General features: G+C 38.4%; 1 protein-coding gene and 2 long non-coding RNA genes across 5 annotated transcripts; 1 reads left to right on the top strand and 2 right to left on the bottom strand.

Annotated features, from left to right (window-relative positions):
• Positions 1-25,284: 25,284 nt before the first annotated feature.
• LOC128319158 (uncharacterized) lies at positions 25,285-38,419 on the bottom strand. 2 transcript variants are annotated; one of them, XR_008302588.1, is made up of 5 exons: positions 37,280-38,419; positions 36,659-36,857; positions 36,060-36,245; positions 33,007-33,137; positions 25,285-27,153 (listed from the first exon to the last, which is right to left on the bottom strand). It is a non-coding gene; the product is annotated as an uncharacterized LOC128319158 (long non-coding RNA). The 2 variants fall into 2 exon arrangements; XR_008302589.1 differs by lacking the exons at positions 25,285-27,153; positions 33,007-33,137 and adding an exon at positions 33,702-34,903.
• A 6,668-nt stretch (positions 38,420-45,087) lies between these two features.
• Positions 45,088-56,790, bottom strand: LOC113536721 (uncharacterized). Of its 2 annotated transcripts, XR_008302787.1 has the most exons (4): positions 56,651-56,790; positions 55,410-55,460; positions 50,005-50,130; positions 45,088-45,720 (listed from the first exon to the last, which is right to left on the bottom strand). It is a non-coding gene; the product is annotated as an uncharacterized LOC113536721 (long non-coding RNA). The 2 variants fall into 2 exon arrangements; XR_003403697.3 differs by lacking the exon at positions 45,088-45,720 and having other exon boundaries at positions 48,959-50,130.
• hnf4b (hepatic nuclear factor 4, beta) lies at positions 56,742-71,180 on the top strand. The gene is made up of 10 exons (XM_026930846.3): positions 56,742-57,086; positions 58,984-59,161; positions 59,911-60,005; positions 63,349-63,452; positions 64,012-64,164; positions 65,065-65,152; positions 65,250-65,402; positions 67,661-67,897; positions 68,361-68,480; positions 69,796-71,180. Exons 1-10 carry the CDS (start codon positions 56,972-56,974, stop codon positions 69,921-69,923), a joined length of 1,371 nt encoding a protein of 456 aa, XP_026786647.1. The 5' UTR covers positions 56,742-56,971; the 3' UTR covers positions 69,924-71,180.
• The last annotated feature ends 909 nt before the right edge of the window (positions 71,181-72,089 follow it).

Genomic DNA, 72,089 nt, shown 5'->3' with positions numbered 1-72,089 from the left:
GATTAAGGAGTAAAGCAAAAAAAAGGTAACTTGGGTGAGGGTGAGGAAGACTTTAAAAAAATCTTTAATTAACAAACAAACCCTTGAAGAACCCTTAAGGAACCCTTGAAGAACCCTTGAAGAACACTTTTAAAGAGTGTACAGCAAATCAAATGTACAGTATTGGTCATCAGGGTTATTCCTATGCTCTTACATGGTTCATAAAAGCTTTTTTTTTGGATGTTCTGTAGTCACAGTGTTTTATTTGAGACTGTTTATAAAAGAGAAACTACAGAGAAACCTTTAGCCACTAGTCTTTCCCTGAGCTCAACTCATACAGGACTGGACGACTCCACTCACTCCAACCATTACTCACTGTAAAAGGGTATAAAATATCATTTCTGATTAAGAGAGCACATAACATTTCATCAGTTCCGTTAGTTCTACATTAACCCTGGACTTCCTGTTGAACTTCCTGTTGAAGATGGAACCTTTAACCCGTTTAACTTGTCATTACCAACAACAAAAACACCAACATCTATTCATCTTGCGAATACAGGGTTGTCTCACAAGACGGGTTTGGCATGATGTGAAGAAAATTGCGTTGTTTTTTTATTATTCATAAGGATGTCATGTGATACATTATACATGCCGTGCTTTGTAAGATTCAATGCATGTTTTCCGCATGATTTCCCACCGGAACAGCTGGAGCGGGGGTTTGGAAACGCAGCGTGCTACACTGCCCCAGGCTAACACTTCAAGACCAGCAGGCATTAGGAGTGTGAGAGGAGTGTGTGAACGCTCTCCACACTGCAGGATGGGTCTACAGCTAGGAGGAGTTGAATGTATGATCCAAGTCCCTTCGTGCAGCAATGATGCGATGGCGCCTTCGTCCTGAACGCTAGTAATCAGTCGATACTCAGAAAAGGGGCTCTTTGTTTTCGCGTAGTTCTTCTATTCCTAAAGAGGTTTTCTGAAGACTAAACTCCGTTGTGGGGTTCTACATGAAATCTCCATGGGTTCTCCAGACAGACAAGGGGTGACATTTTTTCTAAAAGTGCTAAAAATACTGACATCCTCATAGTAACCAAGCTTCTGTTGCTAAATCTGGGCTCACACTCTATCTCTAGCTTAGGTGCTCATAACGGTCAAATCCAAAAAGTGAAATTCATACACAAATCAGCCATGAAGCAAAAGTTTGTCAACAACAACAAAATCATGTGTAATAGTGGAACCTTGGAGTGTTCTCTGCCTCGAGAAGGTTCTTTAGACAAGTGAGAACACAGCAGTCACACTCAGGTCCTCTACTCAGTCAATGCTTTTGATAAAGCGATTCGACTCTGAATCGACACTGCAGGAAGTGAATCATACATGCCGTGTCTTTTGGGTTGTAGCGTATTTTGGGGTTTTTTTTTGTAGATGTGAGCTGTTAAACTGAACCAAACGACAGGGTCGTAGATTTGATTCAACAAACAAAATAGAGAAAATAAACACGATACGCAAACTTATTATTTATACTCATTTAAATTCATTATTTATACAGTGATCTAATAATGTTATTAGATAAATATAGTATTATAGATTATAGATCATTATAGATTTCTGTCATACATGCACAATTCATCACCATATATCTCACCAATGAATGAATGTTACAGAGATTTTCAGCCTTTACACACACCTCAGACAATGTTTTTTGTTTTCTGGTTTCAATTTCGCTCTGATTCGGACTCAACAAATGGACTAATAGGTGTGAAAGCGCTCTGTAGTCAATCGTGTAAGCTTAAGTCATGCAAAATTTCAGAGGCTTGATGCATTTAGACAATTTCTGTTGTATCTTAGAAAAAAAAGGTTTAAGGGTTCTTCAGTTTGTCCTTTTTTGTAGAACCTTACAACAGACGGTTGAAGAAGTGACTCTCCAAACATCCTTTTATCTAAGAGTGTATATTTACATGCAAGATTTCTGTCATATAAAGCAACATTATATGCATCTAAAATTCATCAGTGCATCATGCATCAAATCTGATCTGATACCATTCCAGCTTTTCATGCCTCTTGCAAATTCCTAACAATTTGTGCACAATATCATGGTCAAGGTCAAAGTCAGGGGTGAAGTTAGCATCTGTAACATTTCTTACAATTTTGAACATAAGATTGTTCAAATTCATACACATTTCTCTTGAGATCAGATGTCAGGTTAATATTAGCCTTGATACAGATATCCAGTATCGGATATTGCTTCACCCCTAATAGTTAAAAAAATAAATAAATAAACAATGCTGCTGTGAAACATTGATCTGTCTCAGATCAAGAGGTGAGTAAATACTTGCTCTTTTCTTTCCGCCATCACAGAATTAGCCTAAATGCTGCCTTGCTAGCACCAAGCCCACAGCGTCAAATTCCTCTCCGATGGCGTACTGATTTCCGATGCTGTGTTCCCAAAGGCCAGTAAATAACATGCTATTTTACAGGGAATTACACCTGGACGTGAAACTTTACAGGGATACACGTGTCAGGGATCAGTCTGTCACGGAGCGAAGGATCTTCACTCTAGAGCTACATCCTGAGGCTATGAGAATCTGATCTACACACATACACGCACGCACACACATGAAGAGAGAGAGATGCTTTCTGATGCTATAAACATAACAGTCCACCACCATAAAAGTGAAAGTGAATGAATAAATTGGCATTGGACTCCATTCTCTTAAATGCTAATTCCGATCAACCAAGGAGGTTCCTCGTACGGTTTTCCAAAGATCCGGGAATGAAGGAACAGCAGCAGATCTAAACAAAACCACAAACAAAACCTGAGAAGGAGAGAGAAGAAAACGTGAAGAGATGCAGATGAAACCTACATCCAAATATGCATATAAGGAATATGTGTGTGTGTGTGTGTGTGTGTGTGTGTGTTTTTAATCTCTTGACATCCTGTGACACGTGCCACATCGCATCGCGGCAAGGCTAATGTTTGCACGTTTCTGATTTTATTTAGCGTCTGGAGCATGTTTGATCTCCGCTCGGAAACTATCGTTTACAATAGCGTGTGTCATGTCTGAAACGCAGAGAGGCAAAATGCCCCGAGGACACAGGTTAATGCGAGGAGGAGACAGCATCCTGAACAGCCGGCTGTATCCCTTTAGCTCAGAATTAACGAGGAGAAGTCGCATGGCACACACGGCACGTCGATTTTTACACGTTAGAATCTCGATAAACAAATTGACACGGCGGGACGTTGACGTGAATTGCTTCTGTTTTGCAAGTAAACACAGACGATGTGTTGAGCGTGAGAAGATGGCTGAGGGATAAAATGATATTCAATTAAATTAAATTTCATTCTCATTTTTAAATAAAATAAAATAAAACTGTCAGTGGGGAACTGTCAGTCAGGGTGGGATCGGTTTACCTTTCATTCCTTCACCCGCTTTTTCTCTCGGCTTGTAAACCTCGCTCTGTACACCGGCCTGCGCTGAACTCAGGAGGGCCTCATCAACATGAAAGGATCTTTATCTGTTCCAGGTGTGTGAGAGCCCCTGCTTCATATGGGTGTGTGAGTGGGTGTGTGTGACTGAGTGGGTATGAGAAAAGGGAAAAAAAACAGGGCAAGAAACAGAAACGTACTGTACTGGTTATTAAAAAAAGAAACATAAGCATGATGAGTTCAAACAAAGGTGGAGTTTTGCGGCACACAAAACTAATCTCAGCAGTTACAAATAAGTTGCGGTTAAGGCACACTAATAATAACTCTATATATAAAACTGAGCTCACAGCAAGATGCAGTAATTTTCCAGTTCAAGAAAACATTGAAACATTCGACTAGCTTTAGCGTACAATGCATCCTACCTAACAACAAAAATAAAAAACTTTCGACTAGATAACATTAGCCTCCAAAAGTCATTAACAATAAAAGTACAATAAAATCATTAATTTAGCCTGCGTAATTATATTTTACTCACTTCTGAAAAAATGAACCTTGGACCAAAAGTTGTGTTAACTTGTTTCAGGTATTTTTTTTTACTTTTTCTGAACTGAAAAAAAAAAATGCCAGGAATGTTTTGACACTTTATTTATTTATTTATTTATTATTTTTTTCAGTGTGTCTCATGCTAGCATTTGTAAAAGTAACAGTTAAAGATCAATCCCACAATCCTTCAGCAAACGCCTTCAGCAAACGCCAGATTCCTGTAATTTATATCTCCGAATATATTATAAGATTAGTGTTATTTATTTTCAATTGAACGTATGTGATGATATTGTAAAATTTTGGTATAAAAATGACAGAAATTGTTTACAGTGTAGTTAGTGTGCTAATCAATGTGAATTAGCATCGTAAAATCCATGTCACTGGTTAGTGCTGGTTATCGTAGCATCTTTCTACAGAGATTTGTTATCAGTTGGTAAATTTGTGCTGATTCCCGCCAGTTTGAGATGGTTTGTAGTCAACTGGGATGATTTTAAAGTGTTTCTGGTTTGGAAACTACCAATCTGGCAACCTCAATGATTTGTACATACACTAAATATTTCTGATAGAAAGATACGGACTGTGTGCTGGGGTTTTAGATACTTAAGAAAATGCTGAATATATGAGGAATGAATCACTTTGAGGCATGTTGTTATGGGGAAATAATCAATGACAGAGTGGTGTGATGAAGCACAGAGTTACTGTTACCACCCTGAAGTTGATTATTTTCCTATAACAGCACATCCTGAAGTGTTTTATTCCTCTTATATCACAGCAATTTTCCTACAAATATTATGTTTTACTAATTAACGAACAACACATGGTACTTTTTATAGTTATGAGTATAGCTACCTTTAAAGCTGTGGAACGTTCATGAAACAAGTTAGTTCCTGTTCTCACTTACACTATAGCAGCTATAAACAGTCGTTCCTCAAAAAAATCATTTTTATCATTCTCGTGGTAAAAAACACAGCTTGTCATGTCACTGAGAAGCCTAAACTCCCCTGTCCTGAAGATGGAAAACGTAAAGTTACAGCTTTACCTCTGACTGTTACAATGCACTGACACTGGAGACTCCTTCCTTACATGTTAAAAATTTCTTCTTACAGAGCAACAATTATACACGTTTTTTTTTTATCTCTTTATTATTATGTGGAGCGTCCGCCGTACACGTCCCCCTGAACGAGCTGTTACTGTAGAAATGATATCGTATTAGAACCAGCACATTAATACAAACCCGTGAAAATTAATCAGCACTTTCTGACCAATCCGACTGGAGAATTCAGCATATTCAATTATCATGAGCCTAATCCTAAACCAAACTAGGACATGCTTCTAAGAAGTTATGATAGGTTTGGAAGGTTAACACCACCTTCTCCATCTCCATTTTCAGCTGCTCTCATTATTTCAGGCGTTCGGGGCTCTAGCTGTCAGCCAGCATGACCGCTTGATATATGAAGAGCGGTCCATCACTGAGATCCTCATGTTCTAGAGCTGACGAGTGGCTTGGGAGTGTGTGTGTGTGTGCGTGTGTGAGAGAGAGAGAGAGAGAGCAGAGCACAGACAGAGACAGATGACGTATGGCGACACCGGCGATTTTCGAGCCTGGGACTCTCACTCTGGACAGGTTACAAATAGGCCTGAGAACGAGGAGCTGAACCTGAATAAATGCTGATCTTCCAGTGAGCCAGTCATCCGTGAACTGTCACACTGGAGCACTAGCATGGAAAAGAGAAGAACTATGCAGTGCTCATCTCAACCAGCAGCTGCTGATGTTAAATAACACAAGGGAATTTATTAGCAGGTTTGAGACGTATTACGACACAAAAAATAAAAGTTTCGACGTAAATTTGGCCAGATATCAGCCTTGCTTTTTTTCCTCCATGTTCTTCAGCTGGCATGTCTCCCTTCAGAAGAGGAAATGAAGACCAGCGTGTGAGGAATGCTCATCTAATGCAGTGCTAGAACCCTCTTCCTGCGCACTTGATCTCTCCGGGAGATGGAATTCAACATACGAGACTGCCACTGTACAAAAAGCAGCACATCTGCACTGCAGAAAGATCAGCTAGTAATCGCTTACTGGTGGACAAACATAACGTTTGAGATGGAACAGAGATTGTCGTAGTGGAGTCTTCAACCATCCCGGCTATACTCACGCCACCACGTACATACAGCACTGAAGTGGGATATTTGAGAATTTCCCCATTTACTAAATTCATCGAAATGAATTGCTCTGCTTCTTCTCAGGAAAACGTTCAGCAGATCAACAACTGTGACAAAGCGGAGTTGATGTTATCTCCCTGAAGTCCATTATTTATCCATAACAACATGTCGTGAAGTGTTTTATTCCTCTTACACCACAGCAATTTGCCAACGATTACAATTTTTTTTAATGAATTATACCAGAGTGATCATCAAGCATAAAAGAAAGAAAAGCTGTTTTGTTTTGTGTTTTGTTCACAATATAGAAATAAATATAAAATGATTATATTATTATATGTAGGTTATGATATCATATATCTATCAATAATCTACACTAAATAAATAAATAAATAAATACTCTTTTAATGTGTTATTAATCACTACTTACAATGCATTCTCTTAACAATTTATAAATGTGTTATAAACATAACCTGCTGTAACCTGTAATGCCTTTTTCTTAAATTATTATGCAAATCATGCCTTAATTATTTATAATAATGTTTAAAACATATAAATTATTATTTTAAATATTATATATTTAGGTTATGTATACATACATATATATATATATATGTGTGTGTGTCATATATCTGTCAATAAATAAATAAATACATAAATATTTGTTTTGTTTTAAAAATATATACAATCTAATTAAAGTGTTATGAATGCATTCATAACATGTTATAAAGCATTAATAAGGCATTACAGCAAAGGGCGTTACAGTTGAAAGTGATGTTTGTAATGCATTTGTAAACTGTTAATAGACTGCATTATAAGCATCTCTGCAAACTTTAAATCATTACTTGTTATAAAGAAAATGCTTTATGACATGTTATGAATGTGTTTATGAAAGTGCCATTTTAATTCAAATTATAGCAGATGATCAAAAAAAACTCTTTCTACTCTATACATACATGAAAACAATAAAGTGACAAAAACAATAATAATTGCATCACTCTCATTCCGTAATGGAAGTAAAGGAAGTATGGAGGAGAGGAAAAAGGAGGAAAGAAAGAAAGAAAAAGAGAAAGATGGGGGGAAAAGTCGTTGCTCTGATTTATTTATGATGCAATGAAGGTATGCTGAACGCATCAGAAGCGGCAGCAGTGGTCAGACTGTCAGGGATGATGAAGTGTGTTCATAGTCGAGTGAGCGTGTGAACGAGTGAACGAAGAGACGAGGAGAGGAGGGAGGGAGGGAGAGAGAGAGAGGATAAGAGGAGAGGAGGAAAAGCGACTCGCGGTGCTGCGGCAGAGCGTTAACCATCTCGCCTCCACTACACAACCACATACACACCACAGTGTTATTCAGAGCTCATCAACACTGTCACACACACACACACACACACACTCAAAATTACCTCCTCCACTGTTACTGCTATGGATGATTTCACGATTGCAATGTTATCATTCTTTTTTTCTTTTTTTTTTTTTTACATATACATATATTTTTTTACATATTACATATTGAATCTAAAAAAAAATTTAACTATTAATTAAGCAAACTGAACATCTGTTACACAAAAACGTCTCATTATTTACACAGTTTTTACACTGTCTTTCCTGATCACCTGTATTTTACTTTCAAACGAGTAAGAAGATTGTGCATAGAATTCACAAATACACAAATTGTGGTTAACTAGCATCACTAAAAATGCACTTAAAATGAACTTTTTATAAAATAAATCATTTCTTTTCAGATTATGATTTGTGTAACAGGATTGTACTTTCAAAGTGACCTCGTCAGTCAGTGTCACAATATTGAAAATAAAGAAAGAAGAGTGATAGAAGAAACACTTTTCTTCTTCTTGTGATCTCCAGGAAATTCAGATGATGCAACTTCCTGTTGTGACTTGTGGAATATTCCAGAATATTTCACTGAGGTGAATGTGAACGAACTAAAATGGACAGTTTTTATAAAGTATAATGGACAACTCATGGAAAAGGATGTTTCAGGCAAAAGGATGATTTTTATTTTTACATATTTTAATGATTATATATATATTTCAAGTTAAAGTGGAGCTAAGATAAGTTGGGATGTTTTCTATGTTTTATTTTAATCAGAAGTATGCGTGGCGAAGGACACATTATGTCTAAAATGTCTTTTATCTTTATTTTAAATACATATTTGCAAAAGTAATATCAACATTTGGGACACGAATGGCAGCTCAACTGTAGAATCGCCTGTATATATAATATACATAACTTTCATTCCAAAAATTCCAAAAACATTTCACAACAAAAAAATAAAAATTCTGCACTTAAACGAAGAGCGGTGCTTGAGTGAGATGAGTGTTTTACTTTAATTTCTTTTAATTAAAAAAAATCAGATTTTAGTTTTGATGTGGAAGACAAACAAAGCAATAAACAACGAGAGAGATGAGATTGAGAGAGTTAGAGCTGGTTTTTATCTTATAGACAACACCGCCCTCTGCAGGAAGAGGAAGGAACTAATGATCAGAATCTATATACAATTGTGCTAAAATTAAAAACAACAACAAAAAAAAACCTAAAAGCAGTCTTGAATAAATAATTGAAAAAATAAATAATAAGGTTTGACAAGAAAGAAAGAAACTGTTGAAACAAATTTCCAAAAGTTCAAACCTTACTCCTTCTCTGAAGGTCATATCTATAACAAACCTATAATGAACACACTCCTTTAATTTCATAATATATTCATAAGGCATTATACACATTGTTAGAAATATTTATGAAATGCATTACACTTTATACTACTTATCTTTATTATGCATTTTGGATCATTAACATTAACAGTTTAAGTAGTGTTCCTAACACATCACTTTGCATAGTGGATTATGACAAGATATAAGGGTGTTATAATGTGTTAGAAGCACTAATTACTGTGTAATGCATTCTTTTAACAATTTATAAATGCATTATAAACAATGCTACACACTGAAATGCCCTTTCATAAATAATTAGAAGGATGTGTATAATGCCTTATGAATTCATTATGACACATTATGAATGTATTCATAAGTCATTATATGTATCGTAGAAAGTGTTACAGAAAGATCATAAAGCTTCATAAAGCTCCTGGGTTTATAAAAAGGAGCCTAAATGTCCTCTAGCTTCTCTAATTCAACCCAAATTCTTCCATCATTATGAAACCAGAGCAATTTTCCCTGACAGGCTGAAATCACCTTGACGAAACACTCATATTTATGTAACCATCTCTCTCTCTCTCTCTCTCTCTCTCTCGCTCTCCTCTCGTCGCTGTGGTGCCCCGTGCAAAAGATTTATTAATGGTTTTTGAAAAATACCAGTGATTTCATATAATTTAATGGGCTGCAGATGGGCCGGATTCAAACCACTCGGTCAGAAAATATGTCCCAAAATTGCTGCGCTTTCTAATATCGGCAGCATTCCGGGAGCCGACAGGGAATAAACCGGAATGGAGCACAAATGCACCTTTCATATTTTGTGGGGTGGCTCGGAATCTGCACCTCATAGGTGATAAAAAAAAAATTGGGACTGCGGCACGGATTCAAATCAGCCGAAGAGACGGAGCACACATCCATCTTAATGCTGCAGAGGAAAGAGAGTGTAAGACATGAGAGAGAGAAAGAGAGAGAGAGGGAGAGAGGGGGAGAGACAGAGAGACAGAGAGAGACAGAGAGAGAGAGAGAGAGAGAGGGAGAGACAGAGAGAGAGAGGGAGAGAGAGACAGAGAGGGGGAGAGAGCGAGAGACAGAGAGAGAGAGAGAGAGAGAGGGAGAGAGAGGGAGAGAGGGAGAGGGAGAGAGAGGGAGAGAGGGGGAGAGAGAGAGAGAGGGAGAGAGAGGGAGAGACAGAGAGACAGAGAGAGAGACAGAGAGAGAGAGAGAGAGAGAGAGAGAGAGAGACAGAGAGACAGAGAGAGAGACAGAGAGACAGAGAGAGAGACAGAGAGAGAGAGGGAGAGAGAGGGAGAGAGAGAGACAGAGAGAGAGAGAGAGAGAGAGAGAGGGAGAGGGAGAGAGGGGGAGAGAGAGAGGGAGAGAGAGAGAGAGAGACAGAGAGAGAGACAGAGAGAGAGACAGAGAGAGAGAGAGAGGGGGGGGGGGGGGGGGGGGGGGGGGGTAGAGAGAGAGACAGGAGAGACCTGCACTGCTACTCAGCACTGTAACCGTTTATTATTTTTAAGTCAAATTTCATATCTATCTAGGCATAAAGCACTGCTGCATTTCATACAAACACCTCAGTGAGGGATGCATGAAGCTCTGTACACGTGATCACGTTTTTCTCGTGTGATCTGTGCGAGTAATATGTGATCACGTGTGCATTTTGATATGTTATGAAATTGCACATGAAGTCAAATATATGTGAATCATGTGATCACGTGTGAAAATCACATACACATGCATAGACACACACACACACACACACACACACACACCAAAGAAAGAAAGAAAGAAAGAAATTCACACACAAAGCCCTTTTCAATTCATTCCACAGGTTTCTGATAGGATTTAGATCTGGGCTCTGATTGGGCCATTCCAAAACGTCGATCATTTTCATCTGAAGCTGTTCCTTTGTTTATTTGGATTTGTGCTTTGGCTCATTATCGTGCTGGAAAATGAAATTTTTCTTCATCTTCAGCTGTCTAACAGAGGCCTGCAGGTTTTGTGCTAAAATAAATTGTTTTTTCTAGTTATCCATGATTCCCTTTATTGTGACTAGCACTTCAGAATCAGCCTTATAACATGATGCTGCCACCACCATGCTTCTCCATGAGTATGGTGTTCTTTGGGTGATACATTGCCTTGTTTTTGTGCCAAAAATATTTTTTAGAATTATGCCCAAAGGTTCTACCTTGGTCTCATCAGACCATAACACATTTTGCCACACGGTAAGGGTTGACTTAGGCAAGCTTTGATGTTTTTTTTTTTTTTTTTTTACTTGCCATATATTCCTGCAGCTCCTGTAATGTTGCAGTAGGTCTCTTGGTAGCCTCCCTGATAAGTCTTCTTCTTGTCATTGATTTTGGATGGACGTCCCATTCTTGGTAATGCCACATGGTGCCATATTTTCTGCACTTGTTGATGACGGCCTTCACAGTGTTTCATGGTACATCGAATGTTTCAGTAGTTCTTTTGTACCCATCTCCTGAGCGATATCGTTCAACAGTGAGATCACGTACACGCTTTATTAGCTCTTTGTGGACCTTGGCTTCAGTCGTCTGATGAACCCAAGAAGAATTCTACAGAATCAGCTGATTTATTCTTTATTTGGGGTTAATCAGAATCACTTCATTGATGACAGGTGTATGATAATTACTTTTGGACATGAATGTGAATGTTACTGAAAGCGGTTCATTCTGAGCACAGTCACATGCCCCATTATAAAAGGGTGTGCACACTTGTGCAACCAGGTTATTGTAAGTTTTGTATTTTTCTTTTTTTCCTTAAAACCTTTCTATTTGTCTAATTCCAAATTATATAAATTCCAATTTTGAATTTTATTGCTATGTCACATTAAAGGTGGGAAAAAAAGATCTGACATGACTTATCTTGCTTTAATTTTTAATTTTTTTTACATCACAAAGACCTGCAATTTTAACAGGGGTGTGTAGACTTTTTATATCATCCATAGAAGAAAGAAAGAAAGAACATTTTACATGCTGAAAATAGAATACCACTGAAACACAACACCAACGATGCGTTTCTTCTGTTCAGGCACAGAGAACATTCTACACATCTTTTCTTTTTTTTTTCAGGTTATTTTCCTTAGTTTGTTTCTGATTTTTATTTTGTTGATGTTGTTGTTGTTATTGTTCATTTGTGGGGTTTTTTGGATGCACTTATATGCAATTCTGTTGATTTTTTTTCCTCTTTCACTCGGCAGATCTGAGTGATTCCCACTCAAGTTCAGAAAGACGGCAAGAAGCTTTTTTCATCTTCCACTCGTCCTCTCTATGCATTTAAATAATTTCTAGCAACCTATCTCAAAGTTCATCTATTGATCAGTATCGCTGCATCTTACTGTGCAGCTCAGGGGAAAAAATATCTAATATTGATAAAAATCTCTTTTTTTGCTTATGCGGGATTTCTCATGAGACTGACCTGCAGCTTTGCGCTTCAGTGTTATTAAAGAGCTGACGGAGAAGAGCTTTGAAATGACTGGAGCGCTCAAACTCCGAGGGTATTGGTTCAGGGTTTCCTTTAAAAAATTCTTTAAATAAGGTTGAAATAAGGTGATGTTTTATCATGTAAACACTATATATAATAATGCAGCGAAATAAACAGAGAGAAGTTAGCGCATCAGAGAGTCCGGAGCTGCAGCTGAGCCATGTCTTTCAGCACTGAAGCAGGGGAGATGTTCCTCTCACTTCGTAGCTCCTCTCCGCTTCTCTCTCTGGATTAAGAAGATGCCTTTGAATCCCCAAAACCCACCCGCTCCTTCCACAGACTTCCTCTGCTTCCGATTTCCAGGCCGAGGTCCCGTCGGGGGAATGCTGGAGCACAGGGATGAGGCTTTCACCCACTGAAGGGATTTCTGAGAGGGACGGAAACATGAAGTGCAAAAGAAGAAGAAGAAGAAGATGGAGGAGGAGGATTGAAGATTAAGTTTCCTCACTGGCTTTTACATCTGTATGTGACAGGTAAGATGCATGTAAAAGGTAAGATATGTGTAAAAAAAAAAAAAAAAGAACAGAAAAAAGAAATAAATAAAATGAGAAACATCTGGTGTGTATGTATTAATATTTCTGTTTTATTGGGTCAAGAAACAGGAGGATTAATTCATTTTCATGGGGTCAAACACGCAGGTGCACATAATAGGGTGCACACACACACACACACACACACATAAAACATGTGAAATGTGTATATATATAAAAAATATGCGCGCACACAAACACACACACAGACACACACAAGCCCATACACACCAAAGATAAAGATAACTGTCATGGATATGCTGGAACTAGCATTAGACTACAATTCCCATCAGCCACTGCACCATGCATGATCACGTCACATGACTGGTTACACCTGATTCACGTTTTTGGTTAATTAGCACTGGTATTTAAGTTTTAAACAGCACTTTTGTCTTTTGTCTTCCTTTGTCTCGTTTTGCTTTCATGTGTCATGGTTATGGTTCTTAGTCCTTGTTTTTTGCCACGAGTTCATAGTTCTTGTTTGGTGTTTTGTTTTCTTTTTTATTAAGCTTGAATCTGCACTTGCATCCGCCTTCATCTCCCAATCGTAACAATAACACGTGATGTGTGGCGTGTCTAAAAATGTGTCATGTTTATTCACATGTGAGGTTCACATGAGGAATCCTGCTGTTGCTGAAAAAAATTGGCTCCCTTTCCCAGGATTCTCACAGTGTTAAAAGAAATAAAAATAAAAAAAATAAGAAATAAAAATATCAGGGCTGTAAAGTAGTGAATGCGGAGTAAATCCAAACGTCAGCAGAGAATCTGAGGAAGCGTGAGAGTGAGAGAGAAAGTGATGGTGAAAGTGAGAGTGAGAGTGTGAAAGAGAGTGAACGTGAGACTGAGTGTGAAAGTGAGTGAGTGTGAAAGTGAGTGAGAAAGTGAGAGTGAGAGTGCGAGTGAGAAAGTGAGTGAAAGTGAGTGTGAAAGTGAGAGTGAGAAAGTGAGAGTGTGAAAATGAGTGTGAAAGTGAGTGAGAAAGTGAGAGTGAGAGTGAAAGTGAGTGAAAGTGAGAGTGAGCGTGAGAAAGTGAGTGTGAAAGTGAGAGTGAGAAAGTGAGTGAGAAAGTGAGAGCGAGAGTGAGAGTGAGAAAGTGAGAGTGTGAAAATGAGTGTGAAAGTGAGTGAGAAAGTGAGAGTGAGAGTGAAAGTGAGTGAAAGTGAGAGTGAGAGTGTGAAAGTGAGAGTGTGAAAGTGAGAGTGTGAAAGTGAGAATGAGAGTGAGAGTGAGAAAATGAGAGTGAGACTGAAAGTGAGTGAAAGTGAGAATGAGAGTGAGAGTGAGAAAATGAGAGTGAGACTGAAAGGGAGTGAAAGTGAGTGAGAAAGTGAGAGTGAGAAAGTGAGTGAAAGTGAGAGTGAAAGTGAGAGTGAAAGTGAGTGAAAGTGAAAGTGAGAGTGAAAGTGAGAGTGAGAGTGTGAAAGTGAGTGAGAAAGTGAGAGTGAAAGTGAGAGTGAGAGTGTGAAAGTGAGTGAGAAAGTGAGAGTGAGAAAGTGAGAGTGAGAAAGTGAGAGTGAAAGTGAGAAAGTGAGTGAGAGTGAGAGTGAGAGTGAGGGACAGAGGGACGGAATTAAAAGCCACCGGCTCACACAATACCTTCACACAGAGATGACTAATGAAGTCCAAGCGATAGACAGAGAGAGAGACATTCAAGATTTCACAACTTACCCTCTAATATCACCCCCACTCACCCCGAGGGCAGCCCAAACACTCCAACACACACTTCAACACACACCTCTACACTCACAACACCTCTACATTCACCTCAACACACACCTCTACACTCACAACACCTCTACACTCACCTCAACACACACCTCTACACTCACAACACCTCAACACTCACCTCAACACACACCTCTACACTCACAACACCTCTACACTCACCTCTACACTCACCTCTACACACACCTCAACACTCACCTCTACACTCACAACACCTCAACACTCACCTCAACACTCACAACACCTCAACACACACCTCTACACTCACAACACCTCAATACACACCTCAACACTCACCTCTACACTCACAACACCTCAGCACTCACCTCAACACACACCTCTACACACACCTCAACACTCACCTCTACACTCACAACACCTCTACACTCACAACACCTCTACATTCACCTCAACACACACCTCTACACTCACAACACCTCTACACTCACAACACCTCAACACTCACCTCAACACTCACAACACCTCAACACACACCTCTACACACACCTCTACACACACCTCAACACTCACCTCAACACTCACCTCTACACTCACAACACCTCTACACTCACCTCAACACTCACAACACCTCAACACACACCTCTACACTCACAACACCTCAGCACTCACCTCAACACACACCTCTACACTCACAGTACCTCAGCACTCACCTCTACACTCACAACACCTCAACACACACCTCTACACTCACAACACCTCAATACACACCTCTACACTCACCTCTACACTCACAACACCTCAGCACTCACCTCAACACACACCTCTACACTCACAACACCTCAACACACACCTCTACACTCACAACACCTCAATACACACCTCTACACTCACCTCTACACTCACAACACCTCAGCACTCACCTCAACACACACCTCTACACTCACAACACCTCAATACACACCTCTACACTCACCTCTACACTCACAACACCTCAGCACTCACCTCAACACACACCTCTACACTCACAACACCTCTACACTCACCTCAACACTCACAACACCTCAACACACACCTCTACACTCACAACACCTCAATACACACCTCAACACACACCTCTACACTCACAACACCTCTACACTCACCTCAACACACACCTCTACACTCACAACACCTCAATACACACCTCAACACACACCTCTACACTCACAACACCTCTACACTCACCTCAACACTCACAACACCTCAGCACTCACCTCTACACTCACAACACCTCAACACACACCTCTACACTCACAACACCTCAATACACACCTCTACACTCACCTCTACACTCACAACACCTCAGCACTCACCTCAACACACACCTCTACACTCACAACACCTCAACACACACCTCTACACTCACAGCACCTCAGCACTCACCTCTACACTCACAACACCTCAACACACACCTCTACACTCACAACACCTCAACACACACCTCAGCACTCACCTCTACACTCACAACACCTCAACACACACCTCTACACTCACAACACCTCAACACACACCTCAGCACTCACCTCTACACTCACAACACCTCAACACACACCTCTACACTCACAACACCTCAATACACACCTCTACACTCACCTCTACACTCACAACACCTCAGCACTCACCTCAACACACACCTCTACACACACCTCAACACTCACCTCTACACTCACAACACCCCAACACTCACTTTTACACTCACAACACCTCAACACTCACAGCACCTCAACACACACCTCAACACACACCTCTACACTCACCTCAACACTCACAACACCTCAGCACTCACCTCTACACTCACAACACCTCAACACACACCTCTACACTCACAACACCTCAATACACACCTCTACACTCACCTCTACACTCACAACACCTCAGCACTCACCTCAACACACACCTCTACACTCACAACACCTCAATACACACCTCTACACTCACAACACCTCAGCACTCACCTCAACACACACCTCTACACTCACAGCACCTCAGCACTCACCTCTACACTCACAACACCTCAACACACACCTCAGCACTCACCTCTACACTCACAACACCTCAACACACACCTCTACACTCACAACACCTCAACACACACCTCAGCACTCACCTCTACACTCACAACACCTCAACACACACCTCTACACTCACAACACCTCAATACACACCTCTACACTCACCTCTTCACTCACAACACCTCAGCACTCACCTCAACACACACCTCTACACACACCTCAACACTCACCTCTACACTCACAACACCCCAACACTCACTTTTACACTCACAACACCTCAACACTCACAGCACCTCAACACACACCTCAACACACACCTCTACACTCACCTCAACACTCACAACACCTCAGCACACACCTCTACACTCACAGCACCTCAACACACACCTCAACACTCACCTCTACACTCACCTCAACACACACCTCTACACTCACAACACCTCAGCACACACCTCTACACTCACAGCACCTCAACACTCACCTCTACACTCACCTCAACACTCACAACACCTCAACACTCACCTCAACACTCACCTCTACACTCACAGCACCTCAACACTCACCTCAACACTCACAGCACCTGCGCACTCACCTCAACACTATCGACACCTCAGCATTCACTTCAACACTCACCTAAACACACACAACACCTCAACACTCACCTCTACACTCACAACACCCCAACACTCACTTTTACACTCACAACACCTCAACACACATCTCTACATTCACAACACCCCAACACTCACTTTTACACTCACAACACCTCAACACACATCTCTACATTCACAACACCCCAACACTCACTTTTACACTCACAACACCTCAACAGACACCTCTACACTCACAACACCCCAACACTCACTTTTACACTCACAACACCTCAACAGACACCTCTACACTCAAAACACCTCAAGACACACCTCTACATTCACAACACACACCTCATCACTCACAACACCCCATCACTCACCTCTACACTCACAACACCTCAACACTCATAAAACTCCAACACTCCCACATACCACCCCATGTGTAGCCCAAACAACTCCAAACACCCCAACACATACCCCAACACTCAGTCCAAACACTCCAAACACCCCTACATACAGACATGGACAAATTTGTTGGTAGCCTTCCATGAAAAAGAAGAACCCACAACTATCTCTGAAATAATTTGAAATTGACAAACGTTCATGTCATCAATCACTGTCAATTCCATGTTTAACACAAATCAGACATTACTTTTGATTTTCGATTAAACCGAATATTTGAGATAATGAACCAAATGAAAATGACATGGACAAAAAAGATGGTACCCTTAACTTAATATTGTTGCACCACCACCTTCAGCAGCAATCACTGCCAACAAGCGATCGCGGTAGTTTACGAGGAAACCTCTGCATCAGGTAACAGGTATTTTGGCCCACTCTTCCTGTGCAAACTGCTTTAACTGTCTGAGGTTTGAAGGGTGCTTTCTGCACACTGCATTTTTCAGATCTTTCCACAGATGTTCAATAGGATTAAGATCAGGGCTCATAGAGGGCCATTTGAGAATAGTCCAATGTTTTTTTCCCGCCATTCTTGAGTATTTTTAGCTGTGTGTTTTGGGTCATTATCCTGTTGAAGGACCTATGACCTGCGAATGAGGGAGAGCTTTCTGACTGGGCAGTACGTTTGTCTCTAGGATGTCTTGGTAGTCTTGAGCCTTCATTGTGCCCTGCACAGATTCAAGGCCCCCTGTGCTAGACACAGCAACGTAGACCCAAAACATGGAGCCCCCTCCATGTTTCACACTAGGTATGGTGTTCTTTTCTTTGAAAGCTTCATTTTTCTGTCTGTGAACATACAGCTGGTGTGACTTGCCAAAAAGCTCTAGTTTTGTTTCGTCAGTCCAAAGGACATCCTCCCAGAAACTTTGTGGCTTTTGTGGTCAACATGCATTTTAGCAAATTCCAGTCTGGATTTTTAATGTTTTTCTTTCAATAATGGTGTTCTCCTGGGTCTTCTTCCATGCAGCCCATTGTTGTCTAAAATGCATTGGATGGTGTGATCAGATAGTGACGTACTTTGACCTTGGAGTTCAGCTTGAATGGCTTTGGATGTTTTCCTTGGCTCTTTGTCTACCATCCGCACAATCCTTCTGATCAACCTGGGGTTGCATTTCTTCTTGCGGCCACGTCCTGGGAGGTTGGCTACAATCCCATGGACCTAATACTTTTTAATAATATTTACAACTGTACTCACAGGAACATCAAACTGCTTGGAGGTCTTATAGCCTTTACTTTTAAGATGGCTCTTTACAATTTTCTTCCTGAGCTCATCAGACAACGCTCTCCTTTGCTTTCTCTGGTCCAACCTACACCGTGGCACATTTTCTCTCTTTAAGTAGGCTGATTGGCTGTTACAAAGATTGAAGACACCTGTGACACTGATTAAGGTTAAACAATTAGTTTGAAACATGATTAGAATGCAATGATTTCTAATCTTTTTTAGGGGTACTGAGAAATCTGTCCAGGCTGTTTTAGATTATCTTGGTAAACTAAACAATAAGTCATTTCTCTTTGCAATTTTATTGGTTTAATCTATCACATACTATGGGCAGGCAGGTAAATATGAGACTATTGCTTTTGGTTTAATCACTTTTCAGGAGCAATGAATCATTGTTTCAAAGAACTGTAAGGGTACCAACAAATTTGTCCATGTCTGTACACCTCAACACTCACAACACCCCAACACTTAGCCCAAACACTCCAAACAATCTAACATACACCCCAAATCTCAGCCCAAACACTTCAAACACCCCAGCATACACCTTAAAACCCGTAACACTCCAACACTCCCAATAACCTAACACTCCCAATACTCCAACACACCAACATTCCTAACACTCCCATCACTGCAACACTCCCAATAACCCAACACTACCCCAATATTCCAATATTCACACCCCAAACCAAACAACCCATCACTCACACATGAAAAACACACATCAAAACGCATGCTCCAACATTCCCAATAACCCAAGTGTTACTGATGAGGCACAATCCCAATATCAAAGAAAGAAAGAAAACAGCAAAGAAAGAAAGAAGTAAATCTATTTTCCAAAGTTTGCCTTTTATGTCCAAAAACTTTGATTTGAAGGACAGTAAAGAAGTGTGAGAAGTGCCATCTCAGTAAGTCGCCTAGAGGAAATGAGGAGTTTAGAAGAGAAGTGGAATTAGGAGTCATGTGGTTTACATGTAATGCCCAGCACAGTGCAGATGAAATGCTCAGCTCCGATTAAAAGCCCTGTCAATGTCACATAATTGGATGTAAATGAATGCGTGCAATCAAGCTAAATTGGATGCACTCATACATAATTTCTTCACTTTCTGTGCTTCATGTCCTCACTAATGAGTGCATTAGAGATGCTGTGTACTGTGTGTAAATCCAATTGTCATTTCCTTTTTATACTGTTTCACTGTTCCAGTTAGCCGTGTGTAGAGAGAAATGACAGTACGTGAGCACCCCAACCCCCCCACCCCCACCCCCACACACAAACCATGACAGTGGTCACAGTCAGGGGTTAAATTACAACTTAGGAGGTGAGGGAGCTTTACTACTCTCATGAGTGCCAACAATTTTGGAATAGAACCATTCAATTTATAAATAATTATATGAAGTTTTCAATACTGATATAATTAAAACAAGTTTTTAATATTTCTGTTTCTGTCTTAAAGACATAATTCTGTTGAATTCTCAGTTCTAACTGGTCAGAAGATGTTGATTAATTTTCTATAATAGCAGCTCTGACAGTAGTGCAGCTACTACGTTAACACCTTATCGTTTCTACGGTAACAGCTTATTCACAGGGACTTGTACTGCAAATGCTCAACATAAACTGGTTAAAAACCATTTCTAATCATTGATATAGTGAAGTTTTCTATAAGGAGACGTTTATTTAACATTTATAGAAGGAGTCTCCAGAGTTCCGATATCTTCAGAACAGAGCAGTTTACGCTTTGCTGTTTCTCAGTAATATGACAAGCCACACTTTGTTTTGTTGTTTTTGTCTTAGAAGAAAAAAGGAGAGGCTGTTGAGGGAATGACTGTTTATAGCTGCAATAACGCAAGCGATGCTATGGGAACTAGTTTTGCAGACATTGCACGACACTAAATGTAACTATAAACAGATAAAAAGTAAGCCATGTCATTCTTTAATAAATAAAAAAATTAAACATTTGCAAATCACTGTGATATATGGGGAATAAACCACTCTGCAATGTGTTGATGTAAGAAAATAATCAACTTCGGCTTGGTAACAGTAACTCAGCTTCATTACTCCACCTCACTGTTGATTATTTTCCTATAACACCACAACACAGAGTGTTTAATTTGGATGCTTTTCCAAGAAAGAAGTTCCAGCTAATGATCCTTTTGCAAGGACGTGACCTGTAAAGCCAGAGACCGAGGTTGATGCGAGTTCCTGAGAGTAATGAGATAGGCGATAGGGGTCTAATATTAAGTCTGATTCTTTATCTGTGAGAAGGTCACTGCTAAGTTAGCATCACTTATTTGCTCATCACGTATAAACAGGACTGTCATGTGGGGCAATAATTGGCATCAACTGTTTAGCGCCTCTCAAGAAAAGTTTTCTTCGACTCACTGTTCCATCACTGTGAAGCGAGCGAGAGAATGGATGCGGAAAACCACGAAGCAACAGGAAGCGAAAGAAGCCTACCTCGTCGGATCAGATTATGCCACAAGCTGATGATGCTAATTAGTCAGGGCAAATTTGCATTAGTGGATTATGTAATGGGCTGGAAGCCAAGTGGAGCGGGGGGAATTGGCTAACTAAGCGTGGCACCAGCTAAAGTCACAGCTTTACTGGAACGCTGCCCGGCCACTTCATGCCAACGCGCCCGTGCCCGATCATGCAGAGAAGCCAGAAACATCAATTAGACAGTGGTGGGTAATTGTGTGGGAGGAGGGCCTAGTGGCACAAGGGACCCTGTTAAATGTCCTTAGGCAGCCTCGTGTCTCTGCTCATTTTAATACTTATCAAACGACATGCCTGTACTCGCTAATGCACTCAGACAGGCTGTTAAACACACAGATTAGGATGATGATGATGATCAAATGAGGCTTTTAGAAAGAAGAAGGAGGGGTACAGGAACAAATGTTGGGAAGACTTTGGATCACTTACTTTTCATAGATGGATTAGGGGTTGAAATTCAGATCATGAGCAAGTGGCATGCTATGGAATTTAACTAAAATTAATCATTTACATGCTATTATAGAAAAATAATCAATGACAGGGTGGTGAAGTAGAGTTACTTTCCTATAATAGCAGCTCACGAAGTGCTTTGTTTCTTTTATACCACATCAATTTGCCAACACTAATCATTTTCTATTTATTAAAGAATAACACATCATACGTTTTATCTGTTTATGGTTACGTTTAACGTTTTGGAACGTATCCAAAACAAGTTTCTGTTCTCACTTACGTTATAGCAGCTATAAACAATCGTTCCCTCACCAGCCTGTCTGTTTTCTTTCTCTTGAAGTTAATAAGTCAATAAACGCTGCTTGTTATATTACCGAGAAGCCATAAAGCGTAAACTCCTCTGTCCTCAAAGTTACAGCTTTACCTCTGACCCTGGATACTCCTTCCATAAATGGAAATTTCTAATTGTTGGCATTGCTGTGATGTAAGCAATAAAACACTTCAGGACGTGCTGTTATAGAAAAAAAGAACAAATTTCAGAGAAGTAACAGTAACTCTACTTCAATACATCACTTTGTCATTGATTATTTTCCTATAACAGCATCTCCTGAAGTGAAGTGTGCATTTCTCTACAGCAATTTGATTTTTGTTGTTTGTAATTATTGTCATACAGCAGACATGTATTAGGGGATGCTTCACGGCCTCTCCCGCCTCTAATGATGCTTGCTAGATAACAGAGAGAAATGTATTTAAAGTGTGTAAGAGGTAATACACACTTTTGAAGCCGATGTTGTACAAGAAGCTCCGCAGGACTCTGTCAGACGCATCCAGCAGCTAACAGAGGGGAGGAAACAAAAAAGTACAGGACGAAGGAAAAGCACAAAGCCTTTGCCCTCAACCCAGGTTCAAGCAGTCGAGGCTGCAGCTTTCCCATCATCCCTTTATTCCTCCATCTCTCTGACCCCTCAGCAGGCATGGAGCAAGCCAGGACCTCATGGTGCGTGGATGTCCACTGACTTCAGGCCTTTCCCAGGCCGCTCCTGACTCTAATTGGCCTGGACGAGGTTTGCATCCGTGTAATTCTTGCATGTTAATGCTCCCATGGTAACCTTGTTCCATCTAATGGCTGCCCAGCGAGAGGCATTTTCGACTGCATTACCTCTTATCGAGTTACAGAGCCCCACCTTTCCAAATAAGATAAATTTAATTGATCCAGTCTATAAAAATCCCGCGCCGCTGTGAACGGCCCCCAGGTTCCAGGCTTCTCTTGCTTTATTTATTCTCTCTGTTTTCACCGCTCGGGTCGAGCGCACCCTGCATGTGGTGCAGGAAAATTAGGTTTATTCAACTCCTTACAAAGAGGAGGGACAGCCGAGAGAAAATTCAAAAGGCTTCAAAATTAGATCAGTGGTCGCAACAATCAATCAAAGGCCGGGCTCCTAGGCCGCGAGGCTCGGGAGGAGATGTGAAATGAACCTTTAAAACAGCAGGCTCTTGGCCCACACTTCGGTCTTCCACGCAGGGTAGAAGATGACTAACAATGCTTAACACTCTTTCCACTGTGCTGCGAAAACATTCTGAAAGTTGAAACACATGCACACAACCACACCACACCACATCACACAAATACACACACTAAACCCTATACCATATAGAAATAAAACAAGCAAACCTTGTAGGGAAAAGAAAAATGCACGAAAAGCACGAAAAATGTCACAGCACTTGCAATGTGTTTAACGTTAGAAAAATCCAAAGCAGAAATATGAAGAATGTAATTTTACTGAGTCGCCGTGGTACAGTGTGCACGCGTGGCCTTAATTTCAGCCTCAGTGCTAGTTAATCCTGTTACTGCGTGTTGGAGTTATTGCGCTTACTACAGCACTGCACACTTATCAGAAATAAATACATTAGATTCACCATAACAGCTGAGTAATACAGAGACTTCATAAAAAAAAAAACTGTAGTAGTACATTTGAAAAGATGAGCAAATTTCCTGCTAACAGAACGTTATGTAAGGAAAAACCACCTTGTGTCATGCAGTTATAAGAAAATAATCAGCACCCCGTGGTTAGTGTTACCACCCTGGCGTTGGTTATTTTCCTATAGGAGCACATCCTGAAGTGTTTTATTCCTCTTATACTACATCAATTCGCCAATGATTACATAGTTTTATTATTTAAACAATGAAATATCACACTTTTTATCCATTTATAGTTACATTTGAAGTTCAGGAATGTCCACAAAACAAGTTAGTTCTTCTTCTCACTTACATTGTAGCAGCTATAAACAGTCATTCCCTTACCCGCCTGTCTTTTCTCTCTCTCTAAGACAAAAAAGACGCAGCTTGTCATGTTACCGAGCAACTGTAAACTCCTTTGTCATGAAGAAGCTTTACCTCTGACTGTTACAAAGCTCTGACACTGGAGACTCCTTCCATAAATGTTAAATAAACATCTACTCACAGAAAACTTCACCATATCCATGGTTGTTATGCATACGTGTTCTCAGAAAACACCCAGGCTTGACAGATTAAGCATTTTTTCTTCAGCCGTAACATTGAGAAAACGTTTTGCTAACCTAAACTTATCAGGATAAAAGACAGAAAACTCTGGACTTAACCCACTGCTGAGTTAATTTTAGATGCAAAGTATACTCCCAGAGTCTTATTCCCTAAGACATTAACACAGCCTGGAAGAAAAGCTCTTGACCTTGTGTTTTATAGGAAAACCTCTCTTCTATAGACAGTCTTTTCTCACTTATGACTAAAACAGAGCTCAGGCAACAGATGCTAATGCATTCTATACCATCCTTACCGCTCACTATGTGTGCGTTGTATGTATTGTATTGTATTAGACAGAGGAACTGCCCACGAAAACACAGCTTTCGCAGCTTCTCCTGTGTGTTGTGGAGAAGCGGCTAAATTAAAATCCTGTCCATTAAATCCCATGTCCGCCTGGAAGATTCCCTTTCTCTGACCTTTTAGCTAAATTTCCATCAATCTCATTTTACGCACGATTACAGTTTTTAATGAGAGATGAGCCGTATTATTCTCTATAATCTCTACCTCGCTCAATGCCGATAAAGCCAAAGCCTGAAGAAGGAAAAAATGCCTTTTTCAAAAGAAAATTGTACCTGAATGTCAAAAGCAATTTTCTTTTTTTTTATTAACTTGTTTGGCAAACAGCATCCTGTAAGCGGGTGAAATGTAAAAAGTTAATTGCTCATTATATAGACTGGGATTTATCAAAGTGATCATAACTCTCTCTTGGGTTTCATTAAATGTTTAATCAATTCAGGATTGATCTGTGGACCTTGCATAATTCACTGTGTTATTTAAAACAGACAGTTAATGAAGTGCTATAATTTGATAGACACAGATGCCATTATCGAGCAAAAAACATGTATTTGTTCATGCAAATTGCAACATAGAATTTGCTATGGATGGACTCACGCACAGTTAAATAAGAAGAAAGACTCTCAAGTTTTGTTACTTTTAATTGTTGTTCATCTGAAAAGAAATACCTGGACAATAAGAAATGAAAAACAGTCAATAGACATCAATAGATGCACATAATCATACATTGACAATGGCCGGGTGCTTATGAGTCTTTGGGTTATGATGTCAGGGGACCGGCAGGCACAGATAAAAGCCTTCAACTCCAGCTATCAGTCTCTCAGGAGCGGTGGGTGAAATCCTCAGTAAAGTCTTCTCCTTTGTGTCTAAGCTCGCCGTAGGGTGGGGCTGATCCCCACAGCGGCAGCTCTTTTGAATACATATTGGTATGGCTGAGCCCCTAAGACACCGCAGGAGACCCTCAGGCCACTTCCTGTTTATTATACACATGCTCTTTCTCCTGTCTCTGAGGTCTGGAGGTGCGCTCCATGGACGGATCCCAGGGAGAGGACGGAGAGCATGGAACACTTTTTGTATCACATTTGTAGTGTAATCACATGCTTGGATTGCCATTTGAGTTTTTACAAACACTTTTTCCCACAGCGCTGTTAAATTCTCCAATCTGATTGGTCAGATTATCATTTTAAAGTAACTGTTGTTAATGTTTCTATAGTAAGAGCTTATTCACAGGGACTTGTATGGTGTATGATCTACATAATCTAACATATAATCGTTGATATGGTAAAGTTTTCTGTAAGGAGAGGTTTATTTAAGGAAGGAGTCTCCAGTGTCAGTTTTCCATCATAAGTAATGTCTTCAGAACAGAAGAGTTTACACTTTGTTGTTTCTCAGTAACATGACAAGCTGCCTCATTAACTTCAAGAGAGAAAAAAAGTATCTAGCTGCTATAACGTAAGTGAGAACAGGAACTTACTTGTTTCACGAATGTTCCACAACATTAAATGTAACTATAAAGGTTAAACAACAGAACGTGTAATTAATAAATAAATTACATTGCAATCATTATTTTTTCTGAGGTGGTAACGGTAACTCTTCTTCATTATACCACCCTGTTGTGGATTATTTTCCTATAACAGCACAACACAGAGTCTTTACTCCTTACGTAGGCTCTGATAGTATCTAAATGAAGCAGTCAGCAATTAGAGTAGCTTTTTTTTGTAAACAAGAGGCTCAAGATGTAAGCAGGCAAACATCTGAAAAACAAGGAAAACCAGCGTAATTGGCATTTGAACGTCTACATATTTTAGTCTGCATAAGAATGAATTAAAGGTAAGTCTGAATGCTGCAGTTCTCATTTGGAATAAATGCTAATGAACCTAAGAGACACCAGGGATTTAGGTTGGGGGGGCAATTAAAGAACGCCTGCAGCAACAATATCGAGGACAAAGGATGCCGTCTCCCTAATTAAATTCTGTGGCAGACATCTGCCCTTTCACCCCTCCTTCTCCATTTCCCCGGTGCTCATGAGAGGCAGTCAAACGTTCCCTCTCAACTGTCATTCACTCAAGCTGCTTCACACAGAAAGAGCTAACCTGAACTCATTCCACTTCCAGAGCTCGAGGTCACTAGGACAATGCCCTGATCTTCACAAGCAATACACCAAAGTCCTATAGGAGAAGAATGAAGCTCTAAGGACTGATATCAGTGCCGGGAGATTTAATAGGTGCATTTAGAATAGGTTTCTATTCTAGTACGGTTATATACTTTTATTCAGAGTTGAGTTGTAGTGAGGAGTTAATACTGAAATTGTGCACATTGGTATACAGAACTTAGATGTACAGACTTACGCACTATTGGGACAGTGAAAAAACAGTGGCTCGATCCTGACCTTGCACTTCTTCTCCTTCTTCTTCTTCTTCTTCTTCTTCTTCTTCTTCTTCTTCTTCTTCTTCTTCTTATCAGCTTGAGCGAGGAGCAGCATGAAGTCCAGCTCCACTGTTTGATGGTTTCATCTAACCACAATATGCCGTGCTGAAATTTAACGTTTTGGCTATAAATACACAAAAAAAGGAATGTCATTTGAGGCCAATATTAAATACATAAATATTACACTATTCATTAATTAATGGTATCATCAAAAAGGTTCTTTATTCTCATGGAAGACACTGGAGGAGATGGATCTTAATCTGAGATACTGCTTATCTCAAGGACAGAATACCTAATAAAGAAAGTTACAGTTTTCTAGCTTAAATGCAAGTGCTTGTGTTTAAAGGTGGTGGTCTATGCTTTTGAAAAATCCCCTGTCTCGGACAGCTGTTCTCAAGAAACTTCCTGCTACTTTGTGCATAAGGCTATTGCTCTTGGTTCTTCATTTAATTCATCAGATATAAATGTTTTGGCACCCCTGGGAAATTAATTTAAACTTGATTTAGTTGGTGTTCCTCACAAGGGGCACCAATAACATAGGTAATCACTGAATTATAAATTTGCTATTTTAGTTTCTCATTAACATTCAAAATTCTTAAGGTGCATAATTAATGAGACTGATTATGTCACAAGATGTACACTGTATGATCTAAACATACATAGTTTTTAGACCATCACAGATATTCATCACTATAAGTGACACAGCATGAATATACAGGTATACAAATATGGCTTCTAGTTTCAAGCTGCCCAGAGCTCCAGAAGCAGTAAAAGATCTCTCCCACCCTCACTCTGTTACTCGGAGCTCTTAAAGGTGAGACACGATCAAGACTGAGTGTGTGTGGTAATGGCTCTGAAGTTAATAAAAAGGGGGCCAGGTAATAGAGTTTTAAATCACTGGCCAAGTTCTTCTCCTCAGACTGGGAGACAAGTTTAGCTAATGAAGCCTGACAGCCTCATTCCAGAGTGACTGCACGCTTAGAGCAGCTTCAGCCCAGTCTGCGCCGCCGGCTCGTCCCCTCCACCACAGCGGGCCGCAGCAAACAGGGAAAGTTTAGAGAGACTAACTACCGCCCATTTCCTGCTTATTTAACACCCAATCTCACTTCAAAGCCTGTAATGGCTACAGGATTCGCTCAACATCAAACATGCCAGCTCCACTGTGCCTCACGCCCTCTCTCTCTCTCACCATCTCATTCTCCGGTGGCACAATTAACTCCTACCATCAGCACTCGTAGCTTCATCTACGTACTAAAAAATTCACCACTAAATGCACAGCTCTTACTTTTTGAAATGAACTACTTCTTGCAGTAAAAAAAAATTCAATGGTGACTTTGTAACAGTCAAAGGCAAAGCTGTAACTTGAAGTTTTCTGACATCTTCAGGACAGAGAAGTTAACCTGAAGTTAAAGAAAAATAGAGGCTGGTGAGGGAATGATTGTTTATAGCCGCTATCGTAAGCAAGAACAGGAACTAACTTGTTTTCACCGAAGTTCCACAACATTAAATGGATAAAATGCACTGACAACTCGGGCTGCATCAAACCACCCTGCTGTTGATTATTTTCTTATAACAGCATGCCCCATCACGTGTTACTCCTTACGTAACATATAATTTACCTATTCATTAATAAGTTATGAATGAAAGAAATCTTGCACAACGTTCCTTGATAATAAACACTTTGTTTTAACATTAACGAGTGAATGAAAGAGTTAAGACCCAAATCCATAAGTCACTTTGATTCTAATAAGAGATTTATTGTACACACTTGAGTCGCTCCACGCCATTCCAAATGTTTTTCATGTAGAGAATGCAAAATATTTGTGCAAACCTGGCTCTTCAACATATTTCACTTTAAAATGAAGAGAGAAAGTTCTGGGCTGGGGGTTAGAACATGAGGTGCTGTTAATTTGCAACACATGGCAAAAGCGGAGGAGTTAAGATGGATGAAGAGAGAAAGAGAGTGAGAGAATGGATAGAGAATGATGAGTCCCTGCTCTCTAATATTCCTCAGGCTTCCTCCTCCCCACCGAGACTGGATTTTCCCCGAACCTCTCCACTGTTCTTGTCCGTTTAATACGCTTCCAAGATGACCTGGAACTAATGCGCTGCTTATTTCCCCCTGAAGATTGCATATGGGCCGCGCAGCTCACGCAACCTGTCTTCATCCACACACAGGTGGAGAGGCGATGGAGTGGGGGAGGAAAGTGAGAGATGAAGGATGGAGAGATAATTCCTCACTGTTTTTAAAAAGGATTTTTCATTTTCTTTTAATGGCTCACTCAAGGTCGTTGAACCCACAATGTAGAACAAAATATTTTGCAAACAGATCCTTATTAAAATAATCTTCTACCACAGCGCTGTTAAATTCTTAAATCTGATTGGTCAGATTGGTTGATTAATTTTCTATAATAGCAGCTCTGACAGTAGTGCAGCTGTGAATCCCAGGTTTCTATTAATGCACGTTTTATTCCTTACCATTAAAGTTTTCATTAAAGTGAATGGAAAGTCAATAATAAAATTGTGTGTTACTTGGTTGTTTGAAGTGTCCCTGTCTCTGGTTATACAAAAGTCAGAGCTAAAGTTGGCCATCACTGGGACCCAATCACATCATTTTCTGCCTCTCAGAAAGTGAATGTTAGATGGTTGCATGCATTAATTTGAGTTTTTCCCCCCTCAGTTATTGTTGGTGGGAAGGAAAGACAAGGCAAGATGATTTCCAACAGACTGGCCAAGTCAATTTCAATAAAGACTGACAGTAGCTGTCAAAGAGCCTAATGCATGCTCTTTCAGCAGTCCACCAGTGATCACCTCGGATTGTGTATCATGATAAAAGTTCCCTCTGCACACTCTGTAGGAACACAGGGGGACCTTTGATGTGGAGACACCAGGGATGCAGCCTTTCCTACTACCATGGGTGTCTGAGAAGGGAGAAAAGAGATACCTGGGCCTGTCTTACTCTCCTCCTGAAGATCTGTAAATAAAATATCAAGGCTTTGAGACAATCCTGAGACTATCCCTTTCTCCAAGTGTGCGGTGCGGTGCAGCCCTTGAGAGAGAGAAATGGGGTGCCGTACCTGTTTAAACACCGGTGTTTTTCGGGCGTGGGCATTAATGAGATTGTGCAAAGGCATTTTTTTTTTTTCATCTCTCAAACTCGCCCCTCATCAGACCCCCCTCATGTCCCTGCAAAAGGTGCTCACTGTAATCTGACTTCATTTTCTGCCTCTTTAACCGGGACCAATGTATTTAAACGCTTGTGCCTTTGACAGATGCTCGGTTCAAATTATTCCTAACTGGAAATTTGCTGGAGCGATATTAAATATCCTTGAGGCCGAGGCTGCCTAAAGAGAACGGGCAACATCAAAAGGCTGAACACATCAAAAAAAAAACCCTAAAAATAATGACCCCTGCGTACCTCCAGGGGGGAAGAAGAGGAGAAGCGCTAACACAGTTCTTCTGTCTTCAGATCCTGGTCCACCAACATTCCTGTCCTTTAAATGTAGATTACGAGTGCTCCCTCGACTCTGGTCTTTAGCGCAGAATACAGAATGAGATGCGCTTTGCAATCATCCGCCTAAGCTCTAATCTATTCACAAGTCATTTTCACCTTGTCAGCCTCGACATTATCGCCTCCTTGTGTGCCACAGTGTCCGCAGTGTGTAGCTGTATTCCCGGGGTATTGACCCAAGAGTGCCCTGTGGGTTCCCTGTGGGTTTTTACCCCCCCCCCCCCCCCCCCCCCACCACCCCTCTTGTCCAGCACTTTCTAACCATCTGAGCTCTCCAAAGTCTTCCAAGAGTCCAAAAATGAGGCTCCATCCCCACCACGAGGCCACTAGAAGAGTCGCACCCTGACTTTTCATACTGTGAAGTAAACTCACAGCTGGCAACACTCAGTCCGACTCCCTGATCAGAGCCGACAGGAGTCATTAAGTCATAAAACCGCACACACTCCTACACTCCAGATGAGCTAGGGTTGGCGTGGCAGCACAGCCGCTCAGGAAGAAAAGGGTTACCTTCTGCCCTCGGGAGAGTGACGGATTGCTTAAAGCTGGACAACACAGCACAACGCTCCAAACTGAGTAAATAAAGACCATATACATCCGGATTGTTCTTAGATCCACAGACATAAAACATCATAAGTACTATTTGTCTCTGTCTATTACATAGAAATTGAAGTTCCTTATCAGATATCATATGGAAAACATGTCACGTGGATCAGAAATTACAGATCATGTTCTGAAATTGCAATATGTCTCATAATTCTGTTACTTTGCAAAAAAATCTCAAAACAGAGCTTGCGTGTACCAAAACGAACAGATATAACACAGCAGTCCAACATTCCTTACACTTATATTATGTGTATATAAACCTGCCATAAAAATCCAGAGCAGAAACATCAAGCTGTACTTTAAAGGACAGCCTCCACACATTAGTGACATTTTGAAATATTAAGAGTGAAATTAATGGGCACTGTACGGTACGATGTGCCATATCCCCCTCTTCTCTCTTCTCAGTGAGGCGACTTGGCCTCCACTATGTTGTTTTTTCAAGCCGCGGGGTTAAACAAAAAGCAAATGTTAAGCATGGTTCCTCTGAACTTGTGCCGGGCTTTGAAAAACAAAACCTGAGTTTTCTCGCCCAGGCCCATTTCCACCATTTTGCAAGTCAAATTCAAATGTCTTTGCATATCACCGCTTGCAATTCATGACTGAAGTTTTTGATCCTAAAGTTGGACCAGTGTTCGAGACGACCCAAAAGAGCTAAAGACTAGAAAAGCCATTATTCTGGAGTATCTCCAAATGTTCATCCATTTATATGGAAGGACCTTTGAACAAGATGCGAAAACCAGCTCATGGACTAAGGCCCCATACATATGGATATTTTAAAAAAAAAAAAAAAAAAATTGAATTCCCGTCCACACTAACAGCATTTGTGAAAATATCTCTATCAACACAAAAAAAAATAATTTGAAAACACTCACATGAGCATGTCTGCACAATAAGTGGTGATAGAATGTCATAAACTGTTTGGTAAAACACCCAGAACTATGTTAAACACATAAGTTATGTGGTAGAGAAGGTGAAATGCAGAGAAACACCAACATGACCAAGCTTTCTAAAACAAAAAAATGGCAAACGTCGAACATGAGGATTTTATATGTGGACTGATGATAATGTGGAACTATTGCTTAAGGTATATGATGAGTACAAATCCCAAACCTGCAGTTTGTAGAGTCGGAGTGGTGGATTCTGGAGGAATATATAAAATTCTGCCATCTCCTCACGAAGGTATAAAAATAAAACAAAGCGAAATTAGACTGCAAATAAGAAATTACTGACTAGAAACTAACAACGAGGTCAACAGTCAACGATAAACGAGTCCTAGTGCAATCATAACACACGTGAAACACACACCCTGGACATGCACAAGTTCACATTTTCCCATCCACACATAAACAGTGAGAACAATTTCAAAATTTCTCCACCTTTTTTTTTGAAAATCTTCATTTTCAGTGACCCAAAACATCATTTTCATGTGGATGGGCCTCCAATACACATACATTTTATACCATGTTACACCATGTCCAGCTTGACCAAGACCTTACAAAAGATAAAGTGCTAATTATGGGAGAAGGCTGAACGCCCTACATCTCTCTCTGCCGCTATTTTAAGGATCTGCAGACCTGAAAAACGATGAGTTCTAGTCTGAAATATTACAATGCTATTAATTACAGAGAACAAGTTTGACTCGGAAATAAATGTTCTTCCTGCCTGATATATTTCTCTTAAACACCATCACTAGAACTTCTTTGGTCCAAAACACTATTCATATACATGCGGTACGTTCTAGTGGACTTCACAGTTAGCAGGAACAAGGTAAATGCGTAAAAGGCGGACAAGGTAAAAGGCGTTAGGTGATGTAAAGAGATCATTTTTCACTCAGCCTAAAATGGATAAATCAGTACCATTTACCTTGGTGACTCACTTTCTGCTCCTGTGGATGGTCTCAAATGGATTCCTTAAAGATTTGGACTTCTCAGAAACAGTTTAAGTCACAGCTTTGCTTCCGTGTTTAATCTCACCTGGATACCGGAGAACTGCTGCTGTAACCATAAAAACAGTCCTGTACTCATCTGTGATCAACACAATGGCGTAATTGTATGTATATTTTATAGTGTAGTAAGAAAAACATATAATCGTTGATAAGGTGAAGTTTTCTGTAATGAGACGTTAAACATTTATGGAAGGAGTCTCCAGTGTCAGCACTTTTAGTGGTAAAGCTGAAAACTTTACGATTTCTGACATCTTCAGGACAGAGGAGTTCTGTGGTTTCTAGGTAACATGACAGTGACTGTACGTGATAATGGGACCTAACTTGTTTATCAGACTGCCTACAAAATTAAATGTAACTATAAATGGATAAAAAGTATGACATGTTGATCTTTTAGGAGAAATAAAAACACTCCAGGATGTGGAGTGGAGGATGTTATTGGAAAATAATCAACCGTGATTTGCTTCCTCACACCACTCTGTTGTTGATTATTTTCCTACAACTGCACCACATGAATGATTCTAGTAAAGATATTAAAAGCATAAAGAAGCCTGGAGAAATATAATAATTGAGAAATTACTGGAAGCTAAACTCCATCAGAAGGCCAGCGGTACACTGGAGCTGCTTTGTTAAACCTGGTAAAAAAAAATATCCAATACCTAATTGTGAAAAAAATTAAACACATAAAACTCTGGGAGGTTGTAAAAAAAACTGGTGAGTATCATTTACATTATTATTAAATTTATTTCATTTGGGTTAGTTTATAAAACAGAAGACTCAGAAGAACATATTTTATGGTTTGTGTCATAAAATCCAAATTAGGAAAACAGAAAACTTAAAAGGACAGCGTAATGTGAATATGTAGTTATTCTAATAGGATTAAAATAATTTTAAAAAGTCATTGAAATCATTGAAAAGGTGAAATAAAAAGAAGAAAGATGCAAAGAAATACGGAGACATTTTTAACTTGTAAGGTTTAATATGGGTTCTATTATACCGTAATGTCTCATGAAATTAAATATAGCTTTTAAAAAAGGGGGGAAAAGTGCAGTGGCCCTGAAGGCATGCAGAAAATAACAGCAGTGCACTGAGAAGGATAGACATAAACCTGTGAGCGCTGACCCTGAACGCTCTTCCCCGTGGCCCGAGCGAATAAACCGCCGGTCCTGTTAGCCGCATTTCTGCGACGGCTTTTATTTTCTCCATCTGCTGCCTTCATGCTTGCACGCTTTCCATCCCCTCTGCACATTCTTCACAAATTCAGTAGCTTCCTTCTTCTACATTTGTAAATGCTGTTGACTGTGGAAAGGCTCCATGTTTACTTTGAATCCCTGGCCATCCCAAGGCCTCCTCTAATCACCTACAGCTGTTCGTTTCTCTCGTGCTTTCCTTGGCCGGCTCTTTCAAACACGCAGGCCTTATTTTCAATGTAAATTATAGATTTGTAACAGACTAAATAGAAAGTCAGATTGTTATTGCAAGCAACATGGCTCACTGTAATAATGATATTTCAGAGTTTATTCTTCGTGATAATTATCTCTCCTTTTTTTTCCAGGACTAGATGCCAGCCGTTTTTGTTTTTTTTTCCTCTTGTCAGTTTTGTGAACTCTGAGGATAAACTGTGCTGCGGTGCTTTAAACGCTCTAAACAGAGTCTAATAAAAGGTTATAAGCTAACACACATAAGCTCGTCATGTCAGTGGATCTCTGAACGGTCTCTCTCATCTCGTGCCAACACGACGGGTCTCCGAGGGCACACGCCCACTGCACCTGCAATATAAACCACTTCGGGATCATCACCAACGTGGAAATACAAGAACTGGAAAAAAAAGAGAAAGATTTACTTTATTGCATTTCTCAACTCTTTTTGGCATTTTGTTCGGAAAGGACTTCACATAATTTTAAACATCCGTGTTGCTATGTCATTATCATTTGGTGTTTCTTGGCCTAACATTAGAAATGTTTTTTTTTTTTCCAAATCCAAGAGCAAACGTTTTGAGGTATTCAATGGATTGATCAGCCAAACCAACCAACCATGGTCTTGGATAACACCTTATTTTCTATGCACTTGTCTTGCATCAGTTGCTTTTTCTGCTTTTGTGCTACTTCTTGTTTTGTTTTGTTTTGTTTTTATTTGCATTATTTATACAATTAAGTCAGAATTTCTTTCTCATTTCTGATAGTCTTGTATTACTTTTGCACAGATTTTTCGTAAAGCAGTTCATTATATATAACTGACAGACACAACATTTAAATGCTAAGTAAGCAATAAAACACACCGTGCTTTGCTGTTATTGGAAAATAATCAATGTCAGAAAACTTAAAACTTTACCTCTGATACTGGAGACTCCTTCCAACAATGTTAAATAAACAACTTTTTAATCTGTTTCTTATTAGTGGAGCTTTTGAGTGAGTCGTTACTATAGAAACGATAATGTATTGGAACAAGAGCATTAACATAGAGCTGCATTTTGCAGCTGCTGGTATAGAAAATTAATCAACACCTTCTGACCAATCACAATCCAGAATTCATCAGTGCTGTGTGATAATATTCTACAAATGTGCAGTGTAAAACTTTAGAGTCTTCAGGCCGAGATGCGAAAACGTCGATGCCTGAAATTTCATAACACCAAGGTCACAGTTTGTACTTGACACTTAAACATGTTTACTCTTTTAAGAAGGAAAACGGAGAGTGAAGAGGAAAATTCTGAAAAAAAAGGTAGTCAGTTGTTTCTGCCTGAGGACTATGTCCTCTCACCTGCTCTGTTTGGCAGCCGGTGGAACGACAAATTTTACACAGTCTGCTTCTTGAATTGGCATTCTGACCCATGGTGACTGGCTGAGTGTAATCGAATTATAGCACACTGCCACTGGCATGAAACACTGAGAGGAAATCAGTGCATTTAAAAAGTTCAACAGACAGAGAAACATGAAAGTGTCTGGAACTCTTTTCAGTCACTGTGTAAGGTCCTTACCAAGAATTCCGAACAGTGGTCTGGTGTAAGCACGATGGGAAAAAAGAGCAACGGCAGAGTGAGAATCAGGAGTGTGACTTCTGGCATTGTTAAGAATTCCGAAGTACTGCAGTGCTGACCTGCTTCCATGTCACGTCCATTAATCCTCTGGACTCTGACCTTCAACCAAGAAGACAAGAGACGTCCCTGTGAAGAAGACAAGAGACGTGCCTGTGAAGAAGACAAGAGAAGTCCCTGTGAAGAAGACAAGAGACGTGCCTGTAATGTTAGCGCATGTCTGATTTTAGTTTTCTGGATAATGTTCCATACATGATAAATGTTAGAAGAACATTCTGGTAACTTTATGAATGTTACTGACAGGTCCGATGTCTGTTTTGTTATGATGCTGGAATCACACCCTTGACAAGATATTCAACAAATTATATTGCTTCAAGCTAGACACCGGGCTAATTAGCATCAGCAACTCTGGATCTAGCACTTCATATCTCTTCTGCCTGTAAATTAAATCAGTGTTTTAACTGCGGTTCTGCAATTATGTGTTTATTTTCAGCAGCACAAAGACAGGATTCAGACAGGATCCATGAAGCACACATACTCACCTCCTGTACCACCAGCGCTAGCAACCAGGGGTGATTAATTACTGGTCTGGAAGATATAAATATGCTTTTCAGCCAGAGACGGTCTGAGTAAGCCCTTCAGGCCAGGCTCTTCACATCACAGTGGGGCGCTTTTCATTTTCACCGCCTGTAAGCTAATTCAAACAAGACCTCACCACTGCAGGCCTGGACCAGAGAGCTCCTGAGACATATAGAGAGAAACAGAGAGATCGAAAGAGACACTATGTTGAGCCGCTCACACTTACAACTCTACGTTAACACATCTACCATTTGACATATTTGTCAACATTTCTTCCGTTCCTAACTTCAGTTCCTACCTGCAGTTCCTATCTGATGTGCCAAAATGGAAGAAAAACTTATAATCGTGGTTTCGTCTTATCCTATCATATACGACTTCTCATTTGATGTGTATAGAGACACTATGAAAAAAAAGCTAAGCTTGGACGGAAGTCAAGAGATCTTTATTGCCTCTGGTGCTTGTACAAAACTAGTCCAGTTAGCTTGCTTTGCTACTCTAATCTGAGTATGAAGCTAATATGAAGCTAACGTAAGTCAAACAATCAATTTAACTAGTAAGCTGTAGAAGTTATGTATAGCTGTTACCATTTTTTTCATCAGGAAGAAAAAACACGCTGGATAGGCCCACAACAGTCCACAGCACTCACAATGGTAGCGGTCGCTACACGGCCACAAAAGAAAACAAAAGACACAGCGACACAAATGAGGTAGCAGATCCAGTAGTCAACCAGGATGTGAATAGTTTTGGGTTAGTAACTACACAGTACCCTAACACAATGTGCAGTAGAAAAGCACTACAGCAGTACTGGTACTATAAACACAGATCCTAAAGCCAGAACCTTTGGTTTCATGTGTGTGTGTGTGAGAGAGAGAGAGAGAGACATGCTGATCCCATCACTCCTCCTGCCTCTCACACAAAGTAGGCCATGAAGAGCCTGCAGTGTTCTTCTCCAGAGAGAGCATTTGTGGTCAGGACATGAGTGCTTCATGTCCACTCTGAAAACCGCAGGGCCTCACGGATTGTATGTAATGCCTTTACACACGTATCGGTTTCATCTCTGAGCACGGAGCTAAATATAAATGGCAAGCGTCCAGCTCTATATGGGAATGGGGAGGGTTTAAAAGGAATGCCCTTGTAACCATGTGGACCACTAGAGACTTCCTTAAGGTCTAAGAATAACAGAAAGTGTCTCCACAAAGCAGGACAATCACAGCATGTCAATGTTCTAGTGATGGGGCTCAACAAGAACCAAAACATCAGGCCAACAAAATGTCACTGCTGAAAGAAAAACCCTATCATGAGTCTGGACTGCTCGCAATTATGGAGAAGCAAAAATGTCCACCAAAAATAACAATGAACAAACAGCAGCTCTGACAGTAGTGCAGCTGCAAATCACGGGTTTATCTGAATGCGCTCGTTCTAATATCTTAGCGTATGTATCGCTGTGAGTAAGTGAGAACAGGAACTTACTTGTTTTGCGGTCATTCCACAACATTAAATATAACTATAAACAGACAAAAAGTAAATAAAAAAATTGAAATCGTTGGCGAACTGCTACGGTATAAGAGGAATAAAACGCTCTGGGACATACTGTGAATAGAACTGGAATATAACTATGGAGCAGCAACTTTACTTCATGACACTACTTTGCTATTGATTATTTTTCATAGTAATATACCACGTCATATTTTATTATTTATAAATAACATGCTAAATATCGAGCATGAATTTTATCAGCTATAGGTGAATTTTATTTGTGTGTTGGTTTAAACACTGCTTTAGCTGAAAAAAACAGAAATCTTAAATATTATATATATCTTAAATATTTTAGCTAAACCATAGATGTTGGCATCTCTGTGTACCTTTTGTGCACGTTTCTGGCCACAAGCTTCAGAATCTAATTGGCTCTCCACACTTCTGTGTATGCATAAATCAAAATTTAATCCTGCACACGGTCAGGGGTAAATCCAGGCCCACCTAATACGTTATAAATAATGTAATAGTAGCATTAAATCAGGGCCAATTTACATCAAATGCTGCATGCTTATAATGAAAAGTTCTGGCGTTTTTTTGTAAATGGTAATCCCACTTCTTCTAGAAGGCTGGTTTTATATTTTTCACATCCAGATTCTTTTCTGATCCAGAAACCACCACTCCTGGTCCTGATCCAAATCCCAGACATTAAAACACTCACCTGACTTCTAAGGCACCTGCTTCCTGTTTTCTTACTGCCTATTTAAACTGCGCATCCCCCCCCCCCCCCCCCCCCCCCCCCCCCCACACACACAAACACACAAACACACACACTCTGTCTTTGTGAGGGTGTACCATGTTTTCTGTGTGCATCACTGAGCAGTATTTTCAGTTAGATTTTCATACATGGTTCTGTTTGCCTGATCGTTTCACATTCTGGCTGTTTGTGACCTCAATTCTGCCTGTTGATTTGGATTTTTAATAAAGATTAAACTCGTGCTTACATCCACCTGCCTCCAATTTATGACAGTATTTTTCTCCACCAACACAAATTCAATAAATAATGAATAATTCATTGATTCACGTCTGTTTTATAAATTTAAGACGTGTACAGTTATCTCAGGCATTTCCACCTCTTGCTAGGCAAAGTTGGGATTTCATCTTTAATCATCCAAAGTAGATTCTACCTTCATTACTTCACTGCACATCACACATTTGATCACAAAAGATCTTCCATAAGTGACAGAAAGTCCCTCACTTCATTTAAACGTTCATCCCTCCCTACTTTAACACAGCATTCCCAAGGAACCAGACGAGCTGGAATCTGGGCAGAGATATGGCCGCCGGCTTTTCCTCCTGCCCATTCTTCTCACTCTGCAGCGGCTTTTTATTAATTTTATTTAATTATCCTGAGAAGCTCTTTTTACACCGTGCCACTGCTGCCGGTGCCCGACTCCCAAAGTGTGCGCTGTGTAATTTAATAAAACCCCATTTAAGAGGGAATTTGATTAAAAAATTAAGCTGCCATGATTACCCCCTACTCCTCAGGACGAGATCTAATATTTCACATTATGAACATGTCGGGCAGAAATTATCACCGCAGGACAAATTAATACCTCCTATAGAAATGCTGTGATGACAGGAGTCACGTGACAGCGAGGAGTGAAAATGTGGAGTGCAAACCTCTCTTTCATCATAGGAGCTGTTTTTAAACATTTGTAAGGTATTTGTAATTGTACAGTAAGCGTCTTTTAAACCTACGTACTTACAGCAATTGTAAACAAATCTAACTTTTTAGGTAAAATTTAGTATTTATGCGAACACACACGTGTATCATGTTGTAACAGGACATCAGGTATAATAATGAAAGATCAATCACATTTGAAGTGTTCTGATAATTTTATTTTTATTCGTATTTTATTTATGACTGCATCTATGTACAGAGGAATTGTTCACTTTATATAGAATTTACACTTCAAAATAATTTAACTGTTTCTACAGCTGTAGTTAGGATCATATTCAGAGAATGAATGAATTAACCCAAAAAGTTACATCATTAACTATGCAGGGAAAGTTATGCATATTCAGAGTTGGGTTACTCACCTGCTTATGTTGACTTTCTGAGCTCCGCATTCAGATAATTAAAATCACCTCACACCTCTCAGTTTGCCACATTTTTTTATTTTTTTGAGTAGAAGTGTTACATTATGACGTGTCTAGCCCACCATCTTTAAACACAACCTGAAAAAAATCAGGGATAGAAAATGCAGATTGAAGAACCACATCATGTTTTGTTTTTCTTGATGTCAAACGTAATATGATGTAACATAAAAGCAATTAAAAATGAAAATGAAACACTAATATGATGATATATAAACGAGAAAATGGTGAGCATTGAAATAAACACCTAATAGGACTCTATTATATCACTAATATAGTGCCGCATGAATAGTCCGAGTTGTAATTATCACGTTAATCACTAGTTTCATTTAACAGCATGGCTACCACACTCATTATTCAGCAGCACACAGAATAGCACTTGATGCAGCACATCTTGTTGTTTAGCTTCTTATTTTTTATATATATATCGTGCTCCGACAGGTTAATGAAGCCGTGAGATACTAAATTAAGGTCATGAAATTGTAAAGCGCGTGTAACATAGGTGATTTTATCACATTTTTAAAATATTTTGATCTGACAAAGTTAATCAAATAATTATTTTTTGTCAATTCAATACTCTCTCCTGTAATGAAAAGATCCCACTGGTTTGAAGGATAAGCTGACTCATCTACTGCGCTTACAGCTCACTTTAACAGCTGTTCCTGTTTTTATCCATTTAAAGAAATCCGTCCTTGAGATAAGCAATGTCTCTGATTAAGATCCTCAGATGTTGGCTGCGTGAAAAAGACTTGAGGACGATGCTATTAATTAATTAATAATGTCATATTTAGTGTATGTATTTGGTATTAGCCTCCATATTGTTTTACAACCATAAATTTCAGCATGATATATTGTGGTTACATCAAACTATCAGACAGTGGTGCTGGACTTAATACTGCTGCTTGATCGAGATGATATCACGCAAGAAAAGCATACTGAAGTTCAAGGTCAGAACCGCACGTAAATGAGCCACGCCTCTGTTTTAGACAAACTCCACCCCATGTCATAACTCTCATGTAAAAATCTATATAGTGCTTAAGCCTGATGTCCAAATATGGACGCACGCAATTTCTGCACACTTAACTCAACTCTGATCCTCAGCAGTTTATAGTTTACATGCGACTACACAGGTATTAGCGACGCATAATATAAAGTGGGATCCATAATACTCCATCAAATTCAAATCATTTTCCACTTCCTGCTCTTCCAAAAAAATCAATCAAATCTAATAAAAGTCTTTTTTTCCCCTACTTCATCCTATTTACTGTGCATGATGACACTGTCCTGCAATTTTACACAGCTTCACAACAATGCAGCAGTTTGGCTTAAATAAATAAATAAATAAATAAATTCGAAAAAGGCCCCTATTGGTTAATTATACATTGTCGAAACGCTATCCCGCATCCTCTATCCTGTCAGGACGAGCTGACGGTGAATCTGCAAGCTGTGAATTCACCTCGTGCATCTGAGATGGACAGAGAGGGAATAAAGTAAATACAGAGAAGCAAAGCTAGATGGAATATGTACAGCTTTAAAAAAACATAAATGGCTTTTTTGGCATCATGATGTTGCAGAGGAAACGTAATCCGCACAATTAATGCCTGAAAATTATAGCCTGGATCTAGCGCAAGGGTTTTGAGGCATAAGTTATTGATTTGGAAATGAAAACCTGTACGCTTCAAGGTTAAATCCAGTCCAGCCTCATTACCGCTCTGTCCTTGAGAGGCCCCACATTAGGGGCCGTGGCGAGCAGGAGACACAGGGCTGCTTTAATGAAGGTGAATTTAATGGGATTTAATGTAGCTGGGGGCAACGGAGCAGCAGAGATAGGGTTTTAACAAAGAGCCAGGGAGCAAAGGTATAGAGGTATAGCCCGGAGAGCAGCCATTTTCCATTCTTTTTATTTATTTCGCCATTCAGACGGGATGAAAGCACACCGTGTATTAGTTGTAAGTGGGTCCCGCGAGTCAGCACTTATGTTCTGGACTGGAGTCGGGATGAAAAAAAAAAGAAAGAAGGATCCGGGTTTTCCACCCCTGCCATCCACACCGACTGTTGTGCAGTCCAACATAACACGATATGATTTAGAGGAAAAGGATTTTTAAAAATCTGCTCCACATATCTAACTTTTCAACTTCAGAGAACAATAGAAAGAAAATAAACCTCATGCTTCTGGAAAAAAAAAAAGGCTCAGCGAAAAATGAAAAACACTTCCACATCATATTTTCCATTATCTAACATAATAATCACAAAGTTTAGCATTAAAAAATATTTGTTTTTTATTTTTGTTTTATTGAATTTTATTATCACCAAATAATAAATTAACTAATGTTTAATTATATTTATTCAGTCTATCAGTAAAAATAAATCTGCATGGTACTAAAAATTGGTTATCAGCTCAATTTCAGGGTAATGCGCATAAAACTTGGCTTGGATTTTGCCACTTAAAAACTATGAACATATTATTGTTAATATTGACATTATACATAATTAATTTTATATTTAATGTGGACTTAATATTCAGGTACTGAGGTATATAATAAATATTAATTAAATATTATTAAATAAATATTAAATAATATAAATATTATTAGTTAGACAATTTCATTATCTGGTCCTGAAGTTGCTATTGATGTTAACTATTGTTGTAAATAGTGATAGTTAAATTAAGGGCCGTGGATCTCAAAGCCCGGTCCGTTAAGCATAGCCGAGGTGTCCATGATTATATATATTTTTTATTATTTTTTAGCAATTTTTAAAAGTGGAAATTACAACCCACTATTATCAAAGTTATAATTTAGTATAGTTTAATATAGTTTTATACGTACTGGTCAGTTTGACAGGTCACTTGAATTCAGTGTCTTTAATCCAAACTTCAATAACTCCAACACGAGTCGCGAATAAATAATGTCAACATCTAACATCTAATGTGTTCTGTCGGTGGAAATTTCCAGAATAACACTCTTTATGGCTCCAATAAATAGCCAAAATGATATGGCATGTCTTCAGATAATAAGTCTAATATTTGAATAGTTGTATGAAGTTTATAATCCATGGTTTGTGATATTTATTTCGTAAACAGTTTGAGAACCCAGGCTCAAAGGAACGTTGTAAACAATTCAGCTTAATCATTTGTACTAATGAGAAGCACGTGTACTGCTTGCTTAGTAATAACCCAATTATAAGCAAGTAATATGTAGTTTACTAATTAAAGATTAATGATAATGATAATTAGCAATCAATTAACGTATAATTAAAGATTACAATACAATTTATACCCATTCATATTGAAGTATCAGTCAAAAACCATTTAAATGATTTTGATTATTTAATTATTTAATTAACAATTTTATTTTTATTGTTAATATTTGCAATGAATACAGTGTAAATAGGGATTTTCTTGAGAATCACTGCAGATGTTTCAAATATTTGTCAAAATGCTTAATTTATTTACTAATTTGTTCACGAATCTATAGACTACAAAGATCGAGAACCAAACTTTAATTAGTAAGCTATGTATTCCGTGATCATAAATAGTTTATTACCAAAGTATCAAGCTCAGAACTTCAACACTAACACCTTTACCGTCTAATTACACGTCTGAAAATATTTTGTCGTTTTTCTGATGCAACACGTGGATGCAGTGCAGTAACCGTCTTCCTGTCTGAAGTGGTAGTGAACGACTCGTACATACGATAGCACGTCTTTCACTCTCTGATATATAACGGAGAGATGTAGCTCAGTCTCTGATCTCTCTCTCTCTCTCTCTCTCTCTCTCTCTCTCACAGCTGTGCCCTCGATTTCTCGTGCACTTGATGCGAACAATGTGTGCTTTCTGCAAATAACATTAAATAGCCCACTGCTTCAGTAATGCCCCATAAATATGCCTAAACCTCGAAGAGCAAAAATAATTACTTTCATACCTTTTTCCAAGCCCACAGCGCAGAATCATTTTTCTCTCCCTCTCCTCTTCCTCCTCCTCCTCTTCCTCCTCCTCATTCGATTTACTCAATTCCTGCCCCTTGCTTTTGCTCTTCCACCTTTTTTTTTCCTTTTCTATCTTTTCTTTTCTTCTTCACAAATTATAAGTTGTGCTGCTGCAGAAACACAAACAGTCGATTCATTAAAAATTGTCAATGCAACTATAAACCTCATAGTAATCAGACATCTGTAAAAGGGTTTTTATGATAATCGCGAGCAATAATATTTGCATACGATGATTCACAACTCATCTCTGACTTCTACTATCACAGAGGAGACAAAATCCATTTCTGGTTTTTTTTGGAAATCATTTCTCTATCTATCTATCTATCTATCTATCTATCTGTTTACTTACTTTTTTGTTTGTTTGTTTGATTTAACTTTTTAAGCGTGTGAGATGCAATTTCGTCTGTGCAAAAATATATATTTTTAATTATTCATGTATTTATTTTATTTGCTTATTTATTTATTTGCTTCTGTGTTATTGCTTCCAGGATTTAAGATTTTCCAGATGTCTGATTAAAAAAAAAAAACAATTTTTCATCTCTTCTTTTAAAGGGATGCAGTACATATGCACTTTAAAAAAAAAAAGTAAAAAAAAAAAGTTTCAAGAAAACAAGCCTAAAAACAGATATTTACATATGAATGTATATACAATAACTCATATATAATTTTTTGTTGTTTTTTGTGTTGTTTGTTTGTTTGTTTGTTGAAACATTCTTAATAAATTAGACAAAAAGGTTTTTTTTTGCATTGTTTATTGCAAATCATTGTCACAAAAGTGTATCATTTTCCTACACAACCGCCATCTTGTTCCATGTGAGTGTTCCAGCACAAATAAAAAAAATCCATTCAATTCTAATGTCACACTTTTAAGGTTTTCATTTGACTCACGCTTGTATATATTTCTATATAGTGTCTATATAGTCTATATATTGGATGTAGTAAAGGTTACACAAAGTGCTTGTGCGGCTGCAGGAGGTGAAAGCTGTGTAGGTGTAGTTACATGGGTACAGGATTATGGGGGGTTTAATTTAACCGACGTCGAAGCAAAGAAGCAAAACCCGTAACCTCTTTAACCCTGTACCTGTAGCTACACCTACACACACTGCTGCATCGCTTCATGTGGATCTTCATGTGGATCTTTATGTGGACCTTTATGGATCTCTGAGGGATACCACCAAAGAAAAGCAAAACCGCAACTGCGAGGTCAAAGTCCGGGTACGTAATTAAAGACAGCGGTGCGTGTACACACACGAGTGGCCTAATTAATGTCGAGCCATGCTCCTCCAACCCACTGATCTTCTGCCAAGTTCACCATGTGTGGATGTGGAGCTCCAGCTGTGGGCAATCGGTAATGAAGGAGGGGCAAAAGCGTCCATGAAGCCTCACCTCTGCTGCTATAAGAGATCTGGACAAAGGTCAAAGGTCAACTAAACTCTCCGAATAGTCAGAGTACACTGAAGTGAAGAGAAGAGATGCTCTATTCATAACCACATTGTTCATAAACTAAAAAAAAAAAACTTTCCCAGCAAAGTGGTTCCACTTTTTATATTTCCTTTTCTTTTCTTTTTTTTTTGAGTGATGTTGTGAATCCTACAGGCTTGTTTGAAGTAAATTACCTTAGTGCTTTCTTTGCAATCTCAATGTCACAAAAACTTATTTTCAGAAATGCCATTGCTAATCATACATGTAGCATGAAGGTGTGAAGGAGAGGCAGCGCTGTCGTGAGTTTAAACAACAGACGCTGAAATAAGGTCGAAGGCAAAAAAAAAACTGTAATTTTAAGAAATTACACATATAATGAGAGAGGAGTGGGATGAAAACACATTTTCCCCCGTACAAAAGCAGAACTTTTGAACTCTCTCATGCAGGTTCTGGGTAAATCCACAAGGCGAAGTGGATCAGGGGTGTCAGCTTTAATTGCGGAAGGAATTAGGAAAACCTTGTCCAATGCAGTAAATTTTTCATAATTACTAATCGAGCGTGATGGCAATAAAACAAGGCGCATTGTTCGCACATCTGCGTTTTCCATTCAGTCCCTCGACTTTCATTCGAGCTGTCTGTAATCCCTCAAACATGACTAATGGGAAACATTAAGTACAAGTACAGGAACAAGTGGTTTTAATTAAAACGCTGCTTCACAGAGGTCCTTGAATCCAAAGAGCTCGTCTTTCTTTCTTTCTTTCGTTCTTTCTTTTTTGCTTCGAGAGACGTCTGCATATGTTTTTCCTTTCATTAGCAGTTATGGACATTTTCGGTTCTCTCTCCGAAGAGAAAAAAAAAAGGTGTCATATATTTTCGCCTGAATTTTGAAAGCTGGATGCTAGAATCTGAACCACATTCGTCTTAAATACAACAAAAATTTACTTTCAACATGCACCAGTTTTTACGTCAGATCTATAAAATGCAACTTGATGCAAACTTTAACATAATCAGACACTTAAATGTCCTGCAAATCTTCCGACTCTTGATCTAAAATTGTTTTGTGTTTAAAAAAAAGCTTTAAATGACATTTATTTCTTAACCTCAGATACCTAAACATAACTGTCTATAAAGATTTTTAAGGATTCTTTGGAGAGTTAAAGGTTCTTAGCTTCCTAAAACCTTGAAACCCTTTCTGGGTTCTACAGAAGAACCTTTAAGGGTTCCACAAGAGGACAAGTTAAAGTATGTGTTTTAGATTCAACCCTTTAAAAAAGTATTATAAGGTGCATTCTTTGGGAAATATGAAAAAAAAAACAAGCAAGAAAGAAAGAAAGAAATTAATGAAGAAATTAATAAATAAATCAAAATGAAATAAATAAATGAAATTACTAAAGAAAGAAAAAAAGAAAGAAAGAAAGAAAGAAAGAAAAAAAAAATTTTGCCTCAGATTTCCAGAACAAAAAATATACATAGAAATTGATTTTTTTGTAAAACTATGTGAACAAATTAATGAAGAAATAAAATAAATAGATGAAGATGATGGAAGAAAGAAAGAAAGAAAGAAAGAAAGAAATTTTTTGCTTCAGATTTCCAGAACTGGAAACAAAAAAAATATATATATATATATACACATACACACATTAAGAAGAAATAAAAATGAATAATCATAATAATGAAGATATAAACAAACAAACAAACAAACAAATAAATACATTTGGACAGTATCTTAGCTTCCTAAAGAGGTTCTACTTGCAGTCTTCTCTGAGGATGTGTATGAGGTGAATTTTTTTCTTCACTTTCTATACTGAACACGAGAGGCTGAACCACATTTGTCATGACAGAGTCAAAATGGAACTTTTCGCCCATATATAGCACTTCCTGTGGTCATAAGAGAAGACATGGTTTAACCATGCTGACTGGCATGTAAAAAGCAGGAAATGGTGGAAGAACTCGGCTGGATTCTTCATGGGAACTGTTCGTGACCCGACGCTGACAGCGCTCTGTTCCTCCCTCACGTAGCAAACTGAAGTTTATAAGAGTTAATGAACAGTACATGCACACCAGCGTTAAGCACCAGGCTGTGACACTGTGACCTTTCAACTTTTAAAGAGAGGTTGGGTATTACATATGGGTGCAATCAAACGATCTGCTCAGACTCTCCGGCCCGGTTACGCTGCTCCTAAAGATCACACGGATCCGAGAGAGCATGTGGCTGGAACTTTCACTTCCAATCAACTTTCTCAGGGAGTTTTTTTTCTCCTGCACTGATGCTCCTGTACTCAACAAAACACTCACTCTTTTTTAGCCGAACAGGCAGAGAGTCGAGTTCAGATTAAATACACATGTTTAAAATGCCACATGTATATAATAGAACTCGACGAAGCATTAAACAACGACATCTTTTTTTCCCTGCTCATTTATTAATTAACCTAATTAACACAACAATTAAAAAATACTACATATCTTTTAAAAAACTACTTTAAAAAAGTGATTTCTTACCCAGTAACATAACTTTAATTCTCTAAATGCATATAAAGGTTCTTAGTACAGTTAGAGGGTCTAAAAGAGGTTCTAACTGAAACCCTCTGTAATAAGGAAACTCTGAGGTAGGGTTCTACACAGAACCTTTAAGGGTTCCTCCAGAGGAACAGGCCAAACACCTGTTAGAGTGGAGATTCAATCTTTTTTAATTAGACTGTAGGAGATTCAGCTTCTTTATGATGATGATGATGATGATGGATTAATAAATAAATTAATAGATATTTTGGGATTTTTTTGTTGTTATTTTGTTGTTGTGGTTGTTGTTGTTGTTGTTGTTGTTGTTGTTTTGTTGTTGTTTTCAGGATTCCAGGATTTCAGAATAGGAAGAACTTGTAAATAAATGGAAACAAATTATTCAACGAAGAGCTTATTGAATAAATGAATAAATAAATAAATAAATAGCCTATTTTCAGGTATGTATTTTTAACATATTTTTAAAAATACACATGCATATATGTAGATTTAAGTTTTTTAAGAGTGAATGAAGTGCAACTTTTTGTACATAAAAAATAATAAATTAATATCTTTTTATTTTAATAATTTTTTTTTCTACAAAACTCTTCCAGGATTTAAAATTGATAGATTTCTGTATTAGAATGAAAAAAATTTTAGCAAGATTTTTTTTTTTACTAGATAGGAAAGATAGACACTCAAATAAATTTTTGGAATAATACATTAAAAATTATAAATAAATGGAAATAAATAATTAAATGAAGAGCTTATTTAATAAATAAATAAACAAAATGACTATTGTCAGGCAGACATTTTTTATAAGCGTTCTATTTAGTGATTGAATCGTAAGATTAGATTTTACTGTTCTACGTGTCTTCAGATAATCTGTAATCTTTTCTGCAGAGCTTTAATGGAATATACTGTATGCATCAGTATCAGATGATGTTGACGCACTCAATGATTAAAAATTCTGAATCAGACATCAATAAATTCTTAAATAAACTGATACCGATACACACTGATGAAAGTCTTAAGGAAAAGGGCACAGTGTGTCATGTTTTGTTTTTAATGTTGATTTCATTTTTAAAAAATGATCTAAATTTAAAGTTTATTCAGATCAGACCAGACGCTGTGTAACAGAGCCGAGCTCCCAGGGTGCACCTCTGCATCTGTGGGTGTGTATGAAAAAGCCTTTGGTCCGAGTCGGTTTTAGGGGTTAATTCTTTCGAGTGTGTGTGTGTGTGTGACAGACTCCTCTCCTGGTGAGCTCGCTTCCATGATGAATGGCCACCTTTCCATTCTTTATTGCGCCACTAAATCATAAGGCTGCCATGCTTTTATAACCATTCTTTGCTGCTTTTTTAATCCCTCTCCTCTTTTGGAATAAACCTACAAAGTCAGTTTTTTTTCTTTTCTAATGGAGGACAGGTCCTTTTTGGAGAATGCTTTTCATCAAAAAAACACAAAAAAAAAACAGCTCAATCAGATACTCTCCTGTGGTCCTGTGGTCATCCAAACCTACTATAAAGGTCGCAGCCTATAGTGATAAAATCCACCGAATTGTGTTGTAAGAAGGAAAAAGATCTGCGTCCTTGAATGCTATGAAGCGATTTTTGTCCTCCGTTTCCCCGCCCTGCATTTTCAAGCCCAGATTTATCCATTAGGCCACTACAGGGAGGAGTGATACAGGACGATACACAGTGTAGAGCGAGGCTGTAATACTTTCACCCCTCATATCCTTTTGATATAATGATACTATCTACCACCTTATTACCTGTAACTATACTGAGCCTTGCTGCGGGTGAAATGAGCAAATGAGTTTTCTTCTCTTCATCTCCTGTGATTCATGCCCAATCTCCATCCGAGTCTCATCCACAGGAGCAGCTCCTGCCGAGCAAACCTGCACATAAGAAAATGCGCGTCATATGAGCATTTACAATTATTGCAGTGTAATGGTACATTGCCATATTGCAAAAATCACCTTCACCCTCATGCAAAAAAAAAAAAAAGATTCCACTAGGAGACTTTAGCAAAAAGGTTCCTGGAGGCCCTTTTAAAAGATTGAAGGCTTTGATTAGACAATCTGAAGAACCCTGAAAACGTCTAACAGGAACGTTTTGCTTTGAGTTGGCATTTAGCATTTCCAGTGCAAAGTTTCTTTCTATGTGCATGTCAGTTTGCATCATTCAAGCAATTTCCAAACACAAGATTATATACTGAGGCCATGAGATAATATACCGAGGCCACAAATTAAGATACTGAGGCCACATGATAATATATTAAGGCAATGAGATATATATTGAAACCATGAGATGATATATTGTAGCCATCAGATAATAAATTGAGGGCACAAGATAATATTGAGAACCATGAGATAATATGTTGATGCTATACACTATATAGCCAAAAGTATGTGGACCCCCGACCTATGTGGTTATTCCCCAAACTGTTGCCACAAAGTTGGAAGGACACAATTGTATAGAATGTCTCTGTAGCATTACACTTTCCCTTCACTGGAACTAAGAGACTCAAACCTGTCCCAGCATGACAATGCCCCTGTGCACAAAGCGAGCTCCATGAAGACATGGTGTGTGAAGGTTGGAGTGGAAGAACTCGAGTGTCCTGCACAGAACCCTGACCTCAACCCCACTGAACACCTTTGGGATGAACTGGAACACCGACTGAACCCCAGACCTCCTCACCAACATCAGCGCCTGATCTCACTAATGCTCTTGTAGCTGAATGAACACAAATCCCCACAGCCATGCTCCAACATCTAGTGGAAAGCACATATGGCTGTAATGGTCAGATGTTCACAAACTTTTGGACATATAATCTATATCGAGGTCATGAGATAACATATTAAGGCCATGAGCTAGTATTTGAAGGGGACAAGTAAAGATATTGAGGCCATGAGATAATATATTGAAAACATGAGATTATATTTTGAGGCCACAAAGTAAGATATTGAGGCCATGAGATAATATATTGAGGGCACGATTTATGCTATTCAGGCTAGGAGATAATATATTGAGGCCATGAGATAATGCAGTATATTAAAGCCACGCGGTAATACATCAAAGCCACAAACTCTGTATCTCATGTACACCAGTTTTTTATGACCATGGGACACCAAAGTTATGGCCATAAATTGTGTAACCTGAGTCTGCCAGTTCATATGTTGTGGAACCTCATACATAATAAGCGGCCTCCAGGTAATTATTTGGCGGAAACAGGTAAAAAAAATGTATTCGCTTTGAGAATTTGATCAAGGTGATGCAGGCTAATGGTATATCCATTACTGTGGTTTATCATTCCAGGATTGAAATGTAATATTTTCAATCATCTGCATGCTTAGGTTCCTGCAACCACAATGGTCTAATTCATTTTAAAACATAATAGTTGCCACGAGTTAAGTTCCTCATGGCCACTGAATAGATCTTGAGACATTTAATTCAACAAACAGAGACAAAAATGGTAAGAAATCAAGCAGATTGGCTAAAAGGTCAGATTACTATGATTAACCTCATAGCCAACAAAGTCCTCACGATCATGTTGCCAAAAGGCACCACCACTCCGAACGCCGCATCATGGATCTACAGAGCTGAGAACTAGGAACCTTAGAGCACAGAGGGTTGAGATCCTCTGAGTTCTCCCAAAACGAGGGCACCACATAGCAGAAAGTGAGAGTCAGAGGAGCAAAGCAGAGCAAACGTCTTCACCAATGACAAAACCAGCACAAACTCTGAAAGTGATCATTGCTGATTGTTTCCGTTTTCGGTGTTGAGTATATCATTGTCTCTGTTTTGTGTCTGTCTTTGCTTGAATGTTTTTGGTGATTGGTTGAATTTGACCACTGGTTTCCGGTTGTGATGGAACACCAGACCCAAGTTAGACCAGTGGATTTTTCCCTTGTGTTGATCTGATATACATTCGCTGGTTGTGGAGTGAGTGCAGCGCCTGGCGACTTTGGTGTTAGTTGTTTTCATCCATAGCAGGGCAGTTATTCCTTCCCTTCCCTTCACCTCTCTATCACTTCCAGTAGATGCATGGTGTGGCATCCGGAGTAGTGGTGGTGTCCGGTGGCGAGTGTGTGGCTCATGCCATCATCAGCCATCAGTAGGAATGCGATCAGCTACAGCATTGAAAATCCATCATCAAAATCCATCATCCAACAAACTGCCAAAAATTATTTCTTAGCAAGTAAAGATATCTCAAATACTGTCAAATCTATCTAGTATTTCCTTTTATAAGGTTACAATAAACCAAATATAAGATTATTAAACCTATTTGTTGACATTTTTGTGCTTTTCAAGTTATATAAATTTTAATAATAAGTTAATAAACTCTTAATGAAAACTATCAGATAACATTTACTTGGATATGAGAAAGGCACTTTATGAATTGAACTTGAAATTTGAACCTGATCAACACCCAAAGAACATCAAAAGCAGATTTAAACAACTCAAAACAAAAACTTGTGTTTATTTACATATGTTTGTCTAATGCTGAGACAGTCCCGAACTTTGCTTTTCCAATATCCTGAAAAATCGCTTGTCCAACGCCCATCGATCCACATGTCAGACAGACAGGTAGCTTCACCTCCAGTGCACCTGTAATGAGTAAATTTAGCTTCACTGACAGACTCTTTGACCTCACAGAGGCCTTTTTTTCTCACCCAGGCAGCTTTGAGCCAGATGTTACAGGTGTTTTATTAGAAAAACCACACTGAAACACTCTCGCACAGACCTGACTCCTCAAATCTTCGTGTCTATCACGTTGTACCGTGTCCTTTTAAGGACATGTCCTCTGACACAGTGTGTACTCAGGGAGAGTTAGGAACGTGGGGAAGGGACAGTTGTGTATACACTGTACTCTGTCTCCCCCTAGTGGCCAGGTACAAAAACTAGCTAATGACAAATTTTTGTAGTAGCATGTAAACAAAATCTGATTTGTAATGACCAACAATCATTTAGATAGATAGATAGATAGATAGATAGATAATACAAAATAAAAGAAAGTTACTTGTACTAATATTATATACTAGTATCAAAATGATTTCATTAATCCATAAATAAATAAATACATACATACATACATGCACACACACACACACACACACACACATGCATGCATACATACACATATATATATAAAAAATTATATAAATAAATATTTTTCTCCAAAAGAGGCCCAGATGTCTTTTCTCAGATTCCTAAAGACTTACAGTCTTTTCTTTCTTGATATATTACATAATTTACTTTTAAGTCTGAAATTATGTGAATAAAGTTTGAATAATTCCATTAATTAAATAAAAGTGGATTTTTTTTACATATACATTTGTGCATATTTAATCATCTAATGCCTCATTTGCCTATTTTAATACAAGAAAAATTATATAATAAAAGGAAAATTAAAAGGAAATAAAATTAAAAGGAAATTTTTAAAAACTAATAAATGTAATAAAAATAAGAAAAATTATATAATACAAAAATTAGTTTATTCTGATATGAGCAAAGAAAATATTTTATTGTGTTGCATTTGGCTTTAACTATCAAAAGAGTGTACATTTTGGATTTTAAAAGCCTTTTTCTTGATATATTGCTTAGTTTTGGCTTTATGTGATGTCTTGCCTGTAAAATTCTGTAAAATATGTGAATAGAGAAAAAAAACTGATACTAATCTGAGAAATTGTTTTACATTCTGATACGAGTGAAAGGAAATATTTTATATCTGGCCTGAACTATCAAAATGGTGCACACTCTGATTTTTAAAAGCTTTTTTCTTCCTAGATATCTTACATATTTTGGGTTGTATGTGACATTTTATAAATTATGTGAATACAGTTAAAATTATTTCATTAAATAATAATAACCTGTTGAACTGCTTTCACTAAGTTTGACCTTCATTTTAAAAAAATGTTTTAAAGGTGGATTTTTTGTGACAAATTAGTGCATCTTTATAGATCTGTTGTCTCATTTGCATATTTTAATACAAAGCAGATATTAAAATAAAATTATTTTATTCTGATATGTGCAAAGGAAATTTCTCTGCCCATAGCTATGAAAATGATGTACACTTAGAATTTAAAATCTTTTTGTCTTGATCTTTTACAATGTTTCAGCTTTGACATTTAAAACATAAAATCATGCAAATTATGTTTTGTGGCATAAAAATTAGTGAATATTTAATATCTAACGCATGATTAGATAACATATATTAAAAGAAAATTTTCACACACACACACACACACACACACACACACACACACACACACATATATATATATATATATATATATATATATATATATATATATATATATATATATATATATTTTTTTTTTTTTTTTTTTTTTTTTTTTTCCAGAACCAGGTATACAGTAATTTGATGGGAGACTCCTGCACACTGAGCTGTGAGCTGTGACGGACAGATTTTTATGAGCCATCAATCACTGAAAGTGGAGCCCCTGCACCGAGGGTTTGGGGTGAAGGGTAAAGGGGGAGTAAATGGTGTGGGGGTGTTAAAGGGTGGGGTCCTGACCTGCAACCTGACGTGACATTCACGTAGGGAGGTGCCACTCACTCACCCAGGCGAGTCCATTACACCAAAGCATGATGGATATTCCCTCTAAAATTGCTCACATGTGGCCTGACATGTAATTTGTTATAATTTCTAAAAATCATATGGTCACTTTCACTTTTATTTTCTCTGCAACATTTTGCTGTACTTATAAAAACAGACGTACATAGCATACAGCATGTGGAGAGTAGACTCAGAGATATTTTTTATGCACAAAAAAGGAGATTTGGCCTGCACTCTCTGTTTTCCCTTCTTTGACCCGATAAATTTATAGACATGTGGGAATTTATGCTCTTAAAAAAAAAAAAAAAAGAAAAGGACATTAATAACAGATCTCACCCATATTTGGATGTAACGCTTACATCTGTCAGAGCCACTTATAAAGTTTATCATCTCTCTTAAATTCATGACGCACCCTCTTTTATAGAACTTGAAGCAATGATTTTAACAATAATAATAATAATATAGAACTTTATTTATGTTTACTAAGTAAGCCTCAGAGCTGAAACACTTTAATGAGAACTTTAGTGTGCAGACATTTGTGCTGTGTAATCAACAAAAAGGACATCACGCAGAGGCTCCTTATCATTTTTTTACCTGTAATCAATATTGCTGATAGCAAACACAGGGCAAAGGTGAAGCTTCTTCCTAGAAAAGGACAAAAAAAAATCAGGGTTGCCAGATCTGTATTATAAGTACAGCTTAATACCAAAACTCAAAATCTGCTCATTGTAAAGACTTTTGTAGTGAAACATGACAGATATTATTGGACAAAATACTGCAATGTTTTTAAAAAAAATTAATGTCATACAATACATTTTTAAGAAGTAATAATAATAATAATAATAATAATAATAATAATAATAATAATAATAAAGAAATTGTGTAAAAGTAATGCAGATAATAAAAGCTAGGGAAAATATGTTTTAGCTGTTTTTTTTTAATCCGTGATAGATAAAATGAAATAGTTCCTTCTCCAAGCCCCTTAAATGGTCTTGTATTCTTACAGATATCATCAAACATAAAAGAATATCTATGAGAAGAAGGAGGGTGATTTAGTGACACAATAAATGTAACAAATGTTAATATAGCTAATAAAGCTAAGTGAAATGGACCACTTTGCATAGCCTCTGGTGCATGCTGGGAAGGTTAGTGGTGCGCTGTCGGTGTTTCCTTCAATATAATAAATCTAATGTATGCACAGTGCCTAATTTCCAAACCCCTTGACAGAAAACAACCTGTACTTATTAACAATGCTTCCAAGTAGGGCTATTCTGCAGGGGACATAAAAACAAAGACAACCCTGTTCTTTGTTTGCTTTGGTCCAGTGATGAACTGTTATATGATAGTCATATTTTCAAAGAAAAAATGATTGAAAATGAATCATTTGCTTATTTTAGGTAATTTTTAAATAATACAAAAAATATTGTATTGCTATTTCATTTTAATATGCATAAAACTAAATGTATTTATACATTTAAAAACTAAAAACATCAGATTTTGTGAAATAATTCCTTCTCCAAACTCCTAAAATGATCTGTGAGAGCAGTTTATTCGTATCCCAGCTCTGCAGGAAGATAACACACCTGGCAACCTTGTGTAATCTGTAATCTGGCTAACACTGCCTCTAGTGGCTGTAGGAGGAACTGCACTTTTACAAATGTCATAAGTAAAAGCTGTGGCTTGTAGGTCTGACCCCGGCAGCTTCAGATGTTAAAATGTGACACCAAAAACAGTGAGTGTGTACAAGTAAATCCTAAAAATATTCAATGTGCTGTTACATCGTGAAACATGGCTGTCCATGTGACAATTCTTTTTCCTGAGTGAGTCATGTTTACCTGTGAGAGCCCTCCCCTTTATGATTCTCTGTCCACTGATAAGAGCAAACACAGTGACAAGTGCAAGCGCAATCTCAGCTTCTTCTTTTTTCCTTGCTTCTGGACAGAACAATTCCACAAGAAGTCAGAGACACTGAGGCAAGCAATCGGCGATCTCCGAAGAGAGGAGAAGCACGCCATGGTGGTGAAAGTGAATTGAGGGATCGGCAGGAAAGCCTCCTGAAAGATTGGTGGCTTTTATCCCTTGACCTTTAATCTCCTGTGTAAAGAAGTAAAAGAACTTAAGGTCATCCATCCAGTCTGACTTGGAATTACGGTACCATGAAGATCTCTGAAGGAGCGCTGGACTTGGGCACCACGGATTACGCGGTGGCCCTGGACCCGAGCTACACCATGCTGGAGTTTGACAGCCTCAGAGTTCTCCCAGTGGACACAGGTTTGTGTGACATGACCACAAGCACTCTTCAATGTGGGTTAAAGTGCACAAGGATTGCAGTGAAGCAAACGGGAACGAAACATTCCGTGTTGTGCCGATATAGGAAAATAATCCTGATGAAGCGGAGTTACTGTTGGCACTGTGAAGTTGATCATTTTCTCTACAACAGAATTGTTTTATTCCTCTTATACCACTAACAATTTTTCCTTTATTAAATAATCACACATCATACTTTTATCCATTTATAGTTACATTTGCTGCTGTGGAATGACTGCGAAACAAGTTAGAAACAAGTTAGTTCTTGTTCATTTACATTACAGCAACTATAAACAGTCATTCCCTCACCAGCTTCTCGTGAAGTTCATAAAAAAAAAAGTTTTTCTTGTTACCAAAGCATAACTATCTCTGTCCATCAAATCACCTGCGCATATTTAAGTATGGACACCTTTTAGCTGCTTTTACTTTTAATTGAACAAGATCGTGACACAATATTCATATTTTTATGTACAGTAAGTTATCATTTTCTGAGAATTTTTCCTCCTCTGGTTCCTGCTAAGTCCTTCAGTTTATGGCTTTACCACAGTTCCAGCCACTCTTGGTTTTCATATATAATCTTATCTTCTGCAATCGTTAGGAAAGCTGGAATTTAGAGAGGTGTGTTTATTGGTATCCTTTAAAATCAGAGCAAGCTTGGTGCCATTTTAATCTGCTCTTGGGTGTGACAGTGATAGAGCGATAATGCACACAGCTCCAGGGTCCCTGGTTCAATCCTGAGCTTGAGTTACTGTCTGTCTGAAGTTTTGCATGTTCTCCTGGGTCTGGGTTGTGCAGTATTGTCCCATCACCCAAAAACATGCCAGGAGGTGGATTGGTGACTCTAAATTGCCCCTTGGTGTGAATGTGTGTGGTGCCCTGTGATGGACAGGCATGCCGTCTAGGATATATTCCCATTTCACACCCACTGTTCCCAGGATAGACTCCGGATCCACAAAGACCCTGATCAGGATGAAGCGCTTACTGAAATTCAGAGAATGAAGCTCCAGAGTTCTGGTTCATTCTAGCTGTTAAATTTCCCTTAAAAACTCTATAAGCTTGAGATTTATATACAAGTTGGAGACTCACTGTCCTGACAGAATCTAACCTAGCGCACTTAGAGTTTCGATAATCTCATGGTCACTGGTTTAGCACAGACGTGACAGATTGCAATCTAATACACGACTTAAAAAATGAAATAGAGCTAGAATGTAAAATTAAGCACTAAATGCCCATGGTCCATGATCCTCCATTAACCTGTAAGGGTGTAATTTTATTAAAAAATACTCCCATGCTTTATCTTCACCACCACATCTGGAACATCTGTCCTAGAAAGTAAAAGGGTAGCTGTTAAATTCCTTTAGTAGATATTTAAATTATAAGACTCTATAATGCAAATTCAAGCTTCCAGCTGTTACTCTTGAACAGTAAAAGGGTGAAGATGAGATGGACATGACAGAAAATCTAATCAAAGCTGTTCTTTTATCCAACCTTCCAACACTGGAGCAATATAGTCGAAAGTAGTTCCGGTTATTTAACACTTCTCTGAAGTTTTTATCATATCCATACTCAATGAGAGCCTCATAACTCCCCTGGGAATTTTTATACAGAACCACAAATTCTTCCATCTGAAAAAGTAGTTCCAATTACGCAGATTTAGAGTTTCATTTAGAAACATATTTGAAAAATTTGTGGAAGCAAAAAGATACAGTTTTCATAGCATAAACGCTCAATATCTTCCCCTAGACCTTCATTATGAGTGAGTTTAGAGTAAACGAGTCTTCTGTTCTTTTCTCATTACAGGCTAGACATAAACGTAGGAAATAACATTGGAGTATAACTTTAACTTTATTTCACGTCACAGAGCCGCTGAAGCCCGAGCCGTCCCCTGTAGCCACAGCAGGGCTGCCCCAATCCGCCGTGATGCTGTGCTCCATCTGCGCAGATAAAGCCACTGGGAAACACTACGGTGCGTCCAGCTGCGACGGCTGCAAGGGCTTCTTCAGGCGGAGTGTGCGCAAGAACCACGCCTACACATGCAGGTGAGAGCAAGGACGCCATCTTGGATTCCAAATGCGACTTAAAATAGCATCAGGATTTAATATTTTTTGCCGTTTACACCACAGGTTTCTGTAATAAATATCACACATTTAAGTTAACAGGCAGTGTTACACAGTTATCGGAAAATAATCAACGACAGAGTGGCCTGATGGAGCAGAGTTACAGTTGCCACTCAAAAGTTGATTATTTTCCCATAACAGCACATCCTGAAGTGTTTTTTTTTCCTCTTATATCACAGCAACTTGCTAACAATTACATTTTTTAAATCTATTAAAGCACTTTTCTATCCATTTAAGTTAATAAGACAAAAAATATTCAGCTTGTCACGTTATTAAGAAACCACAAAGAATAAACCTCCAGAAAACTTAAAGTTACAACTTTCCCTCTGACTGTTACAAAGCGCTGACACTGGAGACTCCTTCCAAAATCGATTACTCATGTTTTTTTTTTATCCATGCCCGCTGTACAAGTCCCTTGTTACTATAGAAATGATCACATATTAGAATAACACTTTAATATAAACCTATGATTTGCCGCTGCACTATTGTGAGAGCTGCTGTGGTAGAAAATTAATCAACACCTTCTGACCAATCAGAATGGAGAATTTAGAGAACACTAAATTTGCCATCTTTCACGTAGTGTCCAGAAGGAGATGGTGAGATTTGAGATTTGAAAGAGCAACTACAATTGGTTTATCTGAGTGTGTGTGTGTGTGTGTGTGTGTGTGTAGGTTCAGTAGGCAGTGTGTGGTGGACAAGGACAAGAGGAATCAGTGTCGATACTGCAGACTACGGAAATGCTTCAGGGCTGGCATGAGGAAAGAAGGTGAGATGCCGAAGGTTTTTATGGTTGAGTGCAAAGTTTATGCACCCTTAACAAAGAAGGCAAAGAAATGTAATTAATAGCATTAGTGTGTTGAGTTTTACAGATGTTCCTTCATTATCACAGGTAACATAAATGATCAAATAGAGTATATAAGATACTAATAGCAAAAAAATATTTAAAAAAAAACAAAAAAAACTACCATTTGTCTTAATATCTGCTTCTAACCTCTTTCATATTCTCTGAAGAGATTCAAAAGTATTTTTCAGTTGAACTTGCATCATGTTTTGGATTTTAGCTTTGTTGAAGGACAAAATAATAAAGACCTATATATTTATATATGATTTCATTGCTTTATAATATATTAACATTTTACAATGCAATTTTTTTTAGCAAATTAGAGGTTTTCAGAGTTTCCATTTCCCTATTCAAACACGATGGGGGTGTGCAAACTTTTGCACTGTAAATGTGGTCCAGATATCCAAATAGCTCTTCAAACAACAATGGAGTTCATCAAATTTCTTCTCCTTGGCACAATGCTGTGATTCTTAACTACAATGTTCTGGAGTTAATGAAGCACCTGCGTAAGATGTAATTCCACAATTACAAAATATATCTAATGTTTTATCTTACAAAAGTATATGTACAGATAAAACATTTTTGAGATTAAAAATGGAATTGTAGTTGCATATAATTTCTGACTGATACAGAATCAAGGAGGTTCATTTGAAAAGCACTGCTAAATAACGATCTGACAATACACACAGTTCAATATCTAGTTTTATGTGTCTTTACTGTCTTCTTTCAAAAATGCAGTGTGTTCAGTGCAGTAACTGCCAGGTTTTAAAGAATATTTGCCTACATGATGCAACTGATCCAAGCCAAGCCAAGCCAGGGTTTAGAGGGTTATGGGGTCATAACTAAACCCACATTAAACCTATTCTAAAATAAATAAATAAAATAGTAGTACAGTAAATAATTTAAATAAATAATAGTTTAGAATAAATTATTCATTAGCAAGTAATACATAGCCTACGAATTAAATGATAAATGTCTAATTACTGCACAATTAATGAATAATTATTGTATAACATTTAATTACATTCATACTTAGGTAGCAAGTAAAATAAAATAAAATGTTTCATTTTATTTATACTTTATAATAAAGCTTTATGATAAAACTTTCCTTATTTAATTATGCTTTTATTTTTAATTTATTAACAAATGAATGAATGAATAAATTGATAAATAAATAAACATTATTTATTTTAGTTCATTTATATTTATTTATTTTTGTAACTCCTCTCTAGACCATGGCCTATTACTAGTACTGTACTAGGATTTTTTTTTTTTTTTTTTTTTTTTGGTGTTTCACTCTGATCAAGGCCATCCTCCATGGTTAGTGAATGTAAATGTTGATGTGTGTTATTAGGGTTAGGGTGGAGTTGTAAAGCAGCATGGAAAAGGCACGTGGATCGTCTTTTTGTTCAGCATGTCACTGATCTGAGGAGAGAGAATCTAAGCCAAGCCTTATCACCTTTTGGAGTTACTGATAAGCAAGAGGGATAAACTAATCAGGCCAAGAAGGAGTGCCATGAATGGCTTTTTTTTATGTCAATAATTAACACACCTGAGTGTGGTCAAATATTTACCAAGGATTATTTGGGGCAAACACGTAAAATAGATCAGACATGGCTTGGAACATCATAATGGTTAAGAAGAAGACTTACCGTATATCTGTATGTACTGTAATCTACAGCATTATAATTGATTTATCGATCCCCTCTTTTTTTCTGAGCATTTAGCCAATTGAATGGAAGTTTGATCATAATTCAGGGTGTAAAGTCAGTCTTAACCATGTGCTGAGAGGAGTTTAAATCTAGTGTGGTGTATAATTCAGCAATAAGCCACGCGAGGGTGCGCATTACAGTGATTTTATCACACTGAAGGGTGTGATCAACACAAAGCTGAGTAAAAGCCAGCAGCGACTCATCACCATAGATTTTGGTGTTGCAGGACGGCATTAATAGTGACATCAAAATGAAGTTGAGAGGCTATCAACATTTGAATTATGCTGTAGGCTACTGTCTAATGAGTTTTAAAAATAACCTCATAATACGCAGTTGAGAGACGACAACACACATTCAGCGTGGAGTGTAACAGCTCGCTTTGGGACGAACCCTCAACTGTGTTTGAGGTTAATATCATTAACCAAGTTTTACACATTTCAGCAAAATTTCCAGCCCAACTATATCTGAAAAATACTCAAAAGACCTGAAACTAGTCCATATTTCCGTATTTCACATGTATTTCTGTGATTCCATGTAAGTCCATGTATTTCACATGGACATTACCCACTCCATAATCCTCCTTTCCTTTTCCCAGTCTTTGCAATATACATATCTTACAATAGCAATGGTTAGTGGAAATTTAGTGGAAATTTATTACATTTAATTCAGATGATTTGTTATAAAACAAGATCTTAATGGATGCAAAGTACTTTAGACTAGCCCAATCTGGCAACCCGGTCATTAAATGTCTGGTCTGCTCATCCTCCTCCAGTGAAAATGTGGGAGTGGGGCGAGTGTGGGGCAGGAAAAATCCTGCCACATGGATGTTTATTAGCACATGTAGCAATTCCCACTTTTGACCACTAGGTGCAATAATAACTCGATGGAAGCTAAGCGGGAGAGGGTGAGCACGCTATGTGCTTGTGCTAGACATAGATAGATAGATAGATAGATAGATATCATTTATTGATCCCATGAGGGAAATTCTCGTGTTACAGCAGCATGGTCAGTAGCAAGATACAACACGTACACACACAAAATATAAAATATAAAATACAATAAGGTAAATTAAATGTAGTAGTGCAGATATGGAACACAGTTGTAGATTTAACGAGATTTACATCAGTATTTACATAAGTACACTTGTGAAAACTGGCAGTGAATAATAACATGTGGGGTTTGTTACTTTCCAACAAAAGATCAGAAAAATTCGCTATCAGACTTTACCATGAAGCAGGGACGCAGTGCTGCTGCAAGTAAAAAGGGGGTCCATTAAGTGATATGAATCTCTAGGAAGATTTTATTTGAATAAAAATGGAAAATGCTCAAAAAAATAGTAAAAGGCTTGGACAATGAACGTGCAAATGAATATTTTTTTACAGAAATATGGCAGAATTGTGGTTTTATTTTGGAGTTAAGTAAAGCAATGTTTAGGCCAGGCTACTGGAGTAAACTACAGAAAATAAAGATCTTGTAAACAGATCAAAAAGATAAAAAGTGTATTTTTGCCACAGTTATTTTGTCCATGCTCAAGCAGAACACTTTGTTTACCTCAGCTGTACAGAACGAGCGAGACAGGATCAGCTGCCGTAGAGAATCTCAAGGGGTCGGGACTCTGACCATCAGCATCCTACTGAAAGCAGAAGAGAGCACACATCAGGTAGGCATCATAACCACAAAAAAGTGAATCAATGACGAGGCTGTTGAAGTGATCCGGCGAAAGATTAGAATATTCAGTGCAAGCTCAGAATGAAGCCGCCATTAAGGCAATCCTCGGAGACAAGAAGATCAGTGGTGCACCTTTGGTTCCCTCAGTGATCAGTGGAACTGCCCGAGGACTCGAGTTGATCACAGCCTGTTTAATTGAAATGCACGAGCTCGGAACCAGAGGGGGTTTTTTATGGGTGTAATAACAACCAGGCTTCCATGTGATGACACAAACGAGCACACAGAAAGAGCTCATTGGATGATTGAGTAATGAGGCACAAAACGAGCACAGGATGTTTTCCATCGGGGGCTGCTTCACATACAGCTTTCCTCCAAGAGCGATGGAGAATTTTTTTAGACAACACAGAACTTTGAGAAGTTCCTCTCGAACAACTTGCTCTTATCAAACATCGTGTGTGTGAATGTGATGCTTTACCGTCTCGTAGTGTCTGTCTAAAGCGTCATTCTGCTCCTCAACCTCGTTAAGCTCACTGTGTTGGTTCTTCATGCAGTTCTCCGGTCTGACTCCACCAATGACGGAAGTTATCACGAAGAAGATTGCTAGCCCACCCGACGTTTGCGAATCCATAAAACAGCAGCTCCTCCTCCTGGTGGAATGGGCGAAACGTATCCCAGAGTTCTGTGAGCTGCCAGTGGACGACAGGGTAGGCCACGTTTGTGTCTGTTTCATCAGGTGCTTCATCTCATGTTGATTAATAAACCGTGACATTTAGCAAACAGGCTTTCTTTAAGGACTGTTGGTTAGTGACACAAATCTGACACCATAAATGACTATGATGTATATGATTAAATAAAAAAGGGGACACAGATAAATAGATAGATAGATAGATAGATAGATTTACAAATAATATATTAATATGTTAATAAATAAATAAAATAATAAAGAAAAGTACATATAATAAATAATAATAAATATAATAAATAATAATAAATTCATGTTATTTAATTTATTAATAGCTCTTTAAAAAGCAAAACAGTAAAATATTTCATTTACAAAGTAATAATATTAATAATAATAATAATAATAATAATAATAATTCTTACTATATTTAAACTTCTGGTAACAGACATCAAATTTACAAATCTGCATGTTGTGTTTATTTTTGGATTTTATGAATTGTATCTCACAACATAAGTTGCTTTAATAAGGCACAAACTTTCTCAGAACATTAACTTCAAGAGAAAGTGAGGGAAAGACAACTAATGAGCTTCCAATTAACTTCCAATTAACTTGGAACATTGCACAACATTAATTTGTTAAACTATAAATAGATAAAAAGTATGAAGCATCTTTCTTTAATAAATTAAAAAACTTTAATTCAAAAAACTTTGGAACATGTTGTCATAGGAAAATAATCAACTTCAAGGTGGTAACAGTAGCTCCACTTCATCACACCACCCTGTCACTGATTATTTTCCTCTAACAGCATGACAGTGCGTGTTTTGCTTTCAGGCATAAAAGTGACCCGTCTCGTCTCGTCTCGTCTCGTCTTTTATACGTGTATGTACATGAATCACGTCGTCTGTGTTGTGTTTATGTGCAGGTCAACTTGTTACGAGCTCACTCTGCTGAGCACCTCATCCTGGGCGTGGCTCGTCGTTCGCTACCCTACAACGATATAATCCTGCTAGGTAATGTACAGCTGTAATGTAATGTAATGTACAGGTTTACCTTAAAAAGCGTTGTCTTCATATGAGCACTGATTACACTTATGATTCCTCCTTTCAGGAAATGACTTCATCATCCCTGTGAATGGTCCAGAGCTGGAGATGTCCAAAGTGGCAGCACGTGTCTTAGAAGAGCTGGTCAGGCCTCTGAGAGAGCTGGACATAACGGACACAGAGTTCGCCTGTCTCAGAGCCATCGTCTTCTTCGCTCCAGGTCAGTCACGTGTCACCGATTGCCCATTACCTCACCGCGCCTCAATCCTTTTCCAAAACCATCCTGCTCTGAACGTTCTGGTTTCATGGTGTCTTACGGAAAACTATTAATAACTTGGAAAGTTCTGGAATTTATGACCTATTGGCCAGAGAGACTGATTATAAAATCAGAGCCAAAATGGCAGAGGGCTGTCAGGTTCTGTCTGAGAGAACTGCTTACACAAACACTTCACTCCACTTTCAATACACAAAAAACCCATCATAGTCAGGTTTTCCAGGGTTCCCATCTTCCAAAGGACATAAGATGTCTGAATATTAGATATTAAATTATGAGATTATGATTTAAGGGCTCTCTAGTAATCAGTTTTCAACCTGTCCTAATATATTCTGAGAATTTTTTGTGTTTCTGTTATTATATACCTAATATTGTGTTTACATAACTGAGGCAAGGAGAAAAGAAAATGGGTTAAAGTTTAATTTGAATAAAAAATTAATGGCTAATGAAAAAAAAATTCAAAATACCAGGACCAGTTAGCAGTAACAAGAAGTTGGTTTGAGGTTAGATGTAAAAATATGTAGAAAGACCGAGTTTCAATAAGGCACAACAAATATTAATAATTCTCGTGTGTCAGGTTTTATTAGGAAGCATTATTGTGAGTTCTTTACACAAAGTTGTACCAGGGCGAGGTTGAATTCTTGGATCAGATTGGTCAGAAGGTGGTCAGAAGGTGTATATTATTTCTGTATAAGGGCACGGCTCGGACAGTAGCTTCGTCTGTAACATGAACGTCAGGTTTATATTAATGCACTTGTTCTAATGCGTTATTGTTTCTATAGTAACATCTCATGCACAGGGGCATGTACAGCGAACACTCCACATAATCTAGGACTAATAATAAACAGATTTTAAAAAATGTTTTGTTTAATAAAGTAAAACGTATAAGCGTTGATGTGGTGGCATTTTCAGCTAGGAGTCTTAGCTGCCAGGTTTTCCAGGACCGATGAGTTTACACTTTCCGGTTTCTTGGTACAAGATAAACTGTGTTTTTTGAGAGGGAGAGAGAGAGAGAGAGAGAGAGAGAGGGAGAGAGAGAGGAAGAGAGAGAGAGAGAGAGGGAGAGAGAGAGGAAGAGAGAGAGAAGATGCTGGTCAGGAAACGACTGTTTATTGTTGCTCTAACATAAGTGCGAACAGTCTCTTGTCTCATTGATGTTCCACAACATTAAATCTCAACTATAAACCATTAAAATGTATGACGTGTCATTCATTAATCAATTAAACATGGTAATCGTTGACAAAGCGCTGTGGTATAAGCGGAATAACAATTCAGACTGTGAAGTTATACAAAAATAACATAATATACACTTTGTGTCAAGTTGCATCACACCACCCTGGTATTGATTATTTTTGTATAACCGCATGAGACGCGTGTTATTCCTTACACATGTCTTATTAAATTCCTAGTCATATAGATTTCTTGATGATCTACATAGTTTTCAAAGCAACATTCCCCGATTTAGAGCATGGAAAATCACATGCCTGCAATAGAACCAAAAAAATTTGGTATCATGGCATACATTAAGGTCATTTTCAAACTTGCATTTATTTCCAGACTCAGAGCCATTTAAGCTGAGAGTTCAGTACCAATCTGAGATCGAGCCAGAGAACAAATATCTGGTCCTATTGAAAACAGTGCGGCCCACAGAGCAAGCCGCTGCATGCCAAGTAACATGATTCGTTCAACTTGTCACCTTACTTCCTGTTTCTATTGTTGTGATGCCAGGGAAGGGTTGTTACGGTTCTCAATATTTAAATCCACGTTTTCACAAGACTGGATCTCTGTAATTACCTGTGTTTATGTAATTACAGCTCCACTGCTGCAGGTTTTCTTATTCTTTACACTTGAGTGTTGACGGAAAAAAAACTGCAAACGGATGAACGTAGTGCCTAGCATTTCACAAACCTATATGCACAAAAATTATATATGAAGTTGTGCATCTTCCATGTGAATGCAAATTAACATAATTAATGCGATTATGAGCCCCACCCCCAAACAAGCTCATAATCAGTGTCATGCATGACATATTTGACATAATTTAGGATTATTGTGGTGTTGATATTATTTTTCTTTTTTCAGATCTTTAAAGTGTTAAAAAGAATTGAATTTGAATTTTAAAAGTTATCAACAGCCCTAAATGATGCCAGAATCTTTCTGCATCATTGCTCCTATAATCGTTTTCTTTCCTCTCGCTCTTTCAGACTGCCCAGGGCTGGAGTGTGCTCAGATGGTGCGCAGACTGCGTTTCCAGGCCCACGTGTTGCTGGACGAGGCGACATGCGAGCAGCGCGGCCGGTTTGGGGAGCTGCTGCTGCTGCTGCCTCCACTGCAGAGCACCGCCTGGCACATGGTGGAGCAGCTCCAGCTCGCCCGGCTGTTAGGAGAAGCCAGCGTGGACAGCCTGCTGCAGGAGATGCTGCTCGGAGAGTCAGCCACAGGTACCCGATACTAGTGCACATCTGGAGCAGCTTCCATCAACCAGATGTCAATTTAAATATTTGTGATTTCAATTTAGAGCAAAAAATAAGTGTCGTAAGGAGATGATTAAAGAGAAATAAATAAATAAATAAATAAATAAAATTATATTATATTATATTATATTATATTATATTATATTATATTATATTATATTATTGTGGTATTTGTAGGTGTGTGTGTGTGTGTGTGTGTGTGTGTGTGTGTGTGTATATATATATATATAAATATATATATATTAGATACACAATTTTTAGATAAATGTCTAATTGTGGTTTTAAGGCCAATTCCCAGAAAGCCAAGGGTTAAAAACCCAAATGTTAAAGCCTGCAGAACCACGGTTCCTCTGCTGAGAGCCTGGTGGAAATGAAGATGTAGAAAACGGATGAACCTGGATTTGTGTTTCTCCTCATTGATCTTCTACAGGCTCAAACCCAGAAGTGCTCGGTTTTAGCTCTCCTGCTGACCCGGTTCTGCCGCGGAATCTACAACCGGAACATGTGGCATTGCCAAACTTCACCTCCGTCATCCTCCCAGTACCGTCCTGTGAGTCACTGCTGAAAATAAAACTGAAATTCAAACTGAAATCAACAGACTCAAGTGCGACACGCTGTATACACTCTTGAAAAAGAATAGGCTTCCTCAAGCGTTATTGTGATAATTGCGGAGTTTTAGCTAACTAAAGGAACGTTCTTTAAAAGTGATACCCATGGTGGATCCCTTTATGATTTTATGTAGAACCCTGTAAAGTTTGTTTATTTATCAGAAAGAGTTAGAACCCATTTTTGGAAGCTAAAAACCCATTATTATCCAATGAATCATAAAAGAACCTTGCAGAACCCTTTAGGGTAGGTGTGTCATACAAAATCCAAATTATTGGTCGTTATTTTCTTCTTAACACCAAGAACCTGTCAGTAGTCTAACATTTAGAAAAACATTTAGAAGAATCGGCTCTTCAAGGGTTCTATAAGGGTTCACTGGAGAATTATTGGCTCTATTTGGAACTCTTTCTGATAAAGAAACACAGGTGTAAAGTTCTGTATAGAACCTTTAATGACTCCTCTGCAAGGATAATTGAAAAATCCTTAAGGGTTCTAAATTTGTGTAAAGTTCTATAAAAAAGTTTTCCATGTAGAACCTTCATAACCCTTAAGTGGTACTTGGTACAATCTTCTCCAAGGGTTCTTTAAGGGTTTGTTGAGTAATTAAGGGTTCTTAGACTCCTAAAAGGACTCAACTTGGAACCCTATCTGATTGTAGGGTTCTACATAGAATCTTTAATATATCTCCAAGAGGGATAACTGAACTGAAGGACCCTTAAATGATCTAAATTTGTGTAGAGTGCTTTCAAAAAGGGTTCCCTCTTTTTAGGATGCTAATAACCCATAATTTTTGATAACACTTTTCTTCTTAATACCTAGAACCTGTCAGACATTTAAATTTTACTGTAGCTGTCTTGTTATTTGATACAGTCTTAGAAAAGCAAATGGTTTGTTAAGTGTTCTTTAAGGGTTTGTTGGATAATAATAGGTTCTTAGCTTTTGTATAGCTTGTGATTTCTAAATTTGTGTAGGGTTCTATCAAAAAGAATTGCCCATTTTTAGAAACCTAGGGGTTCTATCTAGGGGTTCTACCTAGAATCTCTAATGGTTCTTCCAAGGGGATAACTGAAGAACCATTATGATTTCTAAATTTGTGTATGGTTCTATCAAAAAAGGTTCCAAGTAGAGCCACTTTAGGATGCTAAGAACCCATAATTATCCAATGAACCATTAAAGAACCTTTTTTCTGAGCCTCACTGTTTTGAGTGACAACATGGACAATGTTCCAAGCTCATTCCTGTCTCTCTCCTCTTTGGCAGCTCTAGCTGGAGTTCCTCTGCTCGCCGTACAGCCAGGAGCTCAGCTCTACACACACGCACCAGCTACAGAAATGACACTGGAGATAGACAGCTGTCTCACCAAGCCTGCAGTCCACACATGTCTCTGAGCAGACAGACAGACACACACACACACACACACACACACTCACACACACACTTCATAACGCCGTCTTATCCAGTCCTCCTCACATACACACTCACACTGCTAATGTTTGCTAATGTCCATGTGTAATATGATGAATCTTAGTGCTTTACGTTCCCTCGTCATTTTTGATAAATACCTATTAACACACATTTTTTTCTGATACCATTAATCATGTGAGAAACATAGTGTGAAGGAAACATGAACTGATTTTGTTTGTCACAAACAAAACTTGGAGGTTAAATAAATTATCACCAGCAGGGGGCGGTGAAATTTCTCAAAGCTCAGAGAAGACACAAAGTAGCCAACAACGTATTCAAATCTCATGCAGCTCATTGGAGGACGTTGTGACATCATTTTTTATCACTCTTCTTAAAATTTCATTTTTTTAGGTTTAGATAGATTGGAATAATTATCCGGTCGCATGTTACTGGATAAACGATGCCCCAAAAAATGTAGATTATATCGATTAATCATGTGAGAAAATTTGTGTGAAGGAAATTTGATCTGATTTCGCTTATCACATGGTGAAGAGTGTGGAGATAAATAAATAAATCATCGCCAGCAGAGGGAGCTGATGGACCTGAACAGTTATGCCTACATCTTCTGAATTAGCAAACGAGCTGCATGTGACACCATTGAGACGTAATTTAGACATAATTTGCGTAACTGTTAGGAAATCACTGTGGCATAAGAGGAATAAAGCACGTCAGGATGCATGCTGTTATAAGAAATTAACAACGACAGGGTGGTATGATGAAGCAGAGTCACTTTACACCACAGTTGATTAATTTCCCATAACAGCACATCCCAAAGTGTTTTCTTCTTCTTATACCACAGCAGTTTACCAACAATTACGCAAAATGCACAATTTATGTCACAGGTTTACGCATGTTTATCAGGTTTATACTTTACAGAGCACATTTCTTGTTTTTTGCCGTCATTTCTACCGTCACATGTTCAGTTTATAATCAGATCGGTTGCTTTATCGTCCTTAAATTGAATCCAAATCCAATAATTTTGTGCATGATGAGTTCTCTCTATTCCTGACTTTCTAATGTAGGGAATAGGGATATGGGAACACTTCACCTTTATATCGTCTGTATTTTTCTGTCAGGACACTTCAATAGGCATTATACTGTATATACACATACATGCGCATACACCCGTACTGTAATTATTACATTTTAGTTGTTGAATAAAGTTGAAAAGTCTGTTTACAGTGTGTTTAAAATGTTCCTGTTCTTAAATACACCATTTATTCTACTAATGTGAGCAAAATGTCTCCTGTCCGCCTGTCTGTTTATCTCTGTCTCTCTGTCTCTGTCTATTGTCCTATCTCTGACCGTCTCTCTGTCTGTAACTGCCTCTCTCTGTCTGCCTCTCTCTTTGTATCTACCTGTCTCTCTGTCTGTAACTGCCTCTCTCTGTCTGCCTCTCTCTTTGTATCTACCTGTCTCTCTGTCTGTAACTGCCTCTCTCTGTCTGCCTCTCTCTTTGTATCTACCTGTCTCTCTGTCTGTAACTGCCTCTCTCTGTCTGCCTCTCTCTTTGTATCTACCTGTCTCTCTGTCTGTAACTGCCTCTCTCTGTCTGCCTCTCTCTTTGTATCTACCTGCCTCTCTGTCTGTAACTGCCTCTCTCTGTCTGCCTCTCTGTATCTGCGTGTCTCTCTGTCTGTCTCACTGTATCTGTCAGTCAATCTATATCTTCCTCTCTCTCTGACTGCCTCTCTGTCTGTAACTGCCTCTCTCTCTGTCTGCGCCTGCCTCTCTGTCTCTATCTACCTGTCTCTCTGTCTGTAACTGCCTCTCTCTGTCTTTTCTGCCTGTCCCTCTGTCTGTATCTGTCTGCCTCTCTGTCTGTAACTGCCTCTCTCTGTATCTGCCTCTCCGTCTGTATCTACCTGCCTCTCAGTTTGTATCCATCTGCCTCTCTGTCTGTATCTGCCTGTCTCTCTCTGTCTGTCTCTCTCTGTCTGCCTCTCTGTCTGTCTCTCTGTCTGTATCTGCCTGTCTCTCTCCATCTGTATCTCTGTCTGCCTCTCTGTCTGTCTCTCTCTGTCTGCCTCTCTGTCTGTCTCTCTGTCTGTATCTCTGTCTGCCTCTCTGTCTGTATCAGACTGACTCAT

Source organism: Pangasianodon hypophthalmus, chromosome 11, assembly GCF_027358585.1.
Source record: "Pangasianodon hypophthalmus isolate fPanHyp1 chromosome 11, fPanHyp1.pri, whole genome shotgun sequence".
NCBI classification, from domain to species: domain Eukaryota; kingdom Metazoa; phylum Chordata; class Actinopteri; order Siluriformes; family Pangasiidae; genus Pangasianodon; species Pangasianodon hypophthalmus.
This window is presented reverse-complemented; position numbering and strand designations above follow the sequence as displayed.

Bases quoted from the DNA above. Each gene is read 5' to 3' on its own strand.
- hnf4b (XM_026930846.3), top strand. From the start codon at position 56,972: ATGAAGATCTCTGAAGGAGCGCTGGACTTGGGCACCACGGATTACGCG. The intron at 57,087-58,983 runs GTTTGTGTGACA...TTCACGTCACAG, and splicing joins AGTTCTCCCAGTGGACACAG to AGCCGCTGAAGCCCGAGCCG. The intron at 68,481-69,795 runs GTGAGTCACTGC...CCTCTTTGGCAG, and splicing joins CATCCTCCCAGTACCGTCCT to CTCTAGCTGGAGTTCCTCTG.